This window comes from Canis lupus, chromosome 18 (genome assembly GCF_048164855.1).
Source record: "Canis lupus baileyi chromosome 18, mCanLup2.hap1, whole genome shotgun sequence".
In the NCBI taxonomy this organism is placed as follows: domain Eukaryota; kingdom Metazoa; phylum Chordata; class Mammalia; order Carnivora; family Canidae; genus Canis; species Canis lupus.
The window spans coordinates 59,838,630-59,910,718 of NC_132855.1; the positions used below are offsets into that span (position 1 = coordinate 59,838,630).

At 38.7% G+C, this 72,089-nt stretch overlaps 4 protein-coding genes across 4 annotated transcripts; 3 read left to right on the forward strand and 1 right to left on the reverse strand.

Moving 5' to 3' along the window:
* The first annotated feature begins 23,443 nt into the window (after nt 1-23,443).
* On the forward strand, nt 23,444-24,382 carry LOC140609596 (olfactory receptor 2L5-like). The gene has a single exon (XM_072784797.1). The coding sequence runs from the start codon at nt 23,444-23,446 to the stop codon at nt 24,380-24,382; it is 939 nt and encodes a 312-aa protein (XP_072640898.1).
* Nucleotides 24,383-26,027: 1,645 nt separating this feature from the next.
* On the forward strand, nt 26,028-27,728 carry LOC140609400 (suppressor of cytokine signaling 6-like). The gene is given in 2 exon segments (XM_072784744.1): nt 26,028-26,836; nt 26,839-27,728. Coding segments are annotated over 2 exon segments (1,398 nt in total). The 5' UTR covers nt 26,028-26,328.
* A 27,956-nt stretch (nt 27,729-55,684) lies between these two features.
* Nucleotides 55,685-56,620, forward strand: LOC140609597 (olfactory receptor 2L3-like). The gene has a single exon (XM_072784798.1). The coding sequence runs from the start codon at nt 55,685-55,687 to the stop codon at nt 56,618-56,620; it is 936 nt and encodes a 311-aa protein (XP_072640899.1).
* A 2,506-nt stretch (nt 56,621-59,126) lies between these two features.
* Nucleotides 59,127-59,550, reverse strand: LOC140609598 (transcription elongation factor 1 homolog). Its single transcript, XM_072784799.1, has one exon. It carries the CDS (start codon nt 59,473-59,475, stop codon nt 59,224-59,226), a length of 252 nt encoding a protein of 83 aa, XP_072640900.1. The 5' UTR covers nt 59,476-59,550; the 3' UTR covers nt 59,127-59,223.
* Between the last annotated feature and the right edge of the window lie 12,539 nt (nt 59,551-72,089).

Here is a 72,089-nt window from a genome sequence, read left to right on the forward strand (position 1 = left end):
ACAAGTGTTAAGCCCATTTATCCATGGATCCTGTGAGATGCTCCATTTGTGTTATATACCTGCAGATCCACCAAAATTTCTGGCTAAACTGACTGGTAAAAGACTTTCCCTGTAATATGCAGTCTATAAATACTGGAAAAACTACTTCCTCAGATATGCAAACAGCAATGCAAAGCTACAAGGTTCACAAAATGTCAAGGGAACATGACACAAGCAAAAATAAGATAAAACACAAGCAACTTATCATAAAAGAAGTGAAGATCTAAAAACTACCTAACAAAGAATTCGGAATATTTACGTAAATGAGAATAGAAAAACAACTCAAAAAAATCGGTAAAACCATACTTGAGCAAAATGATGCATTTAACAAAGAGACTAAACCTTAAAAAAAGAGAACAACAACAACAACAACAAAAGACAAATGGAAATTCTAGAACTGAAGAACAGAATGACTGAGCTGAAAAAAAATCAGATCTGAACAGACTTGATCCAACACAAGAAAGAATCATTGATCTCAAAGACATTACTTGAAATTATCCCACCTGAGGAATAAAAGGAAAATAGATTTAAAAAGAGTTTAAAATAAAGCCAAGAGAACTTCTGGGATCCCATAAGAAAATCTATATATACATGATGAAAACTCTGAGAGAGGAGAAAAAGAGAAAGGAGCGGAAAGCTTGGTGAAGGAAATAATACTAAAAAACTTTCATATATGGGGAGAAAGATAAGCATAGAGATCCATGAAGTTCAAAGGAACTCAAAATACTTAGGAAATAAACAAAGTGGTATGGTGACACATATAACTAGGAATTTAAATAACTGAAAAATATTTTTAAAAAATACCTATTTTTACCTTTTTTCTACAGTAAAAAGTATAATTAATTCATTTACTGGAATCCAGGAAAAGCAAAAGAATATGTAAGATATTACCTACAATATTGCATTGTGAAACATTTTTTAATATTCTTTCATGAAAATCAGCAATATTATTTTCATTATTTGGTTTATATAGTAAAAATTGCTTCATAGTTAATTTTTTTTCCAAAAGAATGGAAAAATTTGAAAATATGTAATACCTAATATAAATTAAAGGTATATTTCATATTTGTGATATTTTAAGAATTCCTTACATGTTTTGTATTAAATTGAATGCATTCCATTTAATTATTAAAGTTATGGGCCAATATAATCAAAATTGGGAAATAAATAAATATCTACAGATACATCGTTACTGTGAATTTACTGAACAACAATACATAAAATATATAATTCATGAAACATAAGAGACACAGTAACACTGGAATAATTTGAATAAATGTATTTTTGTTTAATCACTGAATTGACCCTTAACATACCTGTGAAAATATCTAAAGGAATAACGTGAACTCCTTCCCCAACCTTGGCTTAGGTCTATCTTAGGTTATTAGTAACTAAACCTGTATTGTCCAAGTCTCAGTGGACATTCCCAAGTGAATACAAAAGAAAAAAAATGACAAAAGCAAACAGAAAGCAATAGATTAAATCTCCAGGTAAAGAAGGCATAGAACCATTGTTGCTGTTGTGTTTCTTGGAGTTTCCTAAAATGTCAAGTGCAGATGAAAGAGTAAAATGGAAAACATTTGAGGATTTTACTTATAAGATGACTTTGTTCATATGATGATGATTGGACCACTGTCAGCTACCAAAGCCAGTGACTTTCTAAAAGTGCAGAGATAATACAAGGTACTCCAGTAATCTTAATTTTTTTCTTATTTTTAATACTCATATAAGAAGTGATAATCCCCAGCAAGTGCTGAGGAGAACATTATTTAAGATTTAATACTCTTGTGTATAATAAGCGATAGATGCATTTAGGTATCTCATTAATCAGAGAATTATATTTTATTCAACTAACGTGGATTTAAACAATATATAAATAATTTATGTTAGAGTATATACACCTAAAAATTGAGTTGACTGATTGAACATTTGTTTATTTTTTAAGACATGAAGTTCTTTTATACTTAAAATGTGTTGTTATACAAATCTGAAAATTGATACAACTGTGAGTGATTGTGGAATGTTAATGAAAAAGAGTAAAATTGATAGAGAGGCTACTGCTAATGTTATCTATAAACTACTGCTTTGGATTTATTATGAGAACTACATGAGCTTATTCCTTTACTATATTCTGGAATATAATTGATAATAATTGTGATACTTGCTGACAGATTATATAAAATGTTTATGTACGGATCCCTGGGTGGTGCAGCGGTTTGGCGCCTGCTTTTGGCCCAGGGCGCGATCCTGGAGACCCGTGATCGAATCCCACGTAGGGCTCCCGGTGCATGGAGCCTGCTTCTCCCTCTGCCTGTGTCTCTGCCTCTCTCTCTCTCTCTCTCTCTCTCTCTCTCTCTCTCACTGCGTGCCTATCATTAAAAAAATGTTTATGTAAATTAAAATAATACTTCAAATATCAGAATTTTTTGGTGATACTTGAACCTAGACATTTACAGAGAAAAAGTTGGACAGAAATTGTAGATTGTAAAATAGACAACCAAACACAGCATTGGAGATAATTTACAAAGTGCTGTCTGGATGGGAAATGAGACAAGGCTCCTACTGGAGTAGGCTTTGGATGTGCTCAGTGATTATTAAAGAAAACTAACACTTAAGAGTCCAAATGCTCAATAATTTTCTGGAGGATAGCTGTATTTCCAGTTTCTTCTTTTACTATGAAAGAAGAGTGCTTACATGGTACTCATAGCAATCTTTTTTTTTCTCATAGCAATCTTAATGTCACTTTCTGCTGCTGTTTACCCTATGTAAATTAACTATTTCTAATTAAAACTAGAAATTACTTATTTAGATTTTGTATAAAAATACAAATCAGAGTACAGTTCTCCATCCTTTTTCTACTCTTCATTGTGAAGTAGGTCTTTTGTAAAAGTAAATTGGCATAGCTGAAACTTAAAAAAAAGACACACCTACATTCTGATGTGTATTTTTATATAAAATCTAGACAAGTAATTTCTAGTTATGAATTAGGAAGCATAAATTTATGTGGAAAAAAGCAAGTAGGAAGTGCCATTAAGATGACTGTGGGTTCCATACAAGCACTATTCTGTTGTGGAAAAAGAAGAAACAGTGAGGAAAAAGATCTGTCCTCCACAAACTTATTAAGCATTTGAACTCTTAAGTGTTTGTTTTATTTAATTATAATTTAATCACATCCCAGGCATACTCCAATAAGATCCTTATCTTATTTCCCATACAGAGAGAACTTTTTAAAAAGATTTTTTTATTTATTCATGAGAGACACACAGAGAAAGAGGCAGAGACATAGGCAGAGAGAGAAGCAGACTCCATGCAGGGAACCCGTTGTGGGATACAATCCTGGCACTGTGGGATCGTGTTCTGAGCCAAAGGCAGAGGTTCAACCACTGAGCCACTGAGGAGTCCCAGAGAGCACGTTTGTAAATCAGCTTCAAAACCATGTTTCATTTATATGTGGAATATAAGAACAAGTGAAGAGGGTCATATGAGAAGGGAGGGAAAAATAAAATACATAAAAACAGAGGGGACAAACCATGAGAGATTCTTAACTCTAGGAAACAAACCAAGGGTTACTGGAGAGGAGGTGGGTTAAGGTATGGAATAACTGGATGATGGCCATTAAGGACGGGACACAATGTGATGATCAATGGGTGCTATACACAACTGATGAATCACTGAACACTATATCTGAAATTAATGATGTATTATATGGTGGCTAATTGAATTTAAACTTAAAAAGAGTTTTTTTAAAAAGGCCTACTTCAGTACTCTTCATGTTGACCCCAAGAAATCTGAAAATATTGTCACTTAAAAAAAAAGGCAAAAGGTGGAATTGGTATTCAGTGCATATTTGGCAGCAAGTGATTAGAGAGTCAGTGTAAGCCTGGAGTCCTGAGTGTGGCACTACCAAGCTGTTTCTTTGAAACTACATTAAAATTCTCAGCGTTCATCCCGTATGGTTTTGAATTGTGTGTGTGTGTGTGTCTGTTCACACTGATTCATGTTGTACATCCATCAACAATATGTATACCAAGGTGTTATAAAAGCCTAGGAGTGGCTATTTTTTGAGTCTGATAATGAGGAAAACCTTTCCCATAAAAATTAATGACCATTGTTTCTTCACTTCATGAACTTTCAGCTTATGGAAGCTTTTATTGGAGTGCTCTACTTTCAGAGATCAAGGGGAGCTTGTACATAGTGAAGGGAAAAAAAACACAAAAATTATAATGGTGTGTGGGGGGCATGTGTAAAATGTGAGGGCCAACTTCTGGAAATAATCCAGAGAACTGTATGTTTAGTTATGGTGATCCATTTTTGTTTCTTTTACACACAAACAATGTGAAACTGATGTGTTTATGCTTGTAATTTTTGCATTTATTTATTTTTCAATTCTCATACAGATTAATATATTTCCAGTGAAAACCCAATAATATCTGAATTAAACAATTTGCAAAGTTTCTGTGAAGATCCATAAGAATAACATATGTAAACAATTTGAAAATTGTATTATAAGAGTGTAGTGGATGAAAAGTGAAAATAAATTATTGTGATGACGATGATAATGATAAAGATGCTGAAATTTACATCTTCTCTTCAGTGACAACTTATAGCCAAATATTCACTATACTTTTATTACATACTATCTGATAGGTAACTTGTAATATTCCGTGTTTCATTATATCATTTCTACTTAAAATGTTCAAGCTCTAATAGTTAAATTCTTTTATCCAATCTCACATTTCTTGTAAGTAGGTGAGCTAGAATTACATCCAGCTTTAAATCTAAACTTTCTCCAGTGCACTGGTACAATGATTCAAATTAAGGCATTCTCACTGCAAAAAAAATTGAAGAACTGGTCTTCTAATTAGTTTCTGTCTTTGAAAATATCTACTTACCTAATTACCAATTTATCTACTAATGCAGATTCACCATTGTGAAATATTAAGGAATTACATGGATTGGAATCATACGAACATGCACTTAACACAAATATTCACTATGAACTTTCAGATCTCTTTATATTCTAAAAAAATAAAGTTCTTTTTAAAAATGAAAGTCCTGGAGGGTATTATGCTGAGTGAAATAAGTGAATCGGAGAAGGACAAACTTTATATGGTCTCATTCATTTGGGGAATATATAAAATAGTGAAAGGGAATAAAGGAGAAAGGAGAAAAAATGAGTGGCAAATATCAGAAAGGGAGACAGAATATGAAAGACTCCTAACTCTGGGAAACTAACTAAGAGTGGTGGAAGGGGAGGTGTGTGGGGGTTGGGGGAGACTAGGTGACGGGCACTGAGGGGGGCACTTGACTGGATGAGCACTGGGTGTTATTCTATATGTTGAAAAATTGAACACCAATAAAAATAAATGTATTAAAAAATAAAATAAAAATGAAGTCCATATTATTTGAACACTAAATATTATCATTAAAATTCCTAATTCACTAAAGTAGTGCAAACTATATACTCTTTGTCCCTATAGTAGAATATGTTGTAGAAGGACCTGAATGGATGTGAAATCTCATGTAGAATTCCAAAAAAAAGGATATTACAGATATTTATCCTTGTTTAGAACCCATAGACCCTCTTCTGTATCATCTGAATCTGACTCTATAAAAAATCATTTTACAATAATGTAAACTTTACATAAGTGCTGACTTATGTAAATTCCTCTGTCTGCCTGGGTGGCTCAGCGGTTGAGCCTCTGCTTTTGGCTCAGGGTGTGATCCCAGTCTGGGATCCAGTCCCACATTGGGCTCCAAGTGAGAAGCCTACTTTTCACTCTGACTATGTTTATGACTCTCTCTCTGTATTCCTTATGAATGAATAAATAAGATCTTTTTAAAAGATTCGTCTTTTTAAAAAAACATTTTGTTTACTTATTTATTCATGATAGCAAGGCAGAAACATAGGCGGAGGGACAAGCAGTCTCCCTGTGGGGATACTGATGTGTGACTCAATCCCAGTATCTCGGCATCACGACCAGAGCTGAAGGTAGACACTCAACCACTGAGCCACACAGATGCACCAAAATAATTCCTCTTAGGACAAGCACACTGATATATGATCATCCAATTTTTAGGAACTAAGATTCACTTTATGTAGCTAATGCAGTCAAAGTGGTCCTGAGAAAATTGGCCTGGTAATCTTGTTTATTGGTTTCCCAGGCTTCAGTTGAGTAAACAAAGTTACTGAGGAAAGATCCAGCATTTTGGACTATTACCAGGATCTTGAGAAAAGAGAAAGAAATTCAGATTTCTATAAACCTGGTACAGACTGTCTTGTGTTTTATAGGTTCTTAGAAGTCTAGTATGTGATTTCATAGAACTCTTCCAACAAATAAAATTAAAGACTCTCTTAGGTAAACCTGTATCATTTTGCACTTCTATTTTTTTAATAAATTAAATTTTTATTGGTGTTCAATTTACCAACATACAGAATAACACCCAGTGCTCAACCCGTCAAGTGCCCCCATCGGTGCCCGTCACCCATTCACCCCCACCCCCCACCCTCCTCCCCTTCCACCATCCCTACTTCGTTTTCCAGAGTTAGAAGTCTTTATGTTCTGTCTCCCTTTCTGATATTTCCCACACATTTCTTCTCCCTTCCCTTATATTCCCTTTCACTATTATTTATATTCCCCAAATGAATGAGAACATACACTGTTTGTCCTTCTCCGATTGACTTCTTCACTCAGCATAATACCCTCCAGTTCCATCCACGTTGACGCAAATGGTGGGTATTTGTCGTTTCTAATGGCTGAGTAATATTCCATTGTATACATAAACCACATCTTCTTTATCCACTCATCTTTCGATGGACACCGAGGCTCCTTCCACAGTTTGGCTATTGTGGACATTCCTGCTAGAAACATCGGGGTGCAGGTGTCCCGGCGTTTCATTGCATCTGTATCTTTGGGATAAATCCCCAAGAGTACAATTGCTGGGTCATAGGGCAGATCTATTTTTAACTCTTTGAGGAACCTCCACACAGTTTTCCAGAGTGGCTGCACCATTTCACATTCCCACCAACAGTGCAAGAGGGTTCCCTTTTCTCCACATCCTCTCCATCATTTGTGGTTTCCTGCCTTGTTAATTTTCCCCATTCTCACTGGTGTAAGGTGGTATCTCATTGTGGTTTTGATTTGTGTTTCCCTGATGGCCATTGATGCAGAGCATTTTCTCATGTGCATTTTGGGCATGTCTAGGTCTTCCTCTGTGAGATTTCCGTTCATGTCTTTTGCCCATTTCATGATTGGATTGTTTGTTTCTTTGGTGTTGAGTTTAATAAGTTCTTTATAGATCTTGGAAACTAGCCCTTTATCTGATACGTCATTTGCAAATATCTTCTCCCATGCTGTAGGTTGTCTTTGAGTTTTGTTGACTGTTTCTTTTGCTGTGCAGAAGCTTCTTATCTTGATGAAGTCCCAATAGTTCATTTTTGCTTTTGTTTCTCTTGCCTTCATGGATGTATCTTGCAAGAAGTTGCTGTGGCCAAGTTCAAAAAGGGTGTTGCCTGTGTTCTCCTCTAGGATTTTGATGGCATCTTGTCTCACATTTAGATCTTTCATCCATTTTGAGTTTATCTTTGTGGATGGTGCAAGAGAGTGGTCTAGTTTCATTCTTCTGCATGTGGATGTCCAATTTTCCCAGCACCATTTATTGAAGAGACTGTCTTTCTTCCAATCGATAGTCTTTCCTCCTTTATCGAATATTAGTTGGCCATAAAGTTCAGGGTCCACTTCTGGGTTCTCTATTCTGTTCCATTGATCTATGTGTCTGTTTTTGTGCCAGTACCACACTGTCTTGATGACCACAGCTTTGTAGTACAACCTGAAATCTGGCATTGTGATGCCCCCAGTTATGGTTTTCTTTTTTAAATTCCCCTGGCTATTTGGGGTCTTTTCTGATTCCACACAAATCTTAAAATAATTTGTTCTAACTCTCTGAAGAAAGTCCATGGTATTTTGATAGGGATTGCATTAAACGTGTAAATTGCCCTGGGTAACTGACATTTTCACAATATTAATAGTGCCAATCCATGAGCATGGACTATTTTTCCATCTCTTTGTGTCTTCCTCAATTTCTTTCAGAAGTGTTCTATAGTTTTTAGGGTATAGATCATTTACCTCTTTGGTTAGGTTTATACCTAGGTATCTTATCCTTTTGGGTGCAATTGTAAATGGGATTGACTCCTTAATTTCTCTTTCTTCAGTCTGATTGTTAGTGTATAGAAATGCCATTGATTTCTGGGCATTGATTTTGTATCCTGCCACACTACCAAATTGCTGTATGAGTTCTAGCAATCTTGGGGTCGAGGCTTTTGGGTTTTCTACGTAGAGTATCATGTCATCGGTGGAGACAGAGAGTTTGACTTCTTCTTTGCCAATTTGAATGCCTTTAATGTCTTTTGTTGTCTGATTGCTGAGGCTAGGACTTCCAGTACTATGCTGAATAGCAGTGGTGAGAGTGGACATCCCTGTCTTGTTCCTGATCTTAGGGGAAAGGCTCCCAATGCCTCCCCATTGAGAATGATATTTGCTGTGGGCTTTTCATAGATGGCTTTTAAGATGTCGAGGAAAGTTCCCTCTATCCCTACACTCTGAAGAGTTTTGATCAGGAATGGATGCTGTATTTTGTCAAATGCTTTCTCTGCATCTAATGAGAGGATCCTATGGTTCTTGCTTTTTCTCTTGCTGATATGATGAATCACATTGATTGTTTTACGGGCGTTGAACCAGCCTTGTGTCCCGGGGATAAATCCTACTTGGTCATGGTGAATAATTTTCTTAACGTATTGTTGGATCCTATTGGCTAGTATCTTGTTGAGAAATTTTGCATCCATGTTCATCAGGAATATTAGTCTATAATTCTCCTTTTTGGTGGGGTCTTTGTCTGGTTTTGGAATTAAGGTGATGCTGGCCTCATAGAATGAATTTGGAAATACTCCATCTCTTTGTATCTTTCCAAACAGCTTTAGTAGAATAGGTATGGTTTCTTCTTTAAACGTTTGATAGAATTCCCTAGGGAAGCCATCTGGCCCTGGACTCTTGTGTCTTGGGAGGTTTAATGACTGCTTCAATTTCCTTCCTGGTTATTGGCCTGTTCAGGTTTTCTATTTCTTCCTGTTCCAGGTTTGATAGTTTGTGGCTTTCCAGGAATGTGTCCATTTCTTCTAGATTGCCTAATTTATTGGCATATAGCTATTCATAATATGTTTTTAAAATCGTTTGTATTTCCTTGGTGTTGGTAGTGATCTCTCTTTTCTCAGTCATGATTTTATTAATTTGAGTCTTCTCTCTCTTCTTTTTAATAAGGTTGGCTAATGGTTTATCTATCTTATTAATTCTTTCAAAGAACCAACTCCTGGTTCTGTTTTCTGTTCCACAGTTCTTCTGGTCTTGATTTCGTTGAGTTCTGCTCGAATTTTAATTAACTCTCTTCTGCTGGGCGTAGGGTCCATCTACTATTTTTTCTCTAGCTCCTTTATGTGTAAGGTTAGCTTTTGTATTTGAGTACTTTCCAGTTTTTGAATGGATGCTTGTATTGCGATGTATTTCCCCTTAGGACTGCTATTGTTGCATCGCAAAGATTTTTAATGGTTGTATCTTCATTCTCATTAGTTTCCAATTAATTCTTCCTTAATTTCCTGGTTGACCCTTTCATCTTTTAGCAGGATTGTCCTTCACCTCGATGTGTTTGAGGTCCTTCCAAACTTCTTGTTGTGATTTAGTTCTAATTTCAAGGCATTATGGTCTGAGAATATGCAGGGGACAATCCCAATCTTTTGGTATCGGTTCAGACGCGATCTATTGTGGTCTATTATGGTCTATTCTGGAGAAAGTTCCTTGTGCACTTGAGAAGAATGTGTATTCAGTTGAGTTTGGATGTAAAGTTCTGTAGATATCTGTGAAATCCATCTGGTCCAGTGTATCCTCTCATTTCTTTGGAGATGTTGTTTTTAGAAGATCAATCGAGTATAGAAAGAGCTACATTGAAGTCACCAAGTATAAGTGTATTATTATGTAAGTATTTATTCATTTTGGTTATTAATTGATTTAAATATTTGGGAGCTCCCAAATTTGGGCATATACATTGAGGATTGTTAAGTCCTCTTGTTGGATAGATCCTTTAAGTATGATAGTGTCCCTCTTCATCTCTCACTACAGTCTTCGGGGTAAATTTTAGTTTATCTGATATAAGGATGGCTACCCTTGCTTTCTTTTGAGGACCATTCGAATGGTAAATGGTTCTCCAACCTTTTATTTTCAGGCTGTAGGTGTCCTTCTGTCTAAAATGAGTCTCTTGTAGACAGCAAATAGATGGGTCCTGCTTTTTTATCCAGTCTGAAACCCTGCGCCTTTTGATGGGGTCATTAAGCCCGTTCACATTCAGAGTTACTATTGAGAGATATGAGTTTAGTGTCATCATGATATCTATTCAGTCCTTGTTTTTGTGGACTGTTCCACTGAACTTCTTCTTAAAGGGGAATTTTAAGAGTCCCCCTTAAAATTTCTTGCAGAGCTGGTTTGGAGGTCACATATTCTTTCAGTTCCTGCCTGTCTTGAAATCTCTTTATCTCTCCTTCCATTTTGAATGAGAGCCTTGCTGGATAAAGTATTCTTGGTTGCATGTTCTTCTCATTTAGGACCATGAGTATATCCTGCCAGCCCTTTCTGGCCTGCCAGGTCTCTGTGGAGAGGTCTGCTGTTACCCTAATACTCCTCCCCATAAAAGTCAGGGATTTCTTGTCTCTTGCTGCTTTAAGAATCCTCTCTTTATCTTTGGAATTTCCAAGCTTCACTATTAGATATCGAGGTGTTGAATGGTTTTTATTGATTTTAGGGGGGGGGGGATCTCTCTATTTCCTGGGTCTGAATGCCTTTTTCCCTTCACAGATTAGGAAAGTTTTCAGCTAGGATTTGTTCAAATACATATTCTGGCCCTCTGTCTCTTTCGGCGCCCTCGGGAACCCCAATTAAACGTAGGTTTTTGTTCCTCAGGCTGTCGATTATTTCCCTTAATCTAACCTCATGGTCTTTTAATTGTCTGTCTCTTTTTTCCTCAGTTTCCCTCTTTGCCATCAACTTGTCTTCTATGTCACTCACTCATTCTTCCACCTCGTTAACCCTTGTCGTTAGGACTTCTAGTTTGGATTGCATCTCATTCAATTGATTTTTAATTTCTGCCTGATTGGATCTAAATTCTGCAGTCATGAAGTCTCTTGAGTCCTTTATGCTTTTTTCTAGAGCCACCAGTAGCTGTATAATAGTGCTTCTGAGTTGGCTTTCTGACATTGAAGTGTAATCCAGATTTTGTAACTCTGTGGGAGAGAGGACTGTTTCTGATTCCGTCTTTTGAGGTGAGGTTTTCCTTCTAGTCATTTTGCTCAGTGCAGAATGGCCAAAAACAAGTTGTATTGGGAAAAGGAGAAATAGAGAGAGAAAGAAGGAAAGAAAAGAGAAAAAGAAAAAAGAAAAAGTAAGGAAAAAAGGAAAAAGAGAAGAAAAAGCGAAAGAAAAAGAAAGAAAGGGAAAAAAGGGTGGGGGAAGCAAACAGAAATCAAAAAGCAAAAAACAAAAACAAAAAGAAACAAACAAAAAAACCCATGGGGGAGTATCTTCTGATTCTGTATACTTTAAGACCCTTGATTTCCCCTGGAACTTGTCCGTCTAGGTGGTCTTCTGGGGGAGGGGCCTATTGTGCTGATTTTTCAGGTGTTAGCACTTGGGGGAGCTGCTCTGCCCCCTGCCTGGTGCAGGGCTCAGTGGGGGCTGTTTACTCCGTGAGGCCCCAGGAGGAACAACCACAGTGGTGGCTGCCAGCTCTGGAGCCCTGGAGTCAGCTCCCGCAGTAACTCCAGACCTCTCCGTCTGCAGGGCCTGGAGGCTCCAGGGCGGGGCCACTGATCTGCTCAGCTCGGGGCAGGAGCGTCCTTGCTGCACTGGGCCCTCCCGGCCTCTGCCTGTCCCAGGGGAGGCCGGATCCTGGGGTGTGTCCCGGCGCCCTGTGCTCCGGGGCCTGCGCTGTTGGATTCGCGCTCCCGCCCCCGCAGCCCCCTCCGCGGGGCCGCCCCCGAGCCCCCCCCAAGCTGCTCCCGCCCTGCAGCCCCCTCTACGGAGCCGCCCCCGAGCCCCCCGAGCTGCTCCCGCCCCGCTGCCCCCTCTGCGGAGCCGCCCTGGAGCCTCCCGGAGCTGCTCCCGCCCTGCAGCCCCATCCGCGGAGCCGCCCCCGAGCCCCCCGAGCTGCTCGCTCCCCGCAGCCCCCTCCGCGGAGCCGCCCCCGAGCCCTCCGAGCTCCTCCCGCCCCGCAGCCCCCTCCGCGGAGCCGCCCCCGAGCCTCCCCGAGCTGCTCCCGCCCCGCAGCCCCCTCCGCGGAGCCGCCCCCGAGCCCCCAGAGCTGCTCCGGGTCCCGCCGTGCGCGCTGCAGCCCTTAGGGAGCTCGGCGCACTCTCCCGGGGCGCAGGTGTCTGTTAGTGTCCCCGGGAGCCCGAGGGCATCCCCGCCCTCCTGGGTCCTGCTCCAACTCCCTGCGAGCCCCTTTCCGCCCGGGAAGGTCGGTGCAGCTCCTGCTCCTCCGGGACGGGGCTCTCCTGTCCTGGGGACACTCGCCCCGGCCTCAGCCCGGTTCCTCGCGGGGCCCCTCCTCCTTTGGATGCCTTTTGTGTCTTTATTTCTTTTTCCCCGTCTTCCTACCTTGATAGACGCGCGAACTCTTCTCACTGTAGCATTCCAGCTGGTCTCTCTTTAAATCTCAGGCGGAATTCATAGATTTTCAGGATGATTTGAAGGTTATCTAGGTAATTTGGTGGAGACAGGTAATTTTGGGACCCTACTCTTCAGCCATCTTGCCCCTCCTCCTCATTTTGCCCTTCTATAAGTTTGTGATCATTAATGATTCTTTGAGAACTTTTAATAAAAAAATGAAGATAATGGAGGCACCTGGATGGCTCAGTGGTTGAACGTCTGCCTTTGGTTCAGGTGATGATCCCATGTTTCTGGGATTGAGTCTGGGGCTCCCTGAGGGGAGCTTGTTTCTCCCTTTGCCTATGTCTCTGACTCTCTCTGTGTGTCTCTAATGGATCGGTAAATAAATAAAATCTTTTTAAAAAAGTGAAGATAATGTAGGGTATAAAAGTTTGTTCAACAGTAGAAAAGTCTTTATTATCTAGGTTCTAGAGTACATTTCCTGACTCTATCAATAAGTCACTGCATCAGCTTGAATGACTCACTACATAACTGTGATTTTGTTTCTTTATCTTTTTAATAACAGGAAATATATTTAAAAGTCATATGTCCTAGGATATCTGGGTAGCTCGGCGACTGAGCACTGCCTTTGGCTCAGAGCATGATCCCAGGGTCCTGGGATGGAGTCCCACATTGGGCTCCTGCAGGGAGTCTGCTTCTTCCTTTGTCTATGTCTCTGCCTCTCTCTCTCTCTCTGTGTCTTTCATGAATAAATAAATAAAATCTTAAAAATAAGAGGTATATGTCCTATAAATATATGAACAAAAAATAGACTTTTTTCAGTATTTAATTTTTAACTCTAAATATAAACATAGGAGAAAAGGTGTGCAAAAACGTTGATACATAGACTTCAAGAGATAGTAATATGTTTTTCACATTTTCAAAGATTTTATTTATGTATTTATGAGAGAGAGAGATAGTGAGCAAGAGAGAGGGAGAGAGAGAGAGCACAAGCAAGGGGAGATGGAGAAGCAGGCTCCCTACTGACCAGGGAGCCCAACATGGGGCCCAATTTTGGGACCCTAGGATCATGACCTGAGCCAAAGGCACATGCCCAACTGACTGAGCCACCCAGGGGCCCCTATGTAGATCTTTTTGAATTTGGGCAGCATTCGGAAAGATTTACTCATTATGTAGAATATGGACATCTACAATATAAATTACACAGGAGATAATAAGGGTGTGTCTTTGCAAGCAAAATACCCTGGGTAAGGACATTTTGAGGGCAGCCCAGGTGGCTCAGAGGTTTAGTGCTGCCTTTAGCCCAGGATCTGATCCTGGAGACCTGGGATTGAGTCCCATGTCCGGCTCCCTGCAAAGAGCCTGCTTCTCCCTCTGCTTCTCTCTCTCCCTCTCTTTCTCTCTCTCTTGAATAAATAAATAAAATATTTTAAAAAAGATTAAAAAGGGACACTCTGCATTGGGAACAGAATGCTACTTGATTTTACTTAGAGATTTTGAGAGACTATTTTTATCAAGCAATGTGTGTGGTTGAAATAGGGTCAAGTGAAAATATAGCAAAGCCAGTGTATGTGAGAAAATAAAAGAATGTGTTTAGACTGTAAACTCCAAAATAATTTTATTTTTATTTTAAGGGATTTTTCACATATAATCTTTACCTTCTACCTCTTATATACAATTTCTATTTTAATAATATTATTTTATTATTTATTCTTCCTTTTTCAGTTTGTATGTGTGTATTCGTGGATAAAAATGGACCCATCCTCATTTCAGATGAATTATCTCAAAATATTTAATATTGCAAGGATAAGATGGAGATCCATTTAGAGATAGATGATAGATAGATAGATAGATGATAGATAGATATAGATAGATAGATAGATAGATAGATAGATAGATAGATAGATGTTAGAGAGATAAATGAGGGAATCCAGTCATCTGAGTATATATGTTTAAGTTAAATTAACTATGAATTCTTGAATCTCAATGTTATAACTGATAAAATATTGGTGTGATTTCCAGTTCAAAAGATAGAGGTCAGGATCAAATAAAATTTAATTATGGAACATATTCTGACACATATCAGTTATCAACTATTTTCATATCTTTTCTTTTCTCATGTGGAACATGAACAAGATTCTAGGCTTGTTTCTTCTGTTCACCATAAAAACTATTATCAGATGTTTTCTGCTATTTCTTTTCTCCTATATACTCTGTAATGTTCATGCCCAGATTGCAAAGTTTTTATTTTTATTTTTTTATATTTTATTTATTTACTCATGACAGAAGGGGGGGCAGAGACACAGAAAGAGGAAGAAGCCGGCCCCATGCCTGGAGCCCAATGTGGGACCGGATCCCGCGGTCTCCAGGATCACTCCCTCGGCTGAAGGTGGCGCTAAACCACTGGGCCACTGGGGCTGCCCAGATTGCAGTTTTTAGGGGAATTTTAAAAGTCAAAGAGGCTGAGTGAAGTAAGTCAGTCGGAGAAGGACAAACATTATATGTTCTTATTCATTTGGGGAATATAAAAAATAATAAAGGGAATAAAGGGGAAAGGAGAAAAAATGAGTGGGCAATATCAGAAAGGGAGACAGAACATGAACAGAGACTCCTAACTCTGGGAAACGAACTAGGGGTGGTGGAAGGGGAGGTGGGCGGGGGGTGGGGATGACTGGGTGATGGGCACTGAGGTGGGCACTTGACGCGATGAGCACTGGGTGTTATTCTATATGTTGGCAAATTGAACACCAATAAAAAATAAGTTTATAAAAAAAATCAAAGAGGTTGAGAGTAGACTTGAGACAGTTTTCAGGATGCCATGCCTGTATTTCTCATGTACCTTAGTGCTGACAGAAGTTGGCTTTGGATCCCAACACTGCCACTGAATCTGTTAAAAATTGAGTAAATGTGAAGGTAAAAAAAAAAAAAATCAAAGAGATTGAGGGGCACTTCTGTGGCTCAGTTGGTTCAGCATCTGACTCTTGGTTTTGGCTCAGGTCATGATCTCAGTGTTCTGGGATCAAGCTCTGCCTCAGGCTCTGTGCTCAGCATAGAATATGCTTGCCCTTCTCCCCCACCCACACTCCCTTTCTCTCAAATAAATACATAAACTCTAAGAAACTCAAAGAGATTGAACATGTGTTGGAAGTAAGCTCAATATAGGTTATCTATTGTGTTTTTAATGGCTAAAATCAACATAAGGGAACAAAAATAAGTTACTTGGATTTATATTTACCTAAGACAAAAATGTCCTCTTTCCACCTTAAAATAGTCAAGGCTGATCTTCAGCAGTTGAAGCTACTTCCCTGTCAGATTCAGGGGTCCCTTAAATAGCATCCCATGACAGGATGTTCAACAGTGCAGCATGAGTAATAAAAAATACTAATGTGTCAGTCATAATATATAGAATAAATTATCAGGGCAGCCCCGGTGGCCCAGCGATTTAGCGCCATCTTCAGCAGGGGTGTGATCCTGGAGACCCGGGATCCAGTCCCACGTAGGGCTCCCTGCATGGAGCCTGCTTCTCCCTCTGCCTCTCTCCCTCTGCCTCTCTCTCTCTCTCTCTCTCTTTCATGAATAAATAAATAAAATATTTTAAAAAAGAATAAATTATCAGATATGATGTGCCATTTATTAGTTGTATTCTGTGCTGATTTGTTTCACCTTTAAAGGGGAATACTACCAACTACATCATAGAAACTTTATCATAGCCTTATCACAGAATTTGCTTTATCATAAAATACATGTGGTAAGAATGATCATAATTTTAGTGGTAATTTAAAATACTACATTTATACTTGTCAATAATTAATTACAAATATAAATAGTATGCCATGGAAATAGTCTAACATACAGTATCATATTGAATCCAAATGACATTTTTTGGGGAAAAAAATGTTACCCTCCACCTTTTTCTTTGCAATTTTCAGAGGCCACATAGAATTCAATGATGAACTGCAGTGCCTGCATTCAGGACCCTGTTGTAGGTTTCATACAATATTCTTGGAGTTCCAAATGAGGAAGAATTTTTCTGTTTAAATTATGTTTTTGCTTTTTTAAAATTATGTGTCATATCCAAGAAAGCAAGGTTAAATCCAATGTTGTGTGGTGCCTAGGTGGCTCAGCTGGTGAAGCACATGCCTATCTGCCTTTGACTCATGTCATGATCTCAGGGTCCTGGGATCTAGTAGGTACATCAGACACCCTATTCAGTGGTGAGCCTGCTTCTCTCTCTCTCTCTCTGTCAAATAAATGAATAAAACGTTTCAAAAATCCAATGTTGTAACAAGTTTCCCCTATGCTTTCTTCTAAAGTTTATAATTTCACCTCTCTATTTAGCTACTTGATCCATGCAAGTTAAGCTCTGTATATGTTGTAAAGTAGAGGTTTAATTTCATTATTTCTCATGTGGATATCCAGTTTTCCCTGCACAATGCTTGAAAAGACAACCCCATTGGAGTACCTGAGTGGATCAGTTGGTTAAATGTCCAATTCCTGATTCGGGCTCAGGTCATGATCTCAGTGTCATGAGATAGATTCCCACATTGGTATTCATGCACAGCAGGTTTGCTTGAGATTCTCTCTCTGCTTCTCCCCATGCTCTCTCTCTCAAAAATGAATAAATAAATCTTAAAAATATAAAGAAAAAGAAAACAACCATAAGAATGGTTTGGAAACTGTTGCCCAAAATCATTTGACCGCATATGGGAAATGTTTCTTCTATATATATTTTTTGTTGGTCTGTGTTTGTGCTTGTGTCAATACTATACTGTTTTATTATCATAGCTTTTTTAGTAAGTTTCTGATCAGGAAGAGTGAGCTCTCGAATTATTTCATAGGATTGTTTTGGTTCTCCAGGGTAACTTGAGATGATATATTTATTCTAGGATGTATTTTTCTATTTCTGCAAAAACCTCATAGGGATTATGATAGGCATTTTAGTGGATCTGTAGTCGGTTTATAGTAGCATTGACATCTTAACAATATTAAGCTGACCAATCCATGAACACAGAGTGTTTCTGTTTAATTGTGTCTTCCTCAATTTCTTTCCACAAAGTTTTGTGATTTTCAGTGTATAAGTTTCTCCCCCTTCTTAAGTTTTTTCTTACCTATTAATGTTTTTAATTACATTGAAAATGTACCTTTTTTCAAATAATTCTTATGCTTACACAACATGTATAGAAGTACAAATGATTTTGTATCCTGAGAATTTGCTAAATTTATTAGTTCTAACAAAATGATTGTAGACACATTAGAGTTTTCTACATATAAGATAATGTTTTTGTGAACCAAAATAGTTTTACTTCTTTATATCCAATTTGGTTATTGTTTGTTGTTTGTTTCTACCTAATTCCAGTACAGTGTTAATCAGAAGATGTTTTGCTTAGTTTTTGATTTTAGAATAACACCCAGTGCTCATGCCATCAAGTGCTCCCCTCAGTGCCCATCACCCATTCACCCCCACCCCCACCCCCCGCCACCTCCCCTTCCACCACCCCTAGTTCGTTTCCCAGAGTTAGGAGACTCTCATGTTCTGTCTCCCTTTCTGATATTTCCCACTCATTTTTTCTCCTTTCCCCTTTATTCCCTTTCACTATTTCTTATATTCCCCAAAGGAATGAGAGCATATAATGTTTGTGCTTCTCTGATTGACTTATTTCACTCAGCATAATACCCTCCAGATCCATCCACATCGAAGCAAACGGTGGGTATTGGTCATTTCTAATAGCTGAGGAATATTCCATTGTATACATAAACCACATCTTCTTTATCCATTCATCTTTCGATGGACACCGAGGCTCCTTCCACAGTTAGGCTATTGTGGACATTGCTGCTATAAACATCAGGATGCAGGTGTCCCAGCATTTCATTGCATCTGCATCTTTGGGGTAAATCCCCAACTGTGCAATTGCTGGGTTGTAGGGCAGGTCCAATTTTAACTCTTTGAGGAAGCTCCACACAGTTTTCCAGAGTGGCTGCACCAGTTCACATTCCCACCAACAGTGTAAGAGGGTTCCCTTTTCTCCACATCCTCTCCAACATTTGTGGTTTCCTTTCTTATTAATTGTCCCCATTCTCACTGGTGTGAGGTGGTATCTCCTTGTGGTTTTGATTTGTATTTCACTGATGGCAAGTGATGCAGAGCATTTTCTCATGTGCATGTTGGCCATGTCTATGTCTTCCTCTGTGAGATTTCTGTTCATGTCTTTTGCCCATTTCATTATTGGATTGTTTCTTTGGTGTTGAGTTTAATAAGTTCTTTATAGATCTTGGAAACTAGCCCTTTATCTGATACATCATTTACATACTATCTCTTAATTCATCACTCCAGCCAGTGTGGAAGGAGAATTTCCCACTCTATATAATATTATCTCTAAATCATTTTCCCTCTTCCATCCCTTTAAAATAGTTACATCCCATTTTGTCTTTAAAATAGCAAGGTTGAGGGATCCCTTGGTGGCTCAGCAGTTTAGCACCTGCCTTCAGCCCAGGGCATGGTCCTGGAGTCCTGGGATCAAGTCCCATGTCAGGCTCCCTGCATGGAGCCTGCTTGTCTCTCTGCCTATGCCTCTGCCAATATCTCTCTCTCTCTGTCTCTCATGAATAAATAAATAAAATCATAAATAAATAAATAAATAAATAAATAAATAAATAAATAAATAAAATAGCAAGGTTGAGAGCATTGCTCCATCTTGTAGTATTTATTGCTATGATACTACATAGATTGGGACCCGTGGGTGGCTCAGTGGTTGAGCAACTGCTTTTGGCTCAAGGCTTGATGCCTGTGTTTTGGGGTCGAGTCCCATGTCAGGCCCCCTGCAAAGAGCCTGCTTCTCCCTGTGCCTATGTCTCTGCCTCCCTCCCTGTTTCTCTCATGAATCGATAAATAAAAATCTTTAAAAAAATAGATTTTTATAAAACTTGATGATATTTTAGTTACTATTTCTATATATAGGATGCTATCTCCCTGTTCTTTCTTCTCATCACTGTTACTATTATCTCTATCTAGATATTTTAGGACCATATGATTATAGGCAATATTCAGAACGTTTAGAAAATGTTTTCAAGAATACCTTTAGAATTGTTAAGAAAGTATCTTGCAATAAAATACTTGTCATTTATTTTTCTGTGTTCTGTGTATGGCATTTGAATATGGTTGATCATATATATGTTCTTTTGATAATATTAATTCCATTATTATTTTAATATATTTCTATGAATGGCAATAAGCATATTAATTCTTCAGCTATGCACACTTTACAAAATAATAATCTTTAATGTTGTAAAGATAAGTAATTTTACCTTTCTAGCTGTTTGATCAATGCAAGTTAAGTACTGTATATGTTGTAAAGTAGTGATTTAATTTCATTATCTGCATGTGGATATCCAGTTGCTGTTGTTTCCTTTCATCTCTGGTAGATTTGGTTCTTTAGGACATCTTTAAAACATTCATTTAATCCATGGTGCACCTGGGTGGCTCAGTCAGTTAAGCATTTGACTCTTGGTTGCAACCCAGGTGATGATCTTAGGGTCCTGAGATCTAGGTGCATGTTGAGTCCCACACAGTGTCCCCAGTCAGGAAGAAGTGTACTCCTTCTCTCTCATTACTCAACCTGTCCCTCATTCCTATGCAGCATCTCTCTAAAAATTAAGTAATATATATTAATAAAAAACTTTTCCTTAACCTTTTTATCATATACATAATAAATAAATAAATAATAATAATAAATATATAAATATATAAATGTATATATATATGGGTTTAGATAAACAGATTTGCCAAAGAATCTCTTTCTAGCTGAGATGTCCTTTTATTTATTTTTTAATAATAAATTTATTTTTTATTGGTGTTCAATTTGCCAACATACAGAATAACACCCAGTGCTCATCCCGTCAAGTCCTTTTATTTATTTAATGGTGTTGATAATGTAAATTAATAACATTTCATGTTTCTTTAAACATATGAGTCCTATTAAATATTTCTGCATTTTAATATAATATAATGAACTTTAGTTCATTTTGTATTCCTGTGTGAGTGTGACAATATGTCTTTCTGTGTGTGCATTTATGTATGAATAATCCTGTCTCATGTGGATAATTACTAAAAACTTGGCATCATTTGGATCTAGGAAATATTTAAGTCTGAAATACCTACTGTATAGAGCTCGTTCACTTATGATGTCAGTGGAGAATTCCTCCTCCGACCTCAATGAGTCTTGGATATTATTTCCTTTTATTTACACTTAAGTGACTTATTATTCCTTTATCTAAATTCATTTATTCGAAGAGTCATGAAAGGGATTCCTGGGTGGTTTTAGCACCTGCCTTCAGCCCAGGGCATGATCCTGGAGTCCCAGGATCGAGTCCCACATCAAGTTTCTGCATGGAGACTGATTCTCCCTCTGCCTGTGTCTCTGCCTCTCAATCTCTCTCTCTCTCTCTCTGTGTGTGTGTGTGTGTGTGTCTCATGAATAAATAAATAAAATCTTAAAAAACAAAGGGTCATGAAATATTTGATCTCTCACTATGCCCTTTGACACTTGTTCTATTTTGACTTATATATTTTATCACCATAATATTTGTTTATTAAGAGGGAGAAATAACAAATATATGTGATGAAATACATACACTGATATAGAATTCGAAAGTTTTAAGTATTTTTTTTACTCATATGTGGAATTTAACAAACAAAACGAATGATCATAAGGCCAAAAAAGAAACTGTGAGGTGTAAACCAAGAAACAGACTACTAACTATGGAGAACAAAGGGATGGCTACCAGAGGGGAGCTGAGTTGGGAGAATGGGTGAAATAGGTGATGAGGATAAAGGAGTACACCTGCTGTGATGAGCAACAGGTGTTGTATCACTATATTGTACACCTGAAACTAATATTACACCGTATGTTAGCTAACTGGAATTTAAATAAAAACTTTAAAAAAAGAAAAGAAAAAATGAGTAAGACAAAGTTCTATAGAGTACTGTATGTCATATAAATGTTAGAGAAGCAGAGAGACATAAAACATATGGTATTTGGAGGAACTCTGGCAGATTTGTGAAACGTACCAAGAGTGTGGTGTATAGATATTTAGTTGAAGGGTCTACTTGAACTGTATCACTTAGAAACTGGTGGAGGATGGCCAGCCCAGGTGACTCAGCGGTTTAGCGGTGCATTCAGCCCAGGGCGTGAACCTGGAGACCCAGGATCGAGTCCCACATCAGGCTCCCTGCATGGAGTCTGCTTCTCTCTCTGCCTCTCTCTCTCTCTGTCTCTCTGTCTTTCATGAATAAATAAATAAAAATATTTAAAAAAAGAAACTGGTTGAGGAGACAGAAGAGAATGACTTTGCATAAATAGTATGTGACAGTAAAGATTCAGTCAAGATTTAATTTTTTTTTAATTTATTTTTTATTGGTGTTCAATTTACTCACATACAGAATAACCTCCAGTGCCCATCACCCATTCACTCCCACCCCCCGCCCTCCTCCCCTTCTACCACCCCTAGTTCGTTTCCCAGAGTTAGCAGTCTTTACATTCTGTCTCCCTTTCTGAACAAATGATTCAGCAGTAATGTTACCTGACTGAAAGAATGTTTGATTTGATGCTACTGTGTAAAGAAAACTCTAGAAGGAAATATTGCTCCTCAACAGACACTGATAGGCTGCTCTGCTTTAGAAGTACATCTTAGACATCAAATAAAGCATTTATTCTTAAAATAACTAAATACTCTGTGTATTTACATTGCTTTTTCTATGCATATATTTTGAATGAACGTCTGATTTCAGCAATACTTGTGTTTGTGTATGGCAGCAAAACATATATATCCTAATTAATTATTAAAAAATATATATGGCATTTTGGGGCACCTGAGTGGCTCAGTGGCTGAACATGTGCCTTTGGCTTAGGTCATAATCCTGGGTTTCTAGGACTGATTCCCACATCAGGATCCCCACATGGAGTCCGCTGCTCCCATGCTTATGTCTACCTCTCTCTCTCTGTGTATCATGAATAAATATAAATATACACATATATAAAAATATATATGTGTATATATATATAAATGTATATATACGTGTATATATATGTACATATGTATATATATATAGATATAGTTTATATTTTGGTTTTCCATGTTTACACACACACACATGGCATTTTTAGTGACTTTAAAGATTTCCTGAAAAAGACATAGGCTAATAATACTTGCATCTGCAAATTTTATTTTTCACAGTAAATAACAGCTGTATTAGATGTTGAAATAAAAATTACTTTTTGTTTATATCTGAAATCGAGATGTCCAATTTCAACTGTTTCTACAGCAAACTAACAGGAAAAAGATCACCTAAAAACATGGATCTTTTTTAAGGCGAGCTATACATGAATTTCACATTGGCATTTTCTTCAGTTTTCACCTCAACTATCAGTACTTAATAGTTTTAAAAATCAAACATAATTTGCTAATAATGAACAACTGCACACTTCATACTATGACCATTTGATAACTGGTCACATGAAAATTTTAAACTCTAGGTAACTAAATAAGTTTGTTTCAGTTTTCCAAAGTAGAAAAGTTCAATTATGCACTTAACGGCTGTATGATTAAATGATACAGTAAGACCAAAGTGACTTATTTAAAATACTTTCTTTTTAATATTTGATTTACTTTTCTGTCTGCTTTCAGGAAAATTATATCAATGTCCCATGGAAAACTATACTCAAACATCAACTGATTTCACCCTACTGGGCTTGTTCCCACCAACAAGAATTGGCCTGTTCCTCTTTATTGTCATCGTTCTCGTTTTCCTAATGGCTCTGTTTGGCAACCTGTCCATGATTCTTCTTATCTTCAGAGACACACATCTCCACACACCCATGTATTTCTTACTCAGTCAGCTCTCTCTCATTGACCTAAGCTATATCTCCACGATTGTCCCCAAAATGACCTACAATTTTGTGTGTGGAAACAAGTCTATCTCCTTCATTGGGTGTGGAGTTCAGAGCTACTTTTTCTTGACTTTAGCAGGTGCAGAAGCTTTGCTCCTGATATCTATGGCCTATGATCGTTATGTGGCTATTTGCTTTCCTCTTCACTATCCCATTCGTATGAGCAAAAAAGTATGCATGCTGATGATAACAGGATCTTGGATAATGGGCTCAGTCAATGCTTGTGCCCACACTGTATACGCCTTCCATATACCTTACTGTCGATCCAGGAACATCAACCATTTCTTCTGTGATGTCCCAGCCATGTTGACTTTAGCCTGCATGGACACCTGGGTCTATGAGTACACAGTGTTTGTGAGCACCATCCTCTTCCTTGCATTTCCATTCATTGGCATTGTATGTTCCTATGGCCGGGTCCTCCTAGCTATCTGCCACATGCAGTCCACAGAAGGGAGGAAGAAGGCCTATTCCACCTGCAGCACCCACCTTACTGTAGTGACTTTATACTATGCACCTTTTGTTTACACATATTTATGCCCGAGATCCTTTCGATCTCCAACAGAGAACAAGGTCCTAGCTGTTTTCTACACTATCCTGACCCCAGTGCTCAACCCCATAATCTACTGCCTGAGAAACAAGGAGGTGATGGGAGCCCTGAGACGATTGATTCAGAGAATCTCCTTTGTTAAAATGTAGATAAAGCTTTTTACATATGTATGCAACATTGATTATAAGCCCATTCATTAGTGTACAGTAATTAAAATATTATTTTTAAGACTTTATTTATTTATTCATGAGAGACACAGAAAGAGAGAGGGACAGAGACACAGGCAGAGGGAGAAGCAGGCTTCATGCAGGGAGCCAGATGTGGAACTCTATCCTGGGTCCTCAGGATCACACCCTGGGCTGAAGGTCATGCTAAACTGCTGAGCCACCAGGGTTGCCCATAAAATATTATTTTATGCTTACAGTGCTAGGACTAAATTTAGAAGATAAGATTATAACTAATGTTGGACACAATTATTTTATATTACCTGCAAGATAATATATATTAATATATATTCTCACTCTGAAACTTACCTTTTCTTTCGTGTTACCCTTTCTCATGAATTTCCATTGCAATAATTGCTAACATGTTTTCAATGAAACTGAAAATGAAAATGGTTCTTTTTCATTTAAAAATAAAAATGTAAATTGTTAATTGATGTTCTTCAACATAAGAGTTCAGGTATTTTCAATTTATTTTCCAATACATTTAAATGGAAAAATATTTGTTCCTGAATTCTTAGATCTAATTGAAAGTCAGAAAACTTCTCATATCTTGTGACTAATCAGTTCTAGTTTCTTTTTTTTCAACTTGTGGCAACTTATCTTTAGAAAGATGTATCTGAGACTTAGAGATTCTAAAATCCTTATACCATTCTGAATAAAATATACTAAGTTTATGCTCCTCTTATGCGAGTGAATCCTAGAAAAGCGATTTCATATCATGTATTCTGAAAGATCAAGTATAAGGACTTGAATGTGTCAATAAATATCAAGAATTGTGAGGTCAATTATAAGCTGAGTGTATTGAAAGTTCAGTAGGGTTAGCAGTTTCAAGGAAATTCACCAATGGGAATGCTCTGACCATTTGCTCAATAGCCACTGCTATCCTTACACAAAATCATGTTCATCATGTGATATTTTATTTCCCACTCATTATGTTTCATAGTTTTCCTGAAACAGGTTAGTGGGAGGTCAACTTACATATACCAATTTTAGTCCTTGATAAATTATTTTTCAACACAGGAACTACTATCACATCTAATAAAAAACCCTCAGCTCAGGTGAACTTCCAACTCAAGTAGATTTTTATTACTTCTCATCACTGGTAACTGAAGAAATGATCTTTATTTTCCCTGATTTGGCAGAGAAGGTAGTGGTCATATCCCATGCTCTTTACAGGGTACAACACAGATGAAAATATGAGTTCTCATTTGCAAAAAAACCTTTTTCTTCAAAATTAATTTACTACATATGAAATGCAATGCAATACCCAGGGCAATTTACACGTTTAACGCAATCCCTATCAAAATACCATGGACTTGGACGCCCGCCTGCGCTGAGGGCCGAGTGGAGGGCGCGGGGCGGCCCGCTCGGCTCCTCTGCTCCCGCCTGGTGCTCAGGCCCAGCCGCTGCCGCCGCCGTGCACCCCTCCTGGAGGAGGAAGAGGAGGAGGAGGAGGAGGAGGAGGAGGAGGAAGGAGGCAGGAGGAGGAGTTGCGGGAGAGGAGGGGCGAGCGGGGCAGTCGCGCGGTGCTGGGCGAGGAAGCAGAGCAGGCCACGCCGGGCATCACACTTGGAGACTGTGTTTGGGGAGAGGTGGTTATCCCATTGTCCTTGGGGGCAGACTGTTTAATAGAGAAGAAAGAAAGAAGAAAAGACGGCATATCTCTGAAGGCCCGGGAGACAAACCGTTATCTGAGCATCAGTAAACCTGAAGACGTCACTATGCCATCCTGAAATTTTCCAACAGAGCATGGCTCCAAAGGGTCTATGAAGCTGGAAGAGTACCTAGACGCAGCATTGCAGCCCCTCCAGATGTGTGCGGAGAGTCTTCTGGAGAGAAGGTGATCCTCTTGCAGAAGGTAACTAGTCATAATGAAGAAAATCAGTCTTAAAACCTTCCGAAAATCTTTCAACTTGAATAAAAGTAAAGAAGAAACGGATTTCATGGTCGTACAGCAACCGTCGCTAGGCAGTGATTTTGGAAAAGATGATTCCTGGTTTGGTAACTGCTACGGGAAGGATAAGGCCAGCTGTGGTATCACTAATGAAGACGAGAAAGGTGGGAAGGGCAGATCGAAAAGCAAAAGCCTAATGGGTACGTTAAAACGACGGCTGTCTGCGAAACAGAGGCAGAAAGGCAAGGGCAGCACACGGTCCGGGAGCTCTGCCGACGAGGACACCTTCTCCTCCTCCTCGGCACCCCTGGTCTTCAAGGACGTGCGAGCGCAGAGGCGCATCAGGTCCACGTTGCTCCGCAGCCACCACTACAGTCCCTCGCCAGGGCCTCTGCGGCCCACAAACGCTGAGGACACGTGCATCAAAATGGAAGTGAGAGTCAAAGCCTTGGTTCACTCTTCCAGTCCGAGCCCAGCCCTGAATGGGGTCGGAAGGATTTTCACGACCTTCAGGCTGACAGCGTGTGCCAGGAACACAGCAACTCGCTGAAGAATTCGGAATCTCAGAATGGAGACTTGCATCTTCACCTGGACGAACATGTGCCTGTAGTTATCGGACTTATGGCCCAGGCCTACACTCAGTACACCGTGCCTTTAGATGAGGGGATGCACCCTTCGGAAGGACCGCGTACCTATAGTCTGGACGCTTCTTCTCCCACGGAAGTGTCTGCGGTCCCTCTGCAAGTGGGAGGCAGCTCCTTTGCCGAAGACGAGAATCAGGTAGAGCAGGACCTCGTGGTGGCCCCGGAGATCTTTGTGGATCAGGCGGTGAACGGCTTGATGATTGGCACCACAGGAGTCAAGTGGCAGAGCCCCAGAGCAAGTCATAACGACGCCCCCCCCCCCCCCGCCCCGCACTCTCACCGTTGTGCGTTGGTCTCTCCAATGCAGACCAGTCAAATCCAAAGGAACTTCATTGGGCTCACCGGCACAGATGCCCACGTGGCTGAAAGTATGCCCTGTCATTTGAATTTTGACCCTAATTCTGCCCCTGGGGTCGCTAGAGTGTATGACTCCATGCAGAGCAGTGGTCCCATGGTCGTGACAAGCCTTACAGGGGAGCTGAAAAAACTCGCGAAACAAGGATGGTACTGGGGACCCATCAGACGCTGGGAGGCAGAAGGGAAACTAGCAAACGTGCCGCATGACTCTTTTCCTTTTCGGGATAGTTCTGACGTCCGTCACCTTTTAAGAGTGAGCTTTCGCTCCCATGGCAAAACACTTCACACGAGAATTGAACACTCAAATGGTAGGTTTAGATTTTATTAACAACCAGATGTGGAAAGGCGTACGTCTATAGTTGATCTTTTTTTTTAATAATAAATTTACTTTTTATTGGTGTTCAATTTGCCAACATACAGAATAACACCCAGTGCTCATCCCGTCAAGTGCCCCGCTCAGTGCCCGTCACCCATTTCACCCCCAGCCCCCGCCCTCCTTCCCTTCCACCACCATTTCCCAGAGTTAGTAGTTAGGAGTCTTTATGTTCCGTCTCCCTTTCTGATATTTCCTACCCGTTTCTTCTCCCTTCCTTTCTATTCCCTTTCAATATTATTTATATTTCCCAAATGAAAGAGAACATATGTTTGTCCCTCTCTGACTGACTTACTTCACTCAGCATAATAATTACATAATTATTACTTCTAATATATTCCCAATATGCTTTATTGCAATGACAACCTGTGTGCTTTAATTTGTGATAATTTAAAGACAAGGATTACTGTGAAGCTCTACAGCATATCCTCTACTGGCTCTCAAGCAAGATAGAGAATAATTTTGTGAATGACACAAGAATGAGCTTTAGTATGGAAGTCAGCCTGAGCCCCCATCATGAGTCACTGCTGTAGCCAGGCAGAGCTCCACCTCTCTTCTGGCAGTGGTCCCTTTCACCATTGTGGCTGCCTCGGCAGCTGTTCCTGTCTCACCGACACCTCTGGACCCAGTCCCAACAGAGCTACTCCCTTGGAGTCCGGTAACATCCTGAGCAAGATGTGTGTGTTCCTATGACAAGGCCAGGGTTACTGCTCTGTGTGCATGTTGCCTGAGCCCATAAATGTCAGCACTGTTGCTGGACCAAAATTACCTGCCAGTGCTGCCACCAAGAATAGTACCTCTGCTCACATGTATACTCAAAAAGAAAATGTTCAAAATTTTCAAGATGGCAAAAACAGGACATTGAAGCAATCAAAGAGACTTTGCAAGCACACAGTCCACACATGCATGAGGCCAGCCTTGAGAAGGGTAGAATGAGTGAGTAGGAGGGGATTCTTAGAATGCAAACCATGCAAACGTGGGAATATCTGCTGTTTTGTCAGTGGATATCATTGGAAATAGTCTAAGGGGATGTGGAATAGACAGGGATAACCATTACAGACTCTTCATCTATTTCAGGCAGTGAGTACTGGAGGAAATCTGAGGACTGGGTCATTTATTGGCCCTGATATACCATGGCATAAGGGGAAACACACCACATCTCTGGACTTAGTTTGCTGAACGGCAAGATGGAGCCATGGTACTTGATTGATCAATAAATGCAGTGATGAGGGCAGAGTAATGGTTGCACATTTCTTGGTTCATGGATGAGATACACATGTAATAAAAAAATAGATTAACATGTGAGGCACCTAGTCAGTTTAGCATCCAAATCTTGGTATCAGCTTAGGTGATTCCAAATTTGGAAACCTACAGAGCATACTAACTAATAAGAGACATTGCTGACATAATGTAAGCTACTGCTTCCCAAGATACCAGGAGAAGACTTCACATTTTAACTCTTGGAGAAGACCAATACAGATCCCTGCAATATCAGGTAGCTACAGTTTGGAGTTTTAAAAGTCAGAGGCATGTTAAAGGCATGGCTGGAATAGAGACCAAAGTTCTCTAGGACTGTTTGGCTGGCAAGCAGTCCGAAGAAAGCAAGCTTGAAAATGGCTTAGGACCCAGTAGGGGAGACTATTTTACCTGGGAGGGCTTCCCTGAAAGAAATAAACAGAGACTCTCTTCTCCTGGGACAGAGGAGTTGGCTGGCAACATTTCCTCTCTTGCCTCTAAACTAAACCAATTTCAATAAATAGCACAGCACTAACACTGGCTGTCTAACTTGTTTACATGAAGTCCGTGCTTACTGGTGATGTTTTTCTAAGGCAAGTGTGCTAAGAGCCACATCATGGTCCCCACTCCCAGAAGACCAGCACAAACCCCTGGATGCACCACATCTACTGACCTTAGAGTTCTGCAAAGTTTCCATTCTTGGTGGAAACAATATCAAGTCTCATCTAAAAAGCAGACCAGAGCAAACCTTGTTAAAAATTCCACACTCTGGACAAAGTCCAACCACTGCTCACTGATGGCAAGGAGAACTTCTGTAGGTGACTGACCTGAGGGATGGAACAGCTATAATGCAGCAGCAGACTGCAAACAGCACATATAAGGGATACATTCTGAAACATGAGGTACTGGATATTAATGACCTATTTCTCATAAATCCATTACTCTCAAGAGCAAGAAATATAACACATATTCCTAAACAGAAAAGAAAACAGACATCTTGTGTGCTCAGTTAGTTAAGCATCTGCCTACAGCTCAGGTCGTGATCTAAAGGTCCTGAGATAAAGCCCTGCGTTGGGCTTTCTTTTCAGACAGGAGCCTGATTCTCCCTCTCCCTCTACATGCTCCTCTTCCTGCTTGTGCATTCATTCCTTTTGTGTGAAATAAGTAAATAAAATATTAGAGGAAAAAAACCAACAACATAAATAGAGACTGAGACAAAATCCCAGCTATAGGAATTCATCCCAAAAGAAAGAACAAGAAAAAAAAAGAAAGAAAGAACAAGAAAAGCTCATGGCCAGGGATCTAAACAAAACTGATAGAAGTAATATGTCTGATCCAGACTTTAAAGCAATAATCCTAAGGATACCTCCATGGATTTGAGAAGATCATAGAACACATCATGGAGACCATTACCACAGAGAAAAAATCGATACAAAAAACCAATCATATTGATTTTTATCTCTGTGGTAATGGTCTCCATGATGTGTTCTCACAGAGGAAGACATAGACATGGCCAACAAGCACATGAGAAAATGTTCCATATCACTGTCCATCAGGGAAATACAAATCAAAACCACAATGAGATACCACCTCACACCAGTGAGAATGGGGAAAATTAGCAAGGCAGAAAACAACAAATGTTGGAGAGGATGTGGAGAAAAGGGAACCCTCTTACACTGTTGGTGGGAATGTGAACTGGTGCAGTAACTCTGGAAAACTGTGTGGAGCTTCCTCAAAGAGTTAAAAATAGACCTGCCCTAGACCCAGCAATTACACTGCTGGGGATTTACCCCAAAGACACAGATGCAGTGAAAAGCCGGGACACCTGCACCCCGATGTTTCTAGCAGCAATGTCGACAATAGCCAAACTGTGGAAGAAGCCTCGGTGTCCATCGAAAGATGATAAAGAAGATGTGGTCTATGTATACGATGGAATATTCCTCAGCCATTAGAAACGACAGATACCCACCATTTGCTTCGATGTGGATGGAACTGGGGGTATTTTTTAAGATTTTATTTATTTATTCATGAGAAACACAGGGAGAGAGAGAGAGAGAGAGAGAGGCAGAGACACAGGCAGAGGGAGACGCAGGCTCCATGCAGGGAGCCCGACATGGGACTTGATCCCGGGACTCCAGGATCATGCCCCGGACTGAAGGCAGGCACTAAACCCACTGAGCCACTCAGGAATCCCCCAGAACTGGAGGGTATTATGCTGAGGGAAATAAGTCAATCGGAGAAGGACAAACATTATATGGTCTCATTCATTTGGGGAATATAAAAAATAGTGAAAGGGAACAAAGGGGAAAGGAGAAAATGTGAGTGGGAAATAGGGAGATGGAACATGAGAGACTCCTAACTCTGGGAAATGAACAAGGGGTGGTGGAAAGGGAGGTGGGCAGGGGGTGGAGGTGACTGGGTGATGGGCACTGAAGGGGGCACTTGATGGGATGAGCACTGGGTGTTATGCTATATGTTGGCAAATTGAACTCCAATAAACATAAAATAAAATAAAACATCTGCAGGGGAATGAATCAGTTTGGAAGTAACACACAATTATATTATTATTATTTATCCTTCCTTCCCTGATTTGAAAAAAATAAAACTACAAGAAAATCAGAGGATAGTACAATAAACAAGCAAACAGAGAAAAAAATAGGAAAAAAAAAAACAATCATGCCAAAATGAAAAATGCAATAACTGAAATTTGAAACTCACTGGATGAAAGATCATAAGAATGGAATAAGCAGAGGAAGGAATAAATTCTTAACTTAGAAGAGAAGGCCAGTAAGGTTAGGAGCTGATCTTCCCCAGAAACTTGTCAAGTCAGAAAGCAGCAGCATGATATATCTGTTGTGCTAAATAGGAAGAATCAGGGACCCCTGTATGGCTCAGTGGTTTGGCACCTGCCTTTGGCCCAGGCCAGATCCTGGAGACCCAGGATTGAGTCCCATGTCAGGCTCCCAGCATGGAGCCTGCTTCTCCCTCTGCCTGTGTCTCTCCCTCTCTCTCTATGTCTATCAGGAATAAATAAATAAAATCTTTAAAAAATAAATAAATGGGAAGAATCAGAAGCAAATAATAGTTTATCTACCAAGGGTGTGATTCAGAATAGAAGAGATAAGAAGTTTCCCTGACAAACAGAAAATAAACAATCACATGACCAGTAAACTAGACTTGCAAGACATATTAAAGGGGTCTCTTTGAGGGGAACCTGGGTGTCTCAGTTGGCTAAGTATCTGAATTCAGTTTAGATCATGATTTTAAGCTCCTTGGATTGAGCCCTGTGTTGGGCTCTGAGCTTAATGGGGAGTCTGTTTCTCCTTCTGCCCCTTACCCTGCATGTTTTTTCTCTATTTCTCTCAAATAAATAAATAAATAAATAAATAAATAAATAAATAAATCTTTTTAAAAACTTAAAAATTAAAAATTAAAGGTTACTCTGAGTGGGGAAATAAAGAAAAATGTGGCAAAAAGTAGAAAGGAACAGAGAAGAATTTCAGAAGCAACAATAAAACGTGAAATATAATGTCACAAAATACATATCTGTCAATAATAACTTTGAATGTAAAAACAATAAATGTTCCTATCAAAAGACTTATGGATCTGGATTGGATTAAAGAAAGGAAAAAAAAATCCCCACAATGCTGCCTTCAAGAGATTCATTTAGTCTTAAAAATACTGCAGGGGATGGAGATATGTTTAACATGCAAAGATATATTTTTTTAAATCTATTTATTCATGAAAGACACAGGCAGAGAGAGAGGGAGAGAGAGGCAAAGACACAGGCAGAGGGAGAAGCAGGCTCCACGCAGGGAGCCCGACATGGGACTCAATCCCAGGTCCCCAGTATCAGGCCCTTGGCTGAAGGCAGCGCTAAACTGCTGAGCCACCTGGGCTGCCCCATGCAAAGGTATATTTTTAAAAAGCCTGTGTAGCAACACTTGAAAAAAATGAGATCTTAAACCAAAGAATGTAACAAGACATGAAGAAGAAAACTATACCAAAATAAAAAGACTGTCCAACAAGAAGATCCAATGATTGTCGTTATCTATTCCTCCAAGTTGGGAGCATTCAAGTATATAAAACAATTAGTAACAAATGTAAAGGAACTCATTGATGATAATACAATAATAGTAGGAGACCCTAACACCACCCTTACATCAATGGACAGATCACCTAAACAGAAAATCACTAAGGCAAGATTGGCTTAGAATGACACACTGGACCAGATGGACTTGATACTATATTTAGAACATTTCATCTTAAAGAAGAAGAATACACATACTCTTCCAGTGCATATGATACATTCTCCAAAATAGATCATATACTAGCTCCCAAATCAATCCTCAACAAATACAAAAAGATTGACATTATAACATCCATATATTCTGAGTATTATACTATGAACCTTGAAATAAACCAAAAGAAAATTAAAAAAAAAGAAATTCCACAAGAGTATGGAGGTTAAAGAATATCCTATTAAGAATGCATGATACAATCAGGCAATTACAGAAGAAATAAAAAATGCATGATAACAAATGAAATTGAAACCTCAGAAAAATCTTTAGGATGCAGCCAAAGCAGTAATAAGAGGGAAGCATATAGCAATACAGGGCTAACTCAAGAAGCAAGAGAAATATGACATACACAATTTAACCTTACACATAAAAGAGCTAGAAAACAAATAACCAAGGAAACATACCATAAATGGAAGGAACTAATAAACATTAGAACAGAAATAAATGATGTAGAAACAACAACAACGACGATGACAACAAAAACCAGCCAATGACACAGAAGGTGGTATTTTGAAAAAAAGGTAACAAATTGATAAATTACTACAAGACTTATAAAGAGAGAGAGAGACAGAGAGCAAGAGAGAGACAGGGAGCCCAAATAAATAACATCATGAATGAGAGAGAGGAAATAACGATCAACACCAACATGCACAAGCAATTGTAAGGAAAAATATGAAAAGTTATATGCCAACAAACTGTGCAATCTAGAAAAAAATTATAAATTCTCAAAAATGTATAAACTACCCAAACTGAAATAGTCAGAAATGGAAAACTTGAACAGATAGATAACCAGCAAGAATTGAATCAATAATAAAAAATCATCCAATGAAGAAAAGTCTAGGGCCACTTCACAGGGGAATTCTACCAAACATTTAAAGATGAGTTAATAAGTATTCTTCTCAAACTGTTTCAAAAAATAGAAATGCAAGGAGACTTCCAAATTTATTCTATAAGGCCAGAATGACCCTGATATCAAAACCAGATAGGGTCCACTAAACAAGAGAAGAAGAAGCCAATATCCCTCATGAACATGGATGAAAAAATTCTCAAAAAATACTAGCAAATCAAATCCAACTCTATATTGAAGAATCATTCACTACCATCAAGCAGAGTAGTAATATTGATTCAATATTCACATACCAATCAATATGATGCCACGCACTTACAGAAGAAATGATAAGAAACTATCTTCTCAATAGATGCAAAAAAAGGTTTTAAAAAGTACACCATCCATTCATGATAAAAATATTCAACAAAGTAGGGATAAAGGGAGCATAATTCAAAATCAAAAAAGTGAAACATGGAAAATGTACAGTTAAAATTATCTTCAATGGTGAAAAACACACTTTCCCTCTATGGTCAGGAACAGGACACTGTTCCACCATTGTTATTTAACATGGTCCTGGAGGTCCTATCCTCAGCAGTAAGGCAACAGAAAGTAATACAAGGCATCCAACTGAGGAATGAAGAAGTCAAACGTTCACTATTTGAAGATAAAATGATTTCCTTTTTTTCTGATAGCATGATTTCTATACATATAATCCATAAAACACCAATAAATTGCTAGAACTGATAAACAAATTCAATAAAGTTGTAGGATACAAAGTGAAGGTACAGAAATCTTTTGCATTTCTCCTCACCAATAATGGAGCAGCAAAACAAGAAATCAAGGGATTGATCCCATTTACAATGCACCAAAAATGGTAAGATCCTTGGAGATAAACTTTATCAGCTCTAAAGACTATGAAACAATTATGAAAGATATTGATCACACAAAGAATTGGAGAAACATTCCATGCTCATGGAATGGAAAAATAAATATTGTGAAAATGTCTATATTACTCAAAGCAAACTACGCATTTAACGGAAAACAAATCAAAATGACAACAGATTTTTTTTTAAAGAGCTTGTACAAACAATCCTAAAATTGGTATGGAACCACAAAAGACATTGAATAGTTTGAGCAATCTTGAGAAAGACAAGAAAATCAGGAGAAATCTCATTTTCAGACTTTCAGTTATATTAAAAACTTGTAGCAATAAGGACAGTATGATATCATCACAGAAGCAGACACTTTGATCAATGCAACAGAATAAAGAAAAAAAAGGAATAGACCAATGCCTATATGCTCAAGTAATAAGTTATAAGACATTTGGAAACAAATTACAAGATGGCAAAAATATATTCCATATTCACCAGAAATCACCGTAAATGTAGGTGGATCAAATTTCCCAATTTTGCCCTACATTATCAGAATGAATTATCTACAAGATATTCAGCTTATATTTATAAAGTCTCAATAGCATGAAAATAAAATGATTTGCAAAAAGCCTGATAATCTATGCAAAGCATAACTCCCAAAATATGAAAATATGCTAATTAATATCAAAGTGGAATTTAAGTAAAAAATTATTCATAAGAGATAAAAACCATTATATAGTATCTACCTTTGAATTTAAACTAAGAGTATTTAACATTTCTAAGCATATATGCATCAAATATAAGATTACCAAATCATATAAAGCAAATATTGAAATAATGGTATGGAAAACTAATAGGAGACTATTCTACAGTAATAGTTGGAAACTTCAGTGTCCCTCTTTCATTGAAGAATTGAACAACCAGATAGAAGTTAATTTTTTTCTTTATAAATTTATTTTTTATTGGTGTTCAAATTGCCAACATACAGAATAACACCCAGTGCTCATCCCATCAAGTGCCCACCTCAGTGCCCATCACCCAGTCACCCCCACCCCCACCCCTCCGCCCACCTCCCCTTCCACCACCCCTAGTTCGTTTCCCAGAGTTAGGAGTCTTTCATGTTCTGTTTCCCTTTCTGATATTTCCCACTCATTTTTTCTCCTTTCCCCTTTATTCCCTTTCACTATCCTCTATATTCCCCAAATGAATGAGACCCGGTGGGTATTTGTCATTTCTAATGGCTGAGTAATATTCCATTGTATACATAAACCACATCTTCTTGATCCATTCATCTTTCAATGGACACCGAGGCTCCTTCCACAGTTTGGCTATTGTGGACATTGCTGCTAGAAACATCGGGGTGCAGGTGTCCTGGCGTTTCATTGCATCTGTATCCTTGGGGTAAATCCCCAGCAGTGCAATTCCTAGGTCTAGGGCAGGTCTATTTTTAACTCTTTGAGGAATATTCCATCAAAATCCTAGAGGAGAACACAGGCAACACCCTTTTTGAACTCGGCCACAGTAACTTCTTGCAAGATTCATCCACGAAGGTAAAGGAAACAAAAGCAAAAATGAACTATTGGGACTTCATCAAGATAAGAAGCTTTTGCACAGCAAAGGATACAGTCAACAAAACTCGAAGACAACCTACAGAATGGGAGAAGATATTTGCAAATGACGTATCAGATAAAGGGCTAGTTTCCAAGATCTATAAAGAAGTTATTAAACTCAACAGCAAAGAAACAATCCAATCATGAAATGGGCAAAAGACATGAACAGAAATCTCACAGAGGAAGACATAGACATGGCCAAGAAGCACATGAGGAAATGCTCCGCATCACTTGCCATCAGGGAAGTTAATTTTTTAACGTGCATTTAAAACATCATAAATGAATCAACTTTAACAGATATATATGCACAAAACACATTCCTAAACAACATCTGAATATGGAATTTTCTTAATTCATATGCATCAGTCTGCAGGACCGACCATGTTGAGCCATGGAATACGTTGAATTAAGGTTAAAATGTCAAAACATATAAAGTATCTTTTCTAATAAGGATGTAATGAGGCGGGCAGCCCCGGTGGTGCAGCGGTTTATCACAGGTGTGATCCTGGAGACTCGGGATCGAGTCCCACGTCACGCTTCCTGTATAGAGCCTGCTTCTCCCTCTGCCTGTGTCTCTGTCCCTCTCTCTGTCTCTATGAATAAATAAAATCTTTTTTTAAAATTTGTTTTTTTTTTTATTTATGATAGTCACACAGAGAGAGAGAGAGAGAGAGAGAGAGGCAGAGGGAGAAGCAGGCTCCATGCACCAGGAGCCTGACGTGGGATTCGATCCTGGGTGTCCAGGATCGCGCCCTGGGCCAAAGGCAGACGCTAAACTGCTGCGCCACCCAGGGATCCCTAAAATCTTTTTTAAAAAAGGATGTAATGAGGATTAGCAATGAGTAACAGAGATCAAAATAGAATCCATAATTATGTATATATTAAATAATACACAATTAAAAATAAGAGGTTTAAGAAATCACAATGCATATATTAAAAATATCTTCTGGCATATGAAAACAGAAACAAAGATACTGAAACTTACAAAGTTCAGATACAGCAGTACTAAGGAAGAAATCATGGCAATAAACATTTACATTTTAAAAAAATAAAGTTATGGGGCACCTGGGTGGCTCAGTGGTTGAGCATCTGCCTTTGGCTCAGGTTTTGATCCCAGGGTCCTGAGACCTAGTCCCACACTGGGCTTCCCACAGGGAGCCTACTTCTTCTGTGCCTATATCTCTGCCTCTGTCTCTGTGTCTCTCATGAATAAATAAATAAAATTGTTTAAAAAATTAAAAATTAAGAAAGATCTCAAATCAAAAACTAAGTATTATAACTTAATCACATTAAAGAAAGAATAAAAAGTTAAACTCAAAGTTCATGAAAAGGAAGAAATAATAAAAATTGGAAACCAGATAGCTTATAGCAGTGCAGAAAAACAGCAAAGTAAAACATGAATTACTGAAGTAGGGTTCTTTGAAAATTGACAAAACATTAGCTATATTAACCAGGGAATAAAAAGAAAGAAGGCTGAAAATATCAATGTCAGCAATGAGAGTGGGTACATTATTGTGAATTTTATATGCATAAACAATTATGAACGGAATATGAATAATCACACATTAGCAAGTTGGATATCCAAGGATAAATGGACAAATTCCTAGAAACAATCACAACACCAAGACTAAATCAGGAAGAAATAGAATGTTGAGTAGACCTGTAACTAGTAAGAAAAGTGAATAAATAATTAAATCCATTCCAATCCAATCCAATCCAATCCAGCTAAGAAAGTCCTTAGGCCAAGTAACTTCACTTAATTTCCCAAGTGCACAAAAAAATTATTTTCAAACTTGCAAAATCCAGAAGAGAAGAGCATACATACTAACTCATCCTAAGAGACCAAAATTACCCTGATACCAAAGCCAGAAGTGATATTTGTCTTGATAGCAGTTTTTATATAAAATTTTCATAAAATACTTACACTCAGAATTCATCAGTACATTACAAGTATTATACACTATAATCTATTTGGATTTAATCCTGGAATGCCAGGATGCTCAACATATAAAAATAAATACATGTAATGCACAACATAACATAATAATGGAAATTTCATGCATCAAAACAACTTTGAAAAAGAATAAGATGGGAAGACGTATAGTTTCTGCTTTGAAAATTAAATAAAAAGCAGCAGGGCAGCCCTGGTGGCTCAGTGGTTTAGTGCCACCCTCGGCCCAGGGCCTGATCCTGGAGACCCTGGATCGAGTCCCACATCTGGCTCCCTGCATGGAGCCTGCTTCTTTTTTTTCTTTTAATATTTTTTTTCAATTTTTATTTATTTATGATAGTCATAGAGAGAGAGAGAGAGGCAGAGACATAGGCCGAGGGAGAAGCACGCTCCATGCACCGGGAGCCCGACGTGGGATTCGATCCCGGATCTCCAGGATCGCGCCCTGGGCCAAAGGCAGGCGCCAAACCGCTGCGCCACTCAGGGATCCCATGGAGCCTGCTTCTCCCTCTGCCCATGTCTCTTCCTCTGTGTGTGTGTGTGTGTGTGTCTCTCATGAATAAATTTAAAAAAAAACTTAAAAAATAAATAAATAAAAAGCAGCAGTGATCAAAACAGAGAGGTAACCCAACAGCCAGGAGAAAGAATAGAACTGAAGGTATCACAGTTCCACATTTCAAGCTACTATGAAGCTAAATTAATAAAAACAATGATGCTGGTACAGAAACTGACACATAGACCAATAAACAAAATGGCTCAGAAATAAACCCATACTTACATGGTCAATTAATCTACGCAAAGTGGATAAGAATGTACAGAGGGAGAAAGGACAGTCTCTTCTGTGTACGGTGCTGAAAAAACTGGACAGTTTAATGCAAAAGAAGGGGAGGAGGGCGGGACGTGGGGGTGAATGGGTGACGGGCACTGAGGGGGGCACTTGATGGGATGAGCACTGGGTGTTATTCTGTATGTTGGCAAATTGAACATCAATAAAAAATCAATTTATTATTAAAAAAAAGAATTAAACCGAACCATTTTCTTACATCATATAGAAATAGAAACTCAAAATGGGTTTAGTAAAAAATTTCTCAAAAGGGAAACTACTGCCTTGACATTGGCCATAGAAACATATTTCTAGAGATGACTTCTCTGGAAAGAGAAACAAAAGTCCACATTAAATTGTTGGGACTGGGATCCCTGGGTGGCGCAGCGGTTTGGCGCCTGCCTTTGGCCCAGGGCGCGATCCTGGAGACCCGGGATCGAATCCCACGTCGGGCTCCCGGTGCATGGAGCCTGCTTCTCTCTCTGCCTGTGTCTCTGCCCCTCTCTCTCTCTCTGTGACTATCATGAATAAATAAATAAAATCTTTAAAAAATAAAAAAAAAATAAATAAATAAATTGTTGGGACTAAAATAATTTTAATTATAATGCATGGTGAAAGAAATCATCAATAAAACAAAAGGGCAATCTTCTGAATGGGAGAAGATATTTGCATATGATATTTCCAATAAGAGGTTAATATCCAAAATACATACAAAATGTATACATGAGAGATATAATGTTTTAAAAATCTGAATAAAAATATGTGTTTACTCACTTTAACACAGCCATTAAAACACCTACACAAGTTATCAGAACTCATTTCTAAACTTTGGCCCAAGGCCATGCTCAGCAATAATGTAGGTGATTTGACCTATATTATTCACATCTCAGTGGACATTCCCAAGTGAGTACACATCAAAACACCAAGTGTTATCCTTAATCTCTAAAGACTTCCCAAAATCATGATTGCTGTTCACTCTTCATGGAGTTTTCTAAAACACCAAGGACAGGGATGATATATAGGTATAAACACTGGTTTCAAAAATATTCAAAAAGTCAATTCAAAAAAATAGCTTTATTCATTTGATGCCTGGAGGACCAATGTCATCTATCCAAACCAGTAAGTTTGTATATATGCAAGATAGTAAAATAAATGTCTTAACAGGATTTTATTCTTTTTTTTTTTTTTTTTTTTTTTTTTTTTTTTTTTTAATTTTTATTTATTTATGATAGTCACAGAGAGAGAGAGAGAGAGAGGCAGAGACACAGGCAGAGGGAGAAGCAGGCTCCATGCACCGGGAGCCCGACGTGGGATTCGATCCCGGGTCTCCAGGATCGCGCCCTGGGCCAAAGGCAGGCGCCAAACCGCTGCGCCACCCAGGGATCCCCAGGATTTTATTCTTATTTATCATTTAAGATTGAGATACTTCTGCAAATGCTTAGTTAATTTATATTAGAAATAATGAAGACTATTTTAATAGTTTTTTATAAAAGAAAATTGATACATTCAAGCACCTAACTACGGAAATGCAAGGGAAATTTTATTTGACTATAGTTGATTTACAAGATATTATATATTTTTATTTTTTAAAATATTCGATGTTGACTGGGTGACAGGCACTGAGGTGGGCACTTGACGGGATGAGCACTGGGTGTTATTCTATATGTTGGCAAATTGAACACCAATAAAAAATAAAATTACAAAAAAAAAAAAATTACATAAAAAATATTCGATGTTTTTATATGAAAAATACAATTAAAACTAAAAGTAAATAGATTGCTTACATATTTGTGAATTTAAAGAGACATAAAACTCCCTTTAAACCTAAAACAAAGCATTATGCAATTCTTGAAAGAATTGGTATAATACCTTATAATCTATTGTGAAATGTTAGTAAATATGGTAGAATTGATATTACGTGAATGATTGATATTATCTATGAACACCTATGAACCTGTTTTCTGGATTTATTGTATATAAAAGTAAGGTCTACACTAAATGATACTGAGTTCATGAAAATATGGTTAAAAAATAAAAATAATAATAATAATAATTCCCTGTGATAAATTATACAGGATTTTAATGAATGCAAATGGTACTGAAAATGTGAGAATTTGTCTGCACCAAGGCATTTTTAGAAAAATAATTGATTATTAATTGATTGATATATTTGGCAGCTCCCACATTCGGGCATATATATTGATGATTGTTAAGTCCTCTTCTTGGATAGATCCTTTAAGTAGGATATAGTGTCCCTCTTCATCTCTCACTACAGCCTTCGGGATAAACTTTAAGTTTATCTGATATAAGGATGCCTAGCCCTGCTTTCTTTTGAGGACCATTTGAATGGTTCATGGTTCTCGAACCTTTTATTTTCAGACTATTGGTGCCCTTCTCTCTAAAATGAGTCTCTTGTAGACATCAAATAGATGGGTCTTGCTTTTTTTAATTTTTATAATAAATTTATTTTTTATTGGTGTTCAATTTACCAACAAACAGAATAACACCCAGTGCTCATCCCATCAAGTGCCCCACTAAGTGCCTGTCACCCATTAACCCCCAGTCGCTGCCCTCCTCCCCTTCCACTACCCCTAGTTCGTTTCCCAGAGTTGGGAGTCTTTAGTTCTGACTCCCTTCCTGATATTTCCCACAAATTTCCTCTCACTTCCCTTATATTCCTTTCACTATTATTTATATTCCCCAGATGAATGAGAACATACAATGTTTGTCCTTCGCCAATTGAATCACTTCACTCAGCACAATACCCTCCAGTTCCATCCACGTTGAAGCAAATGGTGGGTATTTGTCATTTCTAATGGCTGAGTAATATTCCATTGTATACATAAACCACATCTTCTTTATCCATTCACCTTAGAATGGACACTGAGGCTCCTTCCACAGTTTGGCTATTGTGGACATTGCTGCTATAAACATCGGGTGCAGGTGTCCCGGCGTTTCATTGCATCTGATCTTTGGGGTAAATCCCCAGCAGTGCAATTGCTGGCTCATAGGGCAGGTCTATTTTTAATTCTTTGAGGAACCTCCACACAGTTTTCCAGAGTGGCTGCACCAGTTCACATTCCCACCAACAGTGTAAGAGGGTTCCCTTTTCTCCGCATCCTCTCCAAAACTTGTGGTTTCCTGCCTTGTTAATTTTCCCCATTCTCACTGGTGTGAGGTGGTATCTCATCGTGGTTTTGATTTGTATTTCCCTGATGGCAAGTGATGCAGAGCATTTTCTCATGTGCATGTTGGCCATGTCTATGTCTTCCTCTGTGAGATTTCTGTTCATGTCTTTTGCCCATTTCATAATTGGATTGTTTGTTTCTTTGCTGTTGAGTTTAATAAGTTCTTGATAGATCTTGGAAACTAGCCCTTTATCTGATATGTCATTTGCAAATATCTTCTCCCATTCTGTAAGTTGTCTTTTAGTTTTGTTGACTGTATCCTTTGCTGTGCAAAAGCTTCTTATCTTGATGAAGTCCCAGTAGTTCATTTTTGCTTTGGTTTCTTTTGCCTTCGTGGATGTATCTTGCAAGAAGTTACTGTGGCCGAGTTCAAAAAGGGTGTTGCCTGTGTTCTCCTCTAGGATTTTGATGGAATCTTGTCTCACATTTAGATCTTTCATCCATTTTGAGTTTATCTTTGTGTATGGTGAAAGAGAGTGGTCTAGTTTCATTCTTCTGCATGTGATGTCCAATTTTCCCAGCACGATCTACTGAAGAGACTGTCTTTCTTCCAATGGATAGTCTTTACTCCTTTATTGAATATTAGTTGACCATAAAGTTCAGGGTCCACTTCTGGGTTCTCTATTCTGTTCCACTGATCTATGTGTCTGTTTTTGTGCCAGTACCACATTGTCTTGATGACCACAGCTTTGTAGTACAACCTGAAATATGGCATTGTGATGCCCCCAGATACAGTTTTCTTTTTTAAAATTCCCTTGGCTAATCGGGGTCTTTTGAGATTCCACACAAATCTTAAAATAATTTGTTCTAATTCTCTGAAGAAAGTCCATGTTATTTTGATAGGGATTGCATTAAACGTGTAAATTGCCCTCGGTAACATTGACATTTTCACAATATTAATTCTGCCAATCCATGAGCATGGAATATTTTTCCATCTCTTTGGGTCTTCCTCAATTTCTTTCAGAAGTGTTCTGTAGTTTTGAGGGTATAGATCCTTTACATCTTTGGTTAGGTTTATTCCTAGGTATCTTTTGCTTTTGGGTGAAATTGTAAATGGGATTGACTCCTTAATTTCTCTTTCTTCTGTCTGATTGTTAGTGTATAGAAATGCCATTGATTTCTGGGCATTGATTTTGTATCCTGCCACACTACCATATTGCTGTATGAGTTCTAGCAATCTTGGGGTGGAGACGTTTGGGTTTTCTATGTAGAGTATCATGTCATCGGCAAAGAGGGAGAGTTTGACTTCTTCTTTGCCAATTTGAATGCCTTTAATGTCTTTTTGTTGTCTGATTGCTGAGGCTAGGACTTCCAGTACTATGTTGAATAGCAGAGGTGACAGTGGACATCCCTGTCCTGTTCCTGATCTTAGGGGAAAGGCTCCCAGTGCTTCCCCATTGAGGATGATACTTGTTGTGGGCTTTTTGTAGATGGCTTTTAAGATGTTGAGGAATGTTCCCTCTATCCCTACACTCTGAAGAGTTTTGATCAGGAATGGATGCTGTATTTTGTCAAATGTTTCCTCTGCATCTAATGAGAGGATCATATGGTTCTTGGATTTTCTCTTGCTGAGATGATGAATCACACTGATTGTTTTACGAGTGTTAAACCGGCCTTGTGTCCCAGGGGTAAATCCTATTGCTCATGGTGTATAATTTTCTTAATGTATCGTTGGATCCAATTGGCTAGTATCTTGTTGAGAATTTTTGCATCCCTGTTTATCAGGGATATTGGTCTGTAATTCTCCTTTTTGGTGGTATCCTTGTCTGGTTTTGGAATTAAGATGATGCTGGCCTCATAGAATGAATTTGGAAGTACTCCATCTCTTTCTATCTTTCCAAAGAGCTTTAGTAGAATAGGTTTGGTTTCTTCTTTAAACGTTTGATAGAATTCCCCTGGGAAGCCATCTGGCCCTGGACTCTTGTGTCTTGGAAGGTTTTTGATGACTGCTTCAATTTCCTCCCTGGTAATCGGCCTGTTCAGGTTTTCTATTTCTTCCTGTTCCAGTTTTGGTAGTTTGTGGCTTTCCAGGAATGCGTCCATTTCTTCTAGATTGCCTAATTTATTTTCATATAGGTGTTGATAATATGTTTATAAAATCGTTTGTATTTCCTTGGTGTTGGTAGTGATCTCTCCTTTCTCATTCATGATTTTATTAATTTGAGTCTTCTCTCTCTTCTTTTTAATAAGGCTGGCTAATGGTTTATCTATCATATTAATTCTTTCAAAGAACCAACTCCTGGTTCTGTTGATCTGTTCCACAGTTCTTCTGGTCTCGATTTCGTTGAGTTCCTCTTGAATCTTTATTAACTCTCTTCTTCTCCTGGGCGTAGGATCTATTTGCTGTTTTTTCTCTAGCTCCTTTATGTGTAAGGTTAGCTTTTGTATTTGAGTTTCTTCCAGTTTTTGAATGTATGCTTGTATTGCAATGTATTCTCCCTTAGGACTACCTTTGCTGCATCCCAAAGATTTTGAACCGTTGTATCTTCATTCTCATTAGTTTCCATGAATCTTTTTAATTCTTCCTTAATTTCTTGGTTGACCCTTTCATCTTTTGGAAGGATGGTCCTTAACCTCCACGTGTTTGAGTCCTTCCAAACTTCTTGTTGTGATTTAGTTCTAATTTCAAGGCATTATGGTCTGAGAATATGCAGTGGACGATCCCAATCTTTTGGTATCGGTTCAGACCCGATTTATGACCCAGTATGTGGTCTATTTTGGAGAAAGTTCCCTGTGCACTTGAGAAGAATGTGTATTCAGTTGAGTTTGGATGTAAAGTTTTGTAGATATCTGTGAAATCCATCTGGCCCAGTGTATCATTTAAAACTCTCGTTTCTTTGGAGATGTGCTTAGAAGACTATCGAGTATAGAAAGAGTTAGATTGAAATCACCAAGTATAAGTGTATTATTATCTAAGTATTTCTTCACTTTGGTTATTAATTGATTTAAATATTTGGCAGCTCCCACATTCGGGGCATATATATTGAGGATTGTTAAGTCCTCTTGTTGGATAGATCCTTTAAGTATGAGATAGTGTCCCTCTTCATCTCTTACTATACAGTCTTTGGGGTAAATTTTAGTTTATCTGATATAAGGATGGCTACCCCTGCTTTCTTTTGAGGACCATTTGAATGGTACATGGTTCTCCAACGTTTTATTTTCAGGTTGTAGGTGTCCTTCTGTCTAAAATGAGTCTCTTAGACAGCAAATAGATGGGTCCTGCTCTTTTATCCAGTCTGAAACCCTGAGCCTTTTTTGGGGTCATTAAGCCCGTTCACGTTCAGAGTTACTATTGAGAGATAAGAGTTTAGTGTCATCATGATACCTATTCAGTCCCTGTTTTTGTGGATTATTCCATTGAACTTCTTCTTAAACGGGAATTTTAAGAGTCCCCCCTAAAATTTCTTGCAGAGCTGGTTTGGTGGTCACAGATTCTTTCAGTTTCTGCCTATCTTAGATGCTCTTTATCTCTCCTTCTATTCTGAATGAGAGCCTTTCTAGATAAAGTATTCTAGGCTGTAGGTTCTTCTCATTTAGGACCCTGAGTATATCCTGCCAGCCCTTTCTGGCCTGCCAGGTCTCTATGGAGAGGTCTTCTATTCACCTAGTGTTTCTCCCCATAAAAGTTAGAGATTTCTTGTCTCTTGCTGCTTTAAGGATATTCTCTTTATCTTTGGAATTTGCAAGCTTCACTACTAAATGTCGAGGTGTTGAACGGTTTTTATTGATTTTGGGGGGGGGGGATATCTCTATTTCCTGGATCTGAATGCCTGTTTCCCTTCCCAGATTAGGTTTTAAACATACATAGTAGGGAATGACAAAGAACAGGTACATTGATTACAGAGTCTGTAATGGGCTCCCTGTGAATGGGGGAGAATGCAGCCTAATGAAGACTGCTTTAGTATGGTATATGCAACATATATTGTATTTCACAGAAGTAGAAATGTTTTCATGCATGTATAAGGTGTGATCACAGAGCTGTTGATACTATTGGGTTAATTCTTTTGGCATTGTAGATTATTGACTGGATTGAAATCATTCAGATTTAAAGGGGTCAGTTTAGGAAATGAATGATGTAATCTATATACGAGTTGGCCAAGTTGTAAAAAAGAAGATTTTAAGTGGAGTTTGAGTAAGAATAGCTTCACTGCTTACAATAAAAAATTGTTAGGAGCTAGTACATAAATATATTCTCTGGGTAGAAGGAAATGTGGATCTTTGTAAGAGACAGGATTGGATCATATTGGGATAGGCTCTAGATGGGCTCATGTGAAATTAAATGGACAAAGCTAGCACGTCAGAGTTCAAATCATCAATACTGATTATAGAGAATAAGCACTTCCTTTTATTTCTGGAATTGAGGGTGCTGTATTTTCCCAAGCAGTGCAATGTGGTTAAATGTTTCACAGAATAAACATATTATTGTTTATGCAGGGCTTTTCCTTGCATGCATCTGTCATTTCTAATTAAATAGTTTCTTTCCCAGTTTTTTTAAAAAGTATAAGATGGAATTTATAATAATAGTCAAATAGTAATGACTAAACTTATCTATCTATGGAGGCAATATTTTCTTTTTTTATTTTTATTTTTATTTTATGATAGTCACAGAGAGAGAGAGAGAGAGGCAGAGACACAGGCAGAGGGAGAAGCAGGCTCCATGCACCGGGAGCCCGATGTGGGATTCCATCCCGGGTCTCCAGGATCGCGCCCTGTGCCAAGGGCAGGCTCCAAACCGCTGTGCCACCCAGGGATCCCATGGAGGCAATATTTTCTAACTGTAAATAGCACCTGGAGATAATTCAGGCATTCATAAGAATAGTGGATATGTTATGATAATTTTTTAACAAAAATATGTCGAATTGTATTGCTTTCTGTGTTTACTGCATTTAAAAAAATAATTCTGTGCCTGTCACACACTTTCCAGTAAAATAATAATTACATTTGTGTTAGCAACTTAGGATGCTTTGGGAATATCAATCAGTTGTTTGAAACTTATGGAGAATAATGTCCCTGAGAAATCCAAGGAGGATGACAGGAAGTGTGAATAAAAATATGATGGTAACTATGTTGATTTTAGTGGAAGTAGTGAAGGTGGTAAAAAATGTCACAGCTATGGTTGACTAGTCACACATGCACCTCACATTTGACATATCCAGTAAATTATCCCATTCAATCTTGTAATTACTCTTGGTTCTTTTTTATGTTTTATTTGGTATAATTGACAAAAATTATATATATATATATATAATTTTTGTCAAATATATATATATATATATATATATATATATGGTGCACAATTTGTTTAAGGTACTTACACTTTAAAATAATCACTGCAATCAAACTAATTAGCACATTCACCAACAGACTTAGGATTTTTTTTCATTTTCTTTTTTTCTTTTCTTTCTTTTTCCCTTTTTTTTTTAATTTATTTTTTATTGGTGTTCAATTTACTAACATACAGAATAACCCCCAGTGCCCGTCACCCATTCACTCCCACCCCCCGCCCTCCTCCCCTTCTACCACCCCTAGTTCGTTTCCCAGAGTTAGGAGTCTTTACGTTCTGTCTCCCTTTCTGATATTTCCCACACATTTCTTCTCCCTTCCCTTATATTCCCTTTCACTATTATTTATATTCCCCAAATGAATGAGAACATATAATGTTTGTCCTTCTCCGACTGGCTTACTTCACTCAGCATAATACCCTCCAGTTCCATCCACGTTGAAGCAAATGGTGGGTATTTGTCATTTCTAATAGCTGAGTAATATTCCATTGTATATATAAACCACATCTTCTTTATCCATTCATCTTTCGTTGGACACCGAGGCTCCTTCCACAGTTTGGCTATCGTGGCCATTGCTGCTATAAACATCGGGGTGCAGGTGTCCCGGCGTTTCATTGCATTTGTATCTTTGGGGTAAATCCCCAACAGTGCAATTGCTGGGTCGTAGGGCAGGTCTATTTTTAACTGTTTGAGGAACCTCCACACAGTTTTCCAGAGTGGCTGCACCCCGAATAGCCAGGGGAATTTTAAAAAAGAAAACCATATCTGGGGGCATCACAATGCCAGATTTCAGGTTGTACTACAAAGCTGTGGTCATCAAGACAGTGTGGTACTGGCACAAAAACAGACTCTTTTTCCCTTGTGAAAATACACCAACTGGTGAGATATACCCTAAGAGAAAATGCTTTTAAATTGCTGTACAATAGATAATATTCAACAGGTATACTATAAACTGTAGCATTTGACCTACATCTTCTCATTTATCCCTCCATTTAGTCATTGATGACTGCCATTCTGCTCTGTACTTCTAAAGGTTGACTCTTAGATTTACATACAATTGTAATTATAAAGCATTTGACTCTCTGTGTGTAGCTTATTTAACTTAGCTTAATAACCTCTGGGTTGATCCCCTTTGCTGTTGTTATGTAACTTATATACCCATTTCATTTATCCATTTATTTGTCAATGGACATATAAGATTAATTTCTATATTTTACCTATTATGAATAACACTGCCATAATGATAATAGGAGAACAAGTATATCCTTAAACCTGATTTCATTTTATTTGGATATATGTCAACAAATGTTGGAGATGTGGGGAAAGGGGAACCCTCTTTTTTATATAAATTTATTTTTTATTGGTGTTCAGTTTGCCAACATATAGAATAACACCCAGTGCTCATCCCGTCAAGTGCCCACCTCAGTGCCCATCACCCAGTCACCCCCACCCCCTGCCAACCTCCCGTTCCACCACCCCTAGTTCATTTCCCAGAGTTAGGAGTCTTTCATGTTCTGTCTCCCTTTCTGATATTTCCCATTTTTTCTCCTTAAAGGGGAAACCTCTTGCACTGTTGGTGGGAATGGGAACTGGTACAGCCACTCTGGAAAACTGTGTGGAAGTTCCTCAAAGGGTTAAAAATAGACCTGCCCTACGACCCAGCAATTGCACTGATGGGGATTTACCCCAAAGATACTGATGCAGTGAAACGCCGGGACACCTGCACCCCGATGTTTCTAGCAGCAATGTCCACAATAGCCAAACTGTGGAAGGAGCCTCGGTGTCCATCGAAAGATGAATGGATAAAGAAGATGTGGTCTATGTATACAATGGAATTATCACTCAGCCATTAGAGACGACAAATACCCACCATTTTCTTCGACATTGATGGAATTGGAGGGTATTATGCTGAGTGAAATAACTCAATCAGAGAAGGACAAACATTATATGGTCTCATTCATTTGGGGAATATAAAAATAGTGAAAGTGAATAAAGAGGAAAGGAGAGAAATGAGTGAAAATATCAGTGAGGGTGACTAAACATGAAAGACATCTAACTCTGGGAAATGAACAAGGGGTAGTGGAAGGGGAGGTGGGTGAGGGGGTTGGGATGACTGGGTAATGGGCACTGAGTGGGGCACTTGGCAGGATGAGCACTGGGTGTTATTCTATATGTTGGCAAATTGAATTCCAATAAAAAATTTTTAAAAAAAGAAGTGGAATTGTTGGATCATATGCTATTTTTAACTTTTTGAAGAATTTCTATTGTATTCCATAATGTATCTACTAACCTATATTCCCTCAATAGGGCACAAGTGTTTCGCTTTCTCCAGGCTCTCTCCGACATTTGTTATTTTTAAAAAAATTTGTTTATACCCATCCTAAAAGGTGTGAGATCATACCTTATTGTGATTTTGGTGAGCTCTACTTTTACAGGTTCATAGAGTTGAATTCACTAATCCAAGTTTACTTTCCTAGTAGTGACTCAACTAGAATTAGATCTAATATTGGCTCCAAACAATCTGCAATGTGATTTTTACAATCAAGCAAGATAAACATATCTTTAATCTGACACCAAACTCAAACTATGCACTGATAAATGAGATCTCTCTCAAAATATCTGTCTACTTACTCTTCTATTTATCTATCAATGCTGATTCGCCATTACAATATTTCATGAAAGGCATATTTAGAAACACACAGATATATATGCACATGCAGATACTGTGCCTTTTAGATCTCTTATACAATAAAATCATTATAGATCACAATTTCTATAATGACCTCAACAAAAATATACATTGCTTAAATATTTAATAAGAGTATTAATTCCAAAGTCACTAAAGCATTATTAACTATATACTGTTTGTCATTCTTAATAGAATTTGTTGTGAAAACATTAGATTGCAGGAAAAATTCATGTATGACTCATTGAAGACATACTATAGAGAACTGTGTTTGGCTAAACTCTAGAGGATTCTCTTCTCAGTAATCTGATTCATTCTGTGAAAGCCATTTCACAATGCTGTAAAATCTAGATAACTGATATCAACGCAAAGTAATTGTTATCTATGAACATGCAGATATAATTATGACCCAAGTGGAGCACCTGGCTGGCTCAGTGATTGAATACCTATCTGCCTTTGGCTCAGGGCATGATCCCTGGGTCCTGGGATTGAGTCCTTCATGGGGCTTCCCAAAAGGAGCCTGTTTCTCTCTCTGCCTGCATCTCTGCCTCTCTCCAGTTCAAGGTATTTCAATAGATTCAAGGCAATCCAGGAGTATGTGGGGGTGGGGGATTTACACTTTTCTTCCCCTACAAGTGATAAAGTAAGTTCATTTTGGTGAAGTTCAGCACTCAAAATTATGACAGGGTCTTTGAAGAGAGAAAACAACAAACATTCACATGAAAATTGGTGGTGATTGTGTGTGTGTGTGTGTGTGTGTGTGTGTTTGTGTCCATTCAAACGCTTTTAAAAGTTTAGTCTGAGATTCCTTACAGTATTTTTGGCAAAACAATGAAAAGCTTCTTTGATAAATGCAGTCTTGCTGAAACTATGCAAATAATCAGACCACATCTAATGTGACCAGACCAGACTTATTTAGTGATCTGAAATATCTTTCTTTGAGATCAGTTGATTTCAGAAGGAAATTATACATTACCTGCTATCTGGAGGACACATTTCCAGATTTGCCACTGGATAACTATTTTTAAATGATTTATTTCTCATCATTTGGAATCCACTTATAATATTATAATAATGACCCTATATTTTAAAAATCTGTTTATTCTAAAAATATGTCAACCAATAAAATGGGACATTTTTCAAGTTTATATGCAATTTAAAAGGAACATGGAAACACAGGAAAAAGGAATGCCTGGCAGTTAAACAATGCTTATTGAATGTTATTAAGCTAAATTTTAAAAAGTAATATGCAATTTATTTACAAACTGGATGTGGTTTAGAGAATCTTCCTCATTAAAATGTAGGAATGAATTGAATGTATACAGTTACAACCTAATTTATAGAGGAGATGATACAGAAGAGGCTATTTCTTTGTAACCAAAATCACCTAGGGAATCTTCGGTATCTGGGCAATCTGAGGTGGATTAGATTTCATTTAGACAATGTGTGAGTGATGGATGCATTCTCTACATCATTGATTAGAGTATTTTTGGAGGGAACAAGTGAAAATATAATTGACTCCAAACCAAAGGAAAAAGAAATATCTTGAACAAAATATAAGCACTAAACCAATTAATTTTTTTATTTTTTTAAACCAATTTATTTAGACATAAAACCTTATATACATTTTTGATCCTCTTTCATCTATAGTAATTTTTAAATTAATAGCTTATAGTTTTCTTTTTCATTTATATTTATTTTTTAAGATTTTTTAAAGATTTATTTATTTATTTTATGATAGAACATAGAGAGAGAGAGAAAGAGAGAGGCAGAGACACAGGCAGAGGGAGAAGCAGGCTCCATGCCAGGAGCTTGACGCGGGTCTCTATCCTGGGACTCCAAGATCACGCCCTGGGCCAAAGGCAGGCACCAAACCACTGAGCCCCCCAGGGATCCCTCATTTCTATTTATTTTTGAGCAGTTCAAAATAGCCATTTTTATTTCATAATTGTTGCCTAAAAATGTTTAATGGTAAGGTAGGAATAATTTTAAGTAAAAATTAATATATAAACATCTGCATCCATTTATCTAGCATCTACATTAAGAGAGGAAAACCCAAGAATTTCCTTAAATCTCTGAAATATGATTCATCATCTACACACATCTGTAGCCATATGGATGGTTGCATCAAATGTAAGAGCCACTGGTCAGGATTAAAGGAAATTTGTTCCTGGCACAAATCTTGACATATGTTGGATTCCACCCAGTGGAAGTGTATAGTTCTATCTTCTCTGCCATGAATGGATCTTGTTCAGGTTCAAAGCTTAGTTCTCCAGCTCACTAAGAAACCAACTCTTTGACTTTTTCTCCACTGTATATTGTAGTAATGTTGATGCCAAAACCAAAAGTTCTAGTGAAGTATAAAAGATTGAGGCAGGTGCAAATATTTTGTATATAGTGTGTAACTAGATTAGTTTTCATTATGTCACTAGGTAAAATGAAAATAAAATGGAATTAATCTAGCTATTTTACATAAAAAATACTTCTTTACATTAGACCTTGAAATGTATACAATATCTATAGTGGCTTCAATGTCAGATGCAATACTTCTTTTACCTATAAACAAAATGAGCTCTCCCAGTTATTCCTCTGCAATTTGGAATAATTTAAAATCAACTGCTGCAGATAGATCCAGAACCCTGCTATGGGAATATCACAGTAGATTTGTAGATTCACATCTGCAATAATATCAGTACCTGTAAATTTCTAACTGCAATAACTTTTATATCACTCTAACATTTTATTCAAAGGACGCATGGACAGGATATCAACAGTCCACATGAAGGCAAATACTTCTATTTATTTTACAATTTGTCTTCCAAAACTACCTCAGTATTTTAAGCAATATATTCATCTTCTAGTGCTTGGTTCCTAAATCACAAATACCAGACCATAATTTGTAACTCATCCCACTGTGGATGAAGTGTCACCCACTCCCTACAGTATCAACCTTATCCCCTACCCTCCCCATTCTGTCAACATAGTTACATCCCACGTTAATTCTGAGGGCATGCATTGATAGCATTCTTCCATCTCCTAGAATTTATTGTTTCCATATAAAATATACAAGTGTATTGTGAAACATGAGGTCATTTTGCATAAATTACTTCATTTAAATTACTGCATATATTTCTTCTCAGGTTACCATGATTTGTCTCAAGTAGAATTTAGTGTATATATCTTGTTGATATTGAGAATTATCAAATCGTTTTGAAGACAATATTTAGTATTTTCAGGAAAACACCATTTAATGGGTTATTTCTCATTTATTTTTCTGTATTCTTTGTATCCTGTTTGAACATTGCAGCTCATAAATAATGGTTCCCCAAAAAAAGGCTCATACAATAATATTGACTTAAAAATAAATGTTTTGTCGTGAAGCCTGGGTGGCTCAGTGGTTGAGCATCTGCCTTCAGCTCAGGGTGTGATCCTGGAATTCCAGGATCCTGTCCCACATTGGACTCCCTGCATGGAGCCTGCTTCTCCCTCTGCCTATGTCTCTGCCTCACTCGTTTTCTGTCTTTCATGAATAAATAAATAAATCTTAAAAAAATAAAAAAATGTTTTTTCAAAAATATCAATGCCACATTCACTTACAGGAATGCCCCTAAGTATATACTGGGTTATTTGTATTATTCCTATCATTTTCTTATCTGTTTTAAATGTCCAATTTTGCTTTGTAATTGCTTTCTGGTAAATTCTCATCATCTTATGTTTAAAGACATTCATTACATTTATATTATTATCTTTTACATGTCCTGGTATTTTACCTATAATACCAGTATTATTTTACACTTCATTTTATGTACTGCATGATATTTTTACTTTGGAATTAACAATTTCTCATATTTCTCTGAAGATAGATTATTGTAAAGGCTGCATGGAATTATCCCAGTCATTATCCCAAGGCTACATGGAATTATCCCAAAAATGTGTGTGTGTGTGTGTGTGTGTGTGTGTGTACATCTCTCTTGAATATAAAGACTTCCTCAGCAGCCTGATGGCTTTGATCCAAAAAGGTATGAGATATTGAGGCACTACAATCCTTTTTAGGCATAACATGCTGGACTTTACTCACTGATGATATTCCTTCTGGAGAAGATTCCCTCCACTCATTCCCACTTAGACATTCTCAAAATGCCAGTTCTCTTTCTCCTTTTAAGTATCTGTTTCTTAAAATTTCTTCTCCCAGAATGTTCTTAACGTTTTCATCTCTGACACCCCTCTGTTGTCATTCCTACTTTTTAAATTAATGCAGATCTACTTATTATTATTATATTAGTTGAGTTTTATGGTGGGTAGTGAGAAGTATAGGGGCTAAATTCTCACAGTTATGTACACATGAAAAGAGTTTTAAATACACAAAAGCAAGAGGTAAAACAGAACAACAAAAGCTGCCATAAAGGAATGCATAATATTATATAATTATTGAGAAGCATATGAACACAGTACAGATCTTTTCAGAGAGCTTGAACAGAGTCATGGAGCTGCAATAAGACTTTAGAAAAAGTTATCATGAAAAGAGGGTCCTTAAACTACAGAATTTGAATATTGAGTGAGGAGGGAGAAGATATCTGCTTTATATAAATTATACTTGGCAATAGCTATTCATTGAACATTTTGGGGGGGGAGGAAGCAGGTAATAATGGTTGGGACCTAAGAAGGTTGATTAGGCTAGATTTTTAATGGAATCAAACAAATGAACAAAGAGGGTATGTATCTACCACTTGATCTTATAGACTACTGTAGTCTCAGAAATATTAGGGCTTAATTATAAAAGAAAAAAATCATTGCATAGGGGTCATAAAATATATTGAAATATGGGAATGTAATTTATGCATGTATATTAACTTTCAATGCAATCTCAAAAAGTATAGATTCTGACGTTGACAATAATTAAATTTACAATGAGAAATTAAAAAATATCTTAATAAAGTCACAGAAATATATCTTTCTTACAAATTTAAGGATTTCTATGAAATGTTTTGGAGACAAATGTATGGATCAAGATTTTATATATGAGGCAAAAATCAACTGTTTTTTCAAATTATGTGCTAAAATTTTTTAGAGCTGGAATGTTTTCTGAATAGATCACAATGGAACTAAAATAACAAATTATTAAGAGATTATTTTTCTCTAGTAACATGTGTCTCTCTTTAGGGAAATCTAACTTAATGTCCCATGGAAAATTTTAACCAGACATCTGGTTTCTTCTTATTGGGGCTGTTTCCACCATCAAGAATTGGCCTGTGCTTTTTCATTCTCATTGTTCTTATTTTCCTAATGGCTGTGTTTGGCAACCTGTCCATGATCATCCTCATCTTTGTGGACACTCATCTCCACACACCCATGTATTTTCTACTTAGTCAGCTCTCCCTCATGGACCTGAGCTACATCTCCAATATTGTCCCCAAGATGGCTTCTAATTATCTCTCTGGAAACAAGTCTATTTCTTTCATTAAGTGTGGAGTTCAGAGCTTCTTCTTCATTGCTTTAGCTGGTGCAGAAGGACTAATATTGGCCTCGATGGCTTATGATCGTTATGTGGCTATTTGCTTTCCTCTTCACTATCCCATTCGTATAAGCAAAAAAGTGTGCGTGCTGATGATAACGGGATCTTGGATAGTGGGCTCAGTCAACTCCTGTGCCCACACTGTATATGCCTTCAATATACCTTACTGTCAATCCAGGACTATCAATCACTTCTTCTGTGAAGTCCCAGCCATGTTGACGCTGGCCTGCATGGATACCTGGGTCTATGAGTACACGGTGTTTGTGAGCACCACACTCTTGATTGTAATTCCTTTCATTGGCATTGCATGTTCCTATGGACGTGTTCTCCTTGCCATCTTCCACATGCAGTCCACAGAAAGGAAGAAGAAGGCCTATTCCACCTGCAGCACCCACCTCACTGTGGTGACTTTCTACTATGCACCCTTTGCTTACACTTATTTACGCCCAAGATCCCTCCGAACTCCAACAGAGGACAAGGCCTTGGCTGTATTCTACACCATCTTGACCCCAATGCTTAACCCAATTGTTTACAGCCTGAGAAATAAGGAAGTGATGGGTGCTCTGAGAAGAGTGATTCTGAAGTTCTGCTCTATAGAAATGTAGCAAAGTTCTCACTAGTTCTGATGCTTAGAAGTATATTAATTTCATTTTGCAGACTCCTTAAGAACAATATCATAGCACGATTAAAGATAGGAATTACATTAATCTAGAAAATAAAAATAATAAAGATTTGAAAAAGCAATTATATATTCCCAGTCACTCATTTTGTGGCATTTTTTCTTTTAATTTCTTCATTTTTTACAAATTGTTATTTCTTTTTTGTTACAAATTATTAACCATAACCTGAAGTGTAAAGGCCACAGATATTCTCAATAATGCAAGTACTTAAGCAATAAAGTAAATAACAAACAATAGCCAAAATATGGAAAGAGCCCAGATGTTCATCAACGATAAAGAAGTGATATATATATATATATATTCCATTGTATATATATATATAATATATATAAAATACATATTAATATATATATTAATATTGGCCTCAATGGTCTATGGTCGTTATGTGGCTATTTGACTTCCTCTTCACTATCCCATTCATATAGGCAAAAACGTGTTCATGCTGATGATAACAGGATCTTGGGTAATGGGCTTAGTCAACTCCAATATATATATATATATATATATACTTAACCATCAAAAAGAATGAAATTTTGTCATTTGTAATGAGATGGAGGGAGCTAGAGGGTATTATGCTAAGTAAAATAAATTAGGGAAATACAAATACCATATGATTTAGCTCATATGTGGCATTTAAGAAACAAAACAAATGCATTCACCTTTTGATGTACACTGAGGCCTCTTCCACAGTTTGGCTATAGTGGACATTGCTGCTATAAATGGATAAAGAAGATGTGGTATATGTATTCAATGGAATATTACTCAGCCATTAGAAACAACAAATACCCACCATTTGCTTCAACGTGGATGGAACTGGGGGGTATTATGCTGAGTGAAATAAGTCAATCAGAGAAGGACAAACATTATATGGTCTCATTCATTTAGGGAATATAAAAAAAATAGTGAAAGGGAATAAAGGAGAAAGGAGAAAAAATGAGTGGGAAATATCAGAGAGGGAGACAGAACATGAGAGACTCCTAACTCTAGGAAATGAACAGGGATGGTGGAAAGGGAGATTGATGGGGTGTGGGGGTGACTGGGTGATGGGCACTGAGGGGGGCATTTAATGGGATGAGCACTAGGTGTTATTCTATATGTTGGCAAATTGAACTTCAATAAAAAATAAAAATAAAAATAAAGAAACAAAAGAAATGAACAAAGAGGAAGGGAAGGAAAAGTTAAATAAGATGAAAATTGAGAGGGGAGCAAACCATAAGAGACATCGAACTCTAGGAAAAACTTGAGGGTAGCTGGAGCTGAAAGGGATGGCAAGATGGGATAATTAGAATGGGCATTAGGGAGGGCATGTGAAATAATGAACACTGAGTACCATAAGCAACCAATGAATCACTAAATTCTACCTGTGAATCTAATAAATATAATAATAATAATATAAAAATAATAATATAAAAATATAATATAAAAATACACTAAGACACCTTGGAAAAATAAATCCAATGGACCATGAGATAATTCAAAAAATGTGATCAGTTTATTTTTATATGTTTTTTAAGATTTTATTAATTTATCCATGACAGACACAGAGACAGAGGAGAGACATAGAGGGAGAAGAAGTTCCCTCACAGGAAGCCCAATACAGGACTTGATCCCTGGACCCAAGGTCAGGGCCTGAGTCAAAGGCAGATGCTCAACCACTGAGGTACCCAGCTGTCCATGTAATCAGTATATAGAATGGTTTGATCTTTATATATCCAAATTGAAAATATTTATTCACATTTTCAATCTTCAAATCATCCTAGTGAAATCTTCCTTTCTTGATCTTATAACAATATCTTACCTTGGTTTCATCACTTGTCCAATAACTCTAAGTATTCAAAGAGCAACCAAGCTTTTTCTGTCTTATATTAAGTTTATCTCTTCTTTTCCTTCTTTTTTTCCCATTTTTCTTAATCTTAATTTTAGTTAGCATACGATGTAATATTGGATTCTGTAGTTGAATTCAGTGATTCATCATTTGACACAACATTCAGTTCTCAATTTCTTTTTCATCGGCTGCTTTATTTAAGGGCTGGTGATTGACAGCTAAATGGGAAAGGGGCTGTTCTGCTAGGGCCCAAGGGGACTGTGGGACTGTGGCTCTGAATCTCAGGCCACAGGCCTTGGAAGGCAGGGGAAGACGGAGGGAAGTCCAGTTCAAATGGGCAAGGTGCTGGTGAGGTGGGTGAGGAGGCTGGAGAGTCCCGAGGCAGCCTCTGCTGGCCTTGGCCTTGTCCAGAATGTCAGGACACAGGCTCCGAGGAGGAGCAAGCAAGTTAAAGGCTTTCAGAGCCAAGTGAAGCACTTCAGGCCCCCGGGGGGCCCACCTCACCTCCAGTCGGTGCCCACAAGCATGCTGCCATGGCCACACTCGCAGCCGTACACACTCACACCCACACCCACACCATCCACACGGAGGGCCGTGAAGGCCCTAGACCCACACCCTGGACCCTGGAATGTCTCTGTACTGGTAGCCAGCCGGGCAGGTCCACTGCAGGCGGCACCACCAAGGGAGTGGGTCCTCTGCGCTGCTACTGATTGGCTGCCTCGCAGGCATCTATCCAATCGCTGTACACGTCCACTGGTTCTGACAGATATGTGATGGGCGTCTGGAATTCCTCTAGGCACACGGTACAAGAGATGACTCCGGTGTTGCGGGCACGATCCATCTTTACATCACAAGACTTCTCGTGGTTGCAGAAGGGGCAGGTGAACTGGGTCTCTAAGGTGCCAGTCATCTTATTTTTGGGGGGTGGCTTCCGTTTGGACTTTCTGCACCCCATGTCTGTAGGAGGACAAACACTCCTCTCCCCTCGTTGCGATGGCCTCTTCACCCGGGAGACAGCCTTCAGTTCTCATCATACAAGTACCTATGGGACCCAGGAAATTTAACAAAAATCCCCTGCCTCTGGACAAGCAGAGCAGGACTAACTCCATTTTGTGCTGCACCCTCCACCTCCTGTATGACCCCCACAGGACCTGATTATTGCTTAAGGTGCTGCCCCACCCTAGTCAAGCCGCTAGGCACACCCTTATCGGAAATCGGGTCATAACAATGTAACCCCGCCTTGTGCCCGCCAGAACTGCGCGTGGATTCTGACCAAAATAATAAGCCAGCTCAAATGGATACTGTAGAGTAAAATGTAATTCAATTGGCCACCTGCGTGTGGACCGGCATAACTGTGCAACTTTCTGCATATGTTACAATCCCATTGGCCACTGGCCCATATAAAGCTGCTACACCTCTTAGTCTCGGGGTCCAAGTCCCTGCTCCGCTGTGTCGGGTACACTTGGACCCAAGCTGGAGCTTGTAAATAAACCCTCGTGTGTTTGCATTGGTGTCGGCTCCTTGGTGGTTTCTCAGATTCACAATCTTGGGCACAACAGTACCCACCTTAATACCCATCACTCATCTAGCCTGTCCCTCATACACCTCCCTCCATCAATCCTCAGGTTGTTCTTTAATTTTATTTTTTAAAAGATTTTATTTATTCATGAGAGACACACACACACAGAGAGGCAGAGATAAGGCAGAGGGAGAAGCAGGCTCCATGCAGGAAGGCCAATGTGAGACTCGATCCTGAGAGTCTAGGATCATAGGATCATGCCCTGAGCCAAAGGCAGTGGCTCAACAGCTGAGCCACCCAGGCATGCCTGTTCTTTAACTTTAAGAGTCTGTAATGGAGGGGCATCTGGGTGGCTCATTCAATCAAACACCTTAATCTTGATTTCAACTCTGGTCATGATCTCAGGGTTGTGAGATTGAGCCTTGCATTGGGCACTTGTGCTAAGCAATGACCTGCTTAAGATTCTCTCTCACCTTCTCCTCTGCCCCTTCCCACTGCTTATGCTATGTTCTTAAAAAAAATTGGGGGGCTGGACAAGATGGCGGAGAGTAGGATCCCAAAATCACCTGTCCCCACCAACTTACCTAGAAAACTTTCAAATCATCCTGAAAACCTACAATACAGCCTGAGATTTAAAGAGAGAACAGCTAGTATGCTACAGTGAGAAGAGTTCTCACTTCTATCAAGGTAGGAAGACAGAAAAATAAATAAATAAATAAATAAATAAATAAATAAATAAATAAATAATAAATAAATAAGCATCGAGTGGGGGAGGGGACCTCTAGGAGCCAGGCAAAGGCCAGACAGCGAGTGCCCCCAGGAGAGAAAAGCCAAGTCCCAGAGAAGCAAAAAATTTACCAATCTTCCCTGATGGAAAGATGCTTGCAGGGAACTTGGGCAGGATCCCAGGAGGGGCAGAGGAACCCCCAGGTTCCTAGGGTCACTAACAGAGGAAGTGCACCCTGGGGAAGAGCGTGCCACATACCGAGGGCCGAGCTCCCTAAAGGGCTGGAGCTCGTGCCTGGTGGGGCGTAGGGAGCAGCCCAGGTGGGGGATCCACGCAGAGGGGGCTCCACAGCCCCAGAAGCATGATTCCAGCGGTGCAGGCCCTGGAACCCACGGTGCCAGGGAACACGGTTCAGAATCCAGTGCTCCCACTGGGACAGGTGGAGGCCAGGAGGACACAGGACAGCGAGGACACTGCTTCCCGGGGCACCCCCGAACTCTGTAGATCAGTGCTCCCCGCTCCCAGAACATTGAGGCCCCTGCAGACTCAGAGCTGTGGTAGTTATTACTGAAGCTGACTCCAGGACTGCAGAGCTGCCCACCTCCACTGTTGTTCCTCCTTTTGTGTCACCTTGTGCCTGGGACAGACCAGGGCCGCCAGGGAGCAGGGGCCTCACAGGATAAACAGCTCCCACTGAACTGTGGACCAGGCAGGGGGCAGGGCAGCTCCCATGGAGGCACACACCTAAAAATCAGCACAGCAGGCCCCTCCGCCAGAACACCAGCTGGAAGCACAGGGGAAAGCAAGTTATTGACCAAGCAGCACTGCAAAGTTCCAGGGGAAGTCAAGGGATTTACAGTATATAGAATCAGAGGATATCCCTCCCTGTTGTTTGTTTTCTATTTTTTCTTTGTTTGTTTCCCCCCATTTTATGTTTTCCCCTTCTTCCTTCCTTTTTTCCAATACAATTTGTTTTTAGCCACTCTGCACTGAGCAAAATGACTAGAAAAAGAAGCCACCACAAAAGAAAGAATCAGAAACAGTCCTTTCTCCCACAGAGATACAGAATTTGGATTACAGAAAGCCAATTCAGAAGCACAATTATAAAGCTACTGGTGGCTTTGGAAAAAGCATAAAGGAATCAAGAGACTTCATGATGGCAGAATTTAGATGTAATCAGGTCAAAAATAAAAATCAATTAAATGAGATGGCATCCAAACTGGAGGTCCTAAAGAGGAGGGTTAATGAGGTAGAGGGACAAGTGAGTGACATAGAAGACAAGTTGATGCCAAGGAAGGAAATGAGTAAAAAAGAGAAAAACAATTAAAGGATAATGAGGAAAGGTTAAGGAAAATAAATGACAGCCTCAGAAGGAAAAATCTATGTTGAATTGGGGTTCCAGAGGGCACCGAGAGGGACAGAGAACCAAAAAGTGTATTTGAGCAAATCATAGCTGAGAACTTCCCTAATTTGGGGAAGGAAACAGGCACTCAGATCCAGAAGATAGAGAGATCCACCCCCCTAAAATCAATAAAAACTGTTCAACATCCCGACATTTAATAGTGAAATTTGCAAATTCCAAAAATAAAGAGAAGATCCTTAAAGCAGCAAGAGACAAGAAATCCCTAAACTTTATTGGGAGAAGTATTAGGCTAACATCAGAACTCTCCACAGAGACCTGGCAGGCCAGAAAGGGCTGGCAGGATATATTCAGGGTCCTAAATGAGAAGAACATCCAGCCAAGGATACTCTATCCAGCAAGGCTCTCATATAGAATAGAATGAGAGATAAAGAGCTTCCAAGATAGGCGGAAACTGAAAGAATATGAGACCACCCAACCATCTCTGCAAGAAATATTAAGGGGGATTCCAAAAAGAAAGAGGAAGTCTAAAGAAACAATCCACAAAAACAGGGACTGAATAGGTATTATAATGACACTAAATTCATATCTTTCAATAGTAACTCTAAACGTGAACAGGTTTAAAGACCCCATCAAAAGACGCAGGTTTTCAGAGTGGATAAAAAAGCAAGACCCATCTATTTGCTATCTACAAGAGGCCCACTTGAGACCTAACAAAGCCTTCAGCCTGAAAATAAAAGGATGGAAAACCATTTACCATTTGAATTGTCCTCAGAAGAAAGCATCGGTAGCTATCCTCATGTAGAAAAATTAAATTTTATCCCAAACACTTTAGTAAGAGAGGAAGAGGGACACTATATCATACTTAAAGGATCTATCCAACAAGAGGACCTAACAATCATGAATATTTATGTCCCTAATATGGGAGCTGCCAAGTATATCAATTAATTAATAACCAAAGTTAACACATACTTAGATAATAGTACACTTATAGTGGGAGACTGGAACACGGCACTTTCTATAATTGACAGATTTTCTAAGCACAACATCTCCAAAAAAACAAAAGCTTTAAATGATACACTGGACCAGATGGGTTTCACAGATATTTACAGAACTTTCCACCCAAATGTAACTGAATACACATTCTGCCCAAGTGCACATGGAACTTTCTCCAGAATAGACCACATACTGGGTCACAAATCAGGTCTTAAACGATACCAAAAGTATGGGATTGTCCCCTTCATATTTCCAGACCATAATACTTTGAAATTAGACCTCAATCACAAGAAGAAATTTGGAAAAAGTTCATACACGTGGAGGTCAAATAGCATCCTGCTAAAACATGAAAGGGTCAACCAGGAAATTAGAGAAGATGTAAAAAGATTAATGAAAACTAATGAGAATGAAGATACAGCCATTCAAAATCGTTGGGATACAGCAAAAGCAGTTGGGAGGGGGAAATACATCACAATAAAGCATCCATCCAAAAAATGGAAAGAACTCAAATATAAAACCTAACCTTGCACTTAAAGGATCTGGAGATAAAACAGCAAAATATATCCTACACCCAGCAGAAGAAGAAAGTTAATAAATATTCGAGCAGAACTCAATGAAATAGAGACCAGAAGAACTGTGGAACGATCAACAAAACCAGGAGTTGGTTCTTTGAAAGAATTAATATGATAGATAAACCATTAGCCAGCCTTCTAAAAAGAAGAGAGAAAAGACTCAAATTAATAAAATCATGAATGAGAAAGGAGAGATCACCACCAATACCAAGGAAATACAAACTATCTTAAAAACTTATTATGAGCAGCTATATGCCAATAAATTAGACAATATACAAGAAATGGACGCATTTCTGGAAAGCCACAAATTACCAAAACTGGAACAGGAAGAAATAGAAAACCTGAACAGGCTGATAACCAGGGAGGAAAATGAAGCAGTCATAAAAAACCACCCAAGATACAAAAGTCCAGGGCCACATGGCTTCCCAGAGGAATCCTATCAAACGTTTAAAGAAGAAACCATACCTATTCTACTAAAGCTGTTCAGAAAGAAAGATGGAATACTTCCAAAATCATTTTATGCAGCCAGCATCACCTTAATTCCAAAAACGAAGACTTCACCAAAAAGGAAAATTATACTGGGATGCAAGGCTGGTTCAACACTTGTAAAGCAATCAATGTGATAGATCATATCAACAAAAGAAGAAACAAGAATCATATAATTCTCTGAAAAGATGCAGACAAAGCCTTTGACAAAATACAACTTCCATTCCTGATCAAAACTCTTCAGAGTGTAGGGATAAAGGGAACATTCCTCATCATCTTAAAACTAATCTACAAAATGCCCACTGCTAATATCATTCTCAATGGGAAAACACTGGGAGCCTTTCCCCAAGATCAGTAACATGAAGGGGATGTCCACTCGCACCACTGCTATTCAACAGAGTGCTAGAAGTCCTAGCCTCAGCAATCAGGCAACAAAAATATATAAAGGCATTCAACTTGGCAAAGAAGAAGTTAAACTCTCCCTCTTTGCAGATGACATGATATTGTGCATAGAAAACCCAAAAGACCACCCCAAGATTGCAAGAATTCATTCAGAAATTCAGCAGTGTGGCAGGATATAAAATCTATGCCCTGAAATCAGTGGCATTTCTATACACAAACAATGAGACTAAAGAAAGAGAAATTAAAAAGTCAATCCCATTTACAACTGCACCAAAAAGCATGATACCTAAGAATAAACCTAACCAAAGAGGTAAAGGATCTATACCCTAAAAACTATAGAACAGCGCTGAAAGACATTGAAGAAACTCAAAGAGATGGAAAAATATTCTGTGCTCATGGATTGGAAAAATTAAAATTGTGAAAATATCTATGCTACCCAGTACAATGTACTCACTTAATGCAATCCCTACCAAAATACCATGGACTTTCTTCAGAGAGTTGGAACAAAATCAGCTTAAGATTTGTGTGGAATCAGAAAAGACCCTGAATAGCCAGGGGAATATCAAAAAAGAAACACAGAGCTGAGAGCATCACAATTCCAGATTTCATGTTGTGTAACAAAGCTGTGGTCATCAAGACAGTGTAGTACTGACACAAAAACAGACACATAGGTCAATGGAACAGAATAGAGAATCCTGAAGTGGACCCTCAACTTTATGGCCAACTAATATTCAACAAAGGAGGAAAGACTATCCACTGGAAAAAAGACAGTGTCTTCAATAAATGGTGCTGTGACAGTTGGACAGCTTAATGCAGAAGAATGAAACTAGACAATTCTTTCACACCATACACAAAATAAATACAAATTGGATGAAAGATCTAAATGTGAGACAAGAATCCATCAAAATCCTAGAGGAAAACACAGGCAACACCCTTTTTAAACGTGGCCACAGCAACTTCTTATAAGGAAAATCCATGAAGGCAAGGGAAATGAAAGCAAAAATGAATTATTGAGACTTAATCAAGATAAAAGGCTTCTGCCCTGCAAAAGAAGTAGTCAAAGAAACTAAAAGACAACCTACAGAATGGGAGAAGATATTTAAATGACCTATCAGATAAAGGACTAGTATCCAAGATCTAAAAAGAACTTATTAAACTCAACAGCAAGGACACAAACAATACAATCTTGAAATGGGCAAGAGACATGAACATAATCTCAGAGAGGAAGACATAGACATGGCCAACAAGCACATGAGAAAATGCTCTGCATCACCGGCCATCAGGGAAATACACATCTAAACCACAATGAGATACCACCTCACACCAGTGAGAATGGGGAAAATTAACAAGGCAGGAAACAACAAATGTTGGAGAGGATGCGGAGAAAGGGGAACTCTCTTGCACTGTTGGTGGGAATGTGAACTGGGGCAGCCACTCTGGAAAACTGTCTGGTGGTTCCTCAAAGAGTTAAAAGTCGATCTTTCCTATGACCAGCAATTGCACTGCCGGGGATTACTCCAAAGATACAGATGCAATGAAACGCCGGGACACCTGCACCCCGATGTTTCTAGCAGCAATGTCCACAGTAGCCAAACTGTGGAAGGAGCCTCGGTGTCCATGGAAAGATGAATGGATAAAGAAGATGTGCTTTATGCATACAATGGAATATTACTCAGCCATTAGAAATAACAAATACCCACCATTTGGTTCGATGTGGATGGAACTGAGTGAAATGAGTCAATCGGAGGACAAACATTATATGGTCTCATTCATTTGGGGAATATAAAAATAGTGAAAGGGAATAAAGGGGAAAGGAGTGAAAATATCAGTGAGGTTGACAAATCATGAGACACCTAACTGGGAAATGAACAAGAGGTAGTGGAAAGGGAGGTAGGTGGGGGATTCGGGTGACTGGGTGATGGGCACTGAGGGGGACACTTGGTGGGATAAGGAACAGGTGTTAAGCTATATGTTGGCAAATTGAACTCCTATAATAAAATTTTTTTTAATTTATTTTTTATTGGTGTTCAATTTACTAACATACAGAATAACCCCAAGTGCCTGTTACCCATTCACTCCCCCCCCCGCCCTCCTCCCCTTCTACCACCCCTAGTTCGTTTCCCAGAGTTAGCAGTCTTTACGTTCTGTCTCCCTTTCTGATATTTCCCACACATTTCTTCTCCCTTCCCTTATATTCCCTTTCACTATTATTTATATTCCCCAAATGAATGGGAACATATAATGTTTGTCCTTCTCCGACTGACTTACTTCCCTCAGCATAATACCCTGCAGTTCCATCCACGTTGAAGCAAATGGTGGGTATTTGTCATTTCTAATAGCTGAGTAATATGCCATTGTATACATAAACCACATCTTCTTTATCCATTCATCTTTCGTTGGACACCGAGACTCCTTCCACAGTTTGGCAATCGTGGCCATTGCTGCTATAAACATCGGGGTGCAGGTGTCCCGGCGTTTCATTGCATTTGTATCTTTGGGGTAAATCCCCAACAGTGCAATTGCTGGGTCGTAGGGCAGGTATATTTTTAACTCTTTGAGGAACCTTCACACAGTTTTCCAGAGTGGCTGCACCAGTTCACATTCCCACCAAAAGTGTAAGAGGGTTCCCTTTTCTCCGCATCCTCTCCAACATTTGTTGTTTCCTGCCTTGTTAATTTTCCCCATTCTCACTGGTGTGAGGTGGTATCTCATTGTGGTTTTGATTTGTATTTCCCTGATGGCAAGTGATGCAGAGCATTTTCTCATGTGCATGTTGGCCATGTCTATGTCTTCCTCTGTGAGATTTCTGTTCATGTCTTTTGCCCATTTTATGATTGGATTGTTTGTTTTTTTGGTGTTGAGTTTAATAAGGTCGTTATAGATCTTGGAAACTAGCCCTTTATCTGATACGTCATTTGCAAATATCTTCTCCCATTCTGTAGGTTGTCTTTGAGTTTTGTTGACTGTATCCTTTGCTGTGCAAAAGCTTCTTATCTTGATGAAGTCCCAATAGTTCATTTTTGCTTTTGTTTCTTTTGCCTTCGTGGATGTATCTTGCAAGAAGTTACTGTGGCCGAGTTCAAAAAGGGTGTTGCCTGTGTTCTTCTCTAGGATTCTGATGGAATCTTGTCTCACATTTAGATCTTTCATCCATTTTGAGTTTATCTTTGTGTATGGTGCAAGAGAGTGGTCTAGTTTCATTCTTCTGCATGTGCCTGTCCAATTTTCCCAGCACCATTTATTGAAGAGACTGTCTTTCTTCCAATGGATAGTCTTTCCTCCTTTATCGAATATTAGTTGACCATAAAGTTCAGGGTCCACTTCTGGGTTCTCTATTCTGTTCCACTGATCTATGTGTCTGTTTTTGTGCCAGTACCACACTGTCTTGATGACCACAGCTTTGTAGTACAACCTGAAATCTGGCATTGTGATGCCCCCAGATATGGTTTTCTTTTTTAAAATTCCCCTGGCTATTCGGGGTCTTTTCTGATTCCACACAAATCTTAAAATAATTTGTTCTAACTCTCTGAAGAAAGTCCATGGTATTTTGATAGGGATTGCATTAAACGTGTATATTGCCCTGGGTAACATTGACATTTTCACAATATTAATTCTGCCAATCCATGAGCATGGAATATTTTTCCATCTCTTTGTGTCTTCCTCAATTTCTTTCAGAAGTGTTCTATAGTTTTGAGGGTATAGATCCTTTACATCTTTGGTGAGGTTTATTCCTAGGTATCTTATGCTTTTGGGTGCAATTGTAAATGGGAATGACTCCTCAATTTCTTTTTCTTCAGTCTCATTGTTAGTGTATAGAAATGCCACTGACTTCTGGGCATTGATTTTGTATCCTGCCACGCTACCAAATTGCTGTATGAGTTCTAGCAATCTTGGGGTGGAGACTTTTGGGTTTTCTATGTAGAGTATCATGTCATTGGCGAAGAGGGAGAGTTTGACTTCTTCTTTGCCAATTTCAATGCCTTAATGTCTTTTTGTTGTCTGATTGCTGAGGCTAGGACTTCCAGTACTATGTTGAACAGCAGTGGTGAGAGTGGACATCCCTGTCTTGTTCCTGATCTTAGGGGAAAGGCTCGCAGTGCTTCCCCATTGAGAATGATATTTGCTGTGGGCTTTTCATAGATGGCTTTTAAGATGTTGAGGAATGTTCCCTCTATCCCTACACTCTGAAGAGTTTTGATCAGGAATGGATGCTGTATTTTGTCAAATGCTTTCTCTGCATCCAATGAGAGGATCATATGGTTCTTGGTTTTTCTTTTGCTGATATGATGAATCACATTGATTGTTTTACGGGTGTTGAACCAGCCTTGTGTCCCAGGGATAAATCCTACTTGGTCATGGTGAATAATTTTTTTAATGTACTGTTGGATCCTATTGGCCAGTATCTTGTTGAGAATTTTTGCATGCATGTTCATCAGGGATATTGGTCTGTAATTCTCCTTTTTCGTGGGGTCTTTGTCTGGTTTTGGAATTAAGGTGATGCTGGCCTCATAGAACAAATTTGGAAGTACTCCATTTCTTTCTACCTTTACAAACAGCTTTAGTAGAATAGGTATGGTTTCTTCTTTAAACGTTTGATAAAATTCCCCTTTGAAGCCATCTGGCCCTGGACTCTTGTGTCTTGGGAGGTTTTTGATGACTGCTTCCATTTCCTCCCTGGTTATTGGCCTGTTCAGGTTTTCTATTTCTTCCTGTTCCAGTTTTGGTAGTTTGTGGCTTTCCAGGAATGTGTCCATTTCTTTTAGATTGCCTAATTTATTGGCGTATAGCGGTTCATAATATGTTTTTAAAATCGTTTGTATTTCCTTGGTGTTGGTAGTGATCTCTCCTTTCTCATTCATGATTTTATTAATTTGAGTCTTCTCTCTCTTCTTTTTAATAAGGCTGGCTAATGGTTTATCTATCTTATTAATTCTTTCAAAGAACCAACTCCTGGTTCTGTTGATCTGTTCCACAGTTCTTCTGGTCTCGATTTCGTTGAGTTCTGCTCGAATCTTTATTAACTCCCTTCTTCTCTTGGGTGTAGGATCTATTTGCTGTTTTTTCTCTAGCTCCTTTATGTGTAAGGTTAGCTTTTGTATTTGAGTTCTTTCCAGTTTTTGAATGGATGCTTGTATTGCGATGTATTTCCCCCTTAGGACTGCTTTTGCTGCATCCCAAAGATTTTGAACCATTGTATCTTCATTCTCATTAGTTTCCATGAATCTTTTTAATTCTTCCTTAATTTCCTGGTTGACCCTTTTATCTTTTAGCAGGATGGTCCTTCACCTCCACGTGTTTGAGGTCCTTCCAAACTTCTTGTTGTGATTTAGTTCTAATTTCAAGGCATTATGGTCTGAGAATATGCAGGGGACAATCCCAATCTTTTGGTATCGGTTCAGACCCGATTTGTGACCCAATATGTGGTCTATTCTGGAGAAAGTTCCATGTGCGCTTGAGAAGAATGTGTATTCAGTTGAGTTTGGATGTAAAGTTCTGTATATATCTGTGAAATCCATCTGGTCCAGTGTATCATTTAAAGCTCTCGTTTCTTTGGAGATGTTGTGCTTAGAAGACCTATCGAGTATAGAAAGAGCTAGATTGAAGTCACCAAGTATAAGTGTATTATTATCTAAGTATTTCTTCACTTTGGTTAATAATTGATTGATATAATTGGCAGCTCCCACATTCGGGGCATATATATTGAGGATTGTTAAGTCCTCTTGTTGAATAGATCCTTTAAGTATGAGATTGTCCCTCTTCATCTCTCACTACAGTCTTTGGGGTAAATTTTAGTTTATCTGATATAAGGATGGCTACCCCTGTTTCTTTTGAGGACCATTCGAATGGTAAATGGTTCTCCAACCTTTTATTTTCAGGCTGTAGGTGTCCTTCTGTCTAAAATGAGTCTCTTGTAGACAGCAAATAGATGGGTCCTGCTTTTTTATCCAGTCTGAAACCCTGCGCCTTTTGATGGGGTCATTAAGCCCGTTCACATTCAGAGTTACTATTGAGAGATATGAGTTTAGTGTCGTCATGATATCTATTCAGTCCTTGTTTTTGTGGATTGTTCCACTGAACTTCTTCTTAAAGGGGAATTTTAAGAGTCCCCCTTAAAATTTCTTGCAGAGCTGGTTTGGAGGTCACATATTCTTTTAGTTGCTGCCTGTCTTGGAAGCTCTTTATCTCTCCTTCCATTTTGAATGAGAGCCTTGCTGGATAAAGTATTCTTGGTTGCATGTTCTTCTCATTTAGGACCCTGAATATATCCTGCCAGCCCTTTCTGGCCTGCCAGGTCTCTGTGGAGAGGTCTGCTATTACCCTAATACTCCTCCCCATAAAAGTCAGGGATTTCTTGTCTCTTGCTGCTTTAAGGATCTTCTCTTCATCTTTGGAATTTGCAAGCTTCACTATTAAATGTCGAGGTGTTGAACGGTTTTTATTGATTTTAGGGGGGGATCTCTCTATTTCCTGGAGCTGAATGCCTGTTTCCCTTGCCAGATTAGGAAAGTTTTCAGCTAGAATTTGTTCAAATACATATTCTGGCCCTCTGTCCCTTTCGGCGCCCTCGGGAACCCCAATTAAACGTAGGTTTTTCTTTCTCAGGCTGTCGTTTATTTCCCTTAATCTATCCTCATGGTCTTTTAATTGTTTGTCTCTTTTTTCCTCAGTTTCCCTCTTTGCTATCAACTTGTCTTCTATGTCACTCACTCGTTCTTCCACCTCGTTAACCCTCGTCGTTAGGACTTCTAGTTTGGATTGCATCTCATTCAATTGATTTTTAATTTCTACCTGATTAGCTCTAAATTCTGCAGTCATGAAGTCTCTTGAGTCCTTTATACTTTTTTCTAGAGCCACCAGTAGCTGTATAATAGTGCTTCTGAATTGGCTGACATTGAATTGTAATCCAGATTTTGTAACTCTGTGGGAGAGAGGACTGTTTCTGATTCTTTCTTTTGAGGTGAGGTTTTCCTTCTAGTCATTTTGCTCAGTGCAGAGTGGCCAAAAGCAAGTTGTATTGGGAAAAAGAGAAAAAGAGAGGAGAGAAAGAAGGAAAGAAAAGAGAAAGAGAAAAAAAAGGGAAGAAAAAAACGGAAAAAAAAAGAAGAAAAAGAGAAAGAAAAAGAAAGGAGAAAAAAAGGGGGGTGGCGAAGGAAACAAATAAAAAAGCAAAACAAAACAAAAAAACAAAACAAAAAACAAAAAACAAAAAACAAAAAAAAGGAACCACCAGGGAGTATCTTCTGATTCTGTGTACTTTAAGTCCCTTGGCTTCCCCTGTAAGTTGTCAGTCTAGCTGGTGTTCTGGGGGAGGGGCCTGTTGTGCTGATTTTCAGGTGTTAGCAGTTGGGGGAGCTGCTGTGCCCCTGCCTGGTGCAGGGCTCAGTGGGGGTTGTTTACCCCGTGAGGCCACATGAGGATCAGCCCCAGTGGCGGGGCCAGCTCTGGAGCCCTGGAGTCAGCTCCGGCAGGAACGCCGTCTGCAGGGCCTGGAGGCTCTGGGGCGGGG

What these genes read in the sequence shown, in the direction of transcription:
- LOC140609596 (XM_072784797.1), top strand. Translation starts at nt 23,444, where the DNA reads ATGGAAAACTATACTCAAACATCAACTGATTTCACCCTACTGGGCTTG.
- LOC140609597 (XM_072784798.1), top strand. Translation starts at nt 55,685, where the DNA reads ATGGAAAATTTTAACCAGACATCTGGTTTCTTCTTATTGGGGCTGTTT.
- LOC140609598 (XM_072784799.1), bottom strand. Translation starts at nt 59,475, where the DNA reads ATGGGGTGCAGAAAGTCCAAACGGAAGCCACCCCCCAAAAATAAGATG.